The sequence below is a fragment of the Rana temporaria genome, chromosome 2 (genome assembly GCF_905171775.1).
Source record: "Rana temporaria chromosome 2, aRanTem1.1, whole genome shotgun sequence".
NCBI classification, from domain to species: Eukaryota; Metazoa; Chordata; class Amphibia; order Anura; family Ranidae; genus Rana; species Rana temporaria.
The window spans coordinates 153373578-153445666 of record NC_053490.1 but is presented as its reverse complement, the minus strand read 5'-3'; positions in this window follow the sequence as shown (position 1 = coordinate 153445666).

Sequence of the window (72089 nt, the reverse complement as noted above, 5' to 3'; positions counted from 1 at the left end):
ATGATCAAGGGGGACAGGGGGGTAAGGGGGAGGGGGGGGGATTGAGAAGGGGAGCAAGGAGGCCAGGTTCGTACCCTACCCATGTAAGATCATCCCCCAGAAGAATATCTCGGGGGGGAAAATGGGTGGGTGGGACGTTTGGAGGCCTACCTCATCCATGAGAACCGACGGGTAGGGGAGACCGAGGATCCCTACGGTTCAGAGGCGATGGATAGGCCTAGGTGGGGGGAGGGGATGCGGGTGTTTTGGGGGGGGGGAGACGTGGGACGTGGGAGGGGAGGGAGGGATGGAGGAGGGTGGCGGATGGGGAAGGGAAAAGGGAACTTGGCTCCCATGGAATCTCATGGACAGTTCATTAAGAAATGATCCAACCATAGAATAATGACTGAAGTAAAATTTTTATCATACAATGTTAAGGGTTTGAACTCAGCCGTTAAAAGACTCAAGGTCCTCGCAGAGATCGAACAACTTAAAGCAGATGTTGTGTTTATTCAGGAATCTCACTTAACCATAGAGGCGAATATTAAGCTTTTTTCACCCGCATATCCCACTTGGTTTTATGGGGATTCTATTTTGAAACGCGCTAGGGGCGTGGCAATTGGGTTCTCAAGGGGGTTTGGATTTACCCTAGAGGCAAGGAAGACAGACCCAGAAGGGAGATTTATATTCCTTAGGGTAAAGATTGAAAACATTGTCTATACCTTAGCAAATATCTACGCCCCAAATGTACATCAAACCCAATATTTAGGGAAAATTCTGGGAAAGTTAAAAGACTTCGCCGAGGGCTATACGATCCTGATGGGGGACTTTAATTTTGTCCTGGACCCGAAAGAGGATAGTACGTTCCGTGGGAGGGTGACAAAAAATGGGCTTCTACAAAGAATTAAACAAAAGATCCATGACCACCAATTAGTCGATGTCTGGCGGATTTTTCATCCCAAGGATCATGACTACACGTTTTACTCGCCCCCCCACGGAACGTACTCCAGAATCGACTACATTTTGGCGGACCACAGGCTTCTGGACTCTATAACGGGAACGGACATAGGAATAATGACGGTGTCAGATCACGCTCCAATCTCTATGAAAATTAAACTGTCCATGCAAAAGAGACAGAGGCCGGTGTGGCGCCTGGATGATAGCCTGATACGCGACGGAGGAGGGGCAAGCAGGGTGGAGGAGGAATTAAAACAATTCTTCCTCATCAACGATACAGGAGGGATAACCAGCGCAACCCTTTGGGAGACACACAAAGCCTACATCAGAGGAATTTTAATTGCGGAGGGCGTAAAAAAAAAAAAAGAGTTGAAAAGTAAAGCAAACACCCTGACTAAAGAGATAGAGACCTTAGAACGCGAACATAAAGCGCAGGGACCAAAAGAAACATACCTTAACCTAATAATAAAGAGAGACGCCCTCAAGGAGACCATGGAACAGGAAGCGAGAAATAAACTTAACTGCATCTCCAAAGAGAGATACGTATGGGGAAATAAACCAAGTAAGCAACTAGCTAAAATGGCTCAAAAAAAGAAAGCTAGAAACTATATCGATAAAATAAAAAGGAAAGACGGGAATATGGTTTACGCAAATAGAGAAATAGCGAATTCTTTTAAAAGTTACTACGAGGAACTGTATACTCTAAAAAATCCAGGGTGGCAGGCAGGGGAAAGGGAGGGGAAGATCCGAGAATTTCTAGATAGGGCAGGACTTCCTAGTTTAGAGGAGACGGAAAGCTTAAATATGGACCGCCCCATAACTGAAGAAGAAATAAAAGAAGCTCTAAATTCCACCGCGGGGGGTAAAAGCCCGGGGCCAGATGGGTTTACCCCCCAGTATTATAAGAGATTCAGCAACATTTTGATCCCAAAGATGTGCAAATACTTTAACGGGCTAGGGTCCGAATTTGAAATCAGCAGGGAAGCTACGGCGGCCACGATTGCAATAATTTTAAAGGAAGGGAAAGATAGCTCTCTCTGTTCGGCGTACCGACCTATCTCTCTGTTAAATACAGACACTAAGCTTTTTGCCAAGATTCTGGCGGGGCGATTAAAAGGGGCTATGCATGTTTTGATTCACCCCGACCAGGTAGGATTTGTGCCCAACAGAGAGGGCAAAGACAACAGTCTCAGGGCTATCCTCCTGCTTCAGACCATAAGGCAGAATGGGCCCCCAGGTCTATTCCTGTCAGTCGATGCTGAAAAAGCTTTTGACAGGGTAGACTGGGGGCTCATGATGGAGACTCTCAATGCTATGGGAATAGGTAAAAGGATGTCTCGCTGGATTAAAACACTTTACCATCACCCTTCAGCAAAAATAAAAATCAATGGGACACTATCAGACCCCTTCGAGATGAAAAATGGGACAAGGCAGGGATGCCCCCTGTCCCCCCTTCTTTTTATTCTTTCTTTAGAGCCTCTGTTGTCAACCATTCGTAACGATCCCGACATTAATGGAGTCAGAGTAGAAGGGGAGGAACATAAATTATCGGCGTTTGCCGATGATATTTTGTTCTATCTAACCAATCCGGCCAAATCTATCCCAAAGCTCTCCAAAGTGTTGCAACAATATGGTGCCATTTCTAATTTTAAAATTAACGAAACTAAATCTGAAATTCTGAACATTAATTTAAACAAAAAGGAGGTGGGTCGGGTCAAGGAGACCTGCGTGTTCCCCTGGACCAAAGAATTAAAGTATCTAGGAGTCAAACTGGCCAATACAACCCAGAAGATGTATAAAATAAATTATATTCCCCTACTAAATGAGATCAAGAGCGAATTAAAAAGAACGGTTAATAAACCCATCTCATGGATCGGACGCATTAATATGCTAAAGATGGTTGTAGTCCCAAAAATTCTTTATAAATTTTTATTACTCCCAATAGCACTCCCTCAGCAATTTTTGAGAATTCTTAATTCCTTGTTACTAAACTATGTTTGGAAAAACAAGAAGCATAGAATATCCCTCTCTATCCTAAAACAGGGTAAGCCATTCGGCGGTCTGGCAGTTCCGGATATTAAAAGTTACTATAAGGCGGCGGTTTTAGCACGTGCGGTAGAATGGGCACGGGATAGGAAGGACAAAAGGTGGGTGCAAATTGAGAAAGCACTAACTTGTAAACATTTGAACAATATTATTTGGATTCCTGCACAACACAGAGTACTAGACCACAAAACACATGTTTTAACACGGGACACTTTAAGAATGTGGGACAAGACCCTGACACAAATAGAGGGTAAATTTAATTCCCCATTAATGAACCTCAAAGAAAATCCTTATTTTGCACCAGGGGAAAATAAAATTGGAGGAAATTGGATTAAGGTAGACACGGTATATTTAGGGGATATTATTAAAGATGGAGAGATAATGACCTATGAAGATCTGAGATCCAAAACGGACTGTTGGAACTTGGATAGGTGGCATTACTCCCAATTGCATCACTTTGTTAGGCACCTCCCCCGTCCATTACGGACAGAGGCGGAGCTAACTCCACTCGAGAAGATTTGTAAATCTAAGAATACAAAGGGCACTATCACTAAATTATATGGATTATTGGTAAAGATAAGTTCACGGAGCGAAGCACCCTTCATAGGTAAATGGGAAAGAGAATTAGGAACCACAAGAGGGACAAACAGTCATAAGAGGATTATGCATCTTACCCATTCATCCGCAATTGACGTACGAACCGCCGAAACAAATTATAAGTGTATCTCAGGGTGGTATATTACACCAGATAAAGCAAATAAATACAAAGCAGATCAGACCGCAGAGTGTTGGCGGGGCTGCTCTGAAAAAGGCACGATGGCCCACCTTTGGTGGTTATGCCCAAAAATACAAACTTATTGGGACATAATTTTGAGTCAAATTAAAGTTATTACGGGCAAAGACTTAAAGAAAGACCCCTGGGTCGTGCTCTTTCACTGTAGCCAAGAGGGGAAAAAAAAATATAAGCAGTCTTTGATTCCTCATCTCCTAAACGCCGCAAAGAAACTTATACCCAAAAAGTGGCAGGAGACGGAAAGTCCACACGTTTGGAACTGGATAGACGAAGTGGAGGAAACGTATAGGCTGGAAGAGTTAAAGGATAGGCATCTGGAGACGAGCGGCGGACATGGGGAAAAATGGGAAAAATGGCGGGAGTATAAAAAAACATGGAGTTATGCAGAAAGAGTTAGGGTATGCTACTAACAAGCCATATGTTGGCTACATGGAAATAATAACATTCCCCAGGCTAGGGTTTTTTCCCTAGAGCGAGTCACATATTATTTACGATCAATGAATGTTGGAGATTGTTTTAGCTTGCGAAGGAAAAGTTAGGAGATTCCGGGGAGCCAAGAGGGAGGGTGGGGGGGCGTTAATTAATATAGAGCCATAATGGCAAGCCATTGCCAAAATCCATTACCATCACTATTATAGGGCTGGCCTATATTTATATATATTTAAAAAAAAAAAAAAAAAAAAAAACACCTAAGGAGCATAGTAAATATTCCACACATGATGCAAACCACAAAACGAGACGTAAGACGCATCAAACCATGAGCCGGTCTCAAGGATTTGGTAAAAGCTGAGGTGGAACAAAAAAAAAAAAAGAAGAAAAAAAAAAAAAAAAAAAAAAGGGTCCAGAGGTGAAGGGGGCTGTGAGATGTAAAGGGGTCCAGTGATGCAGGGTGCTGTGTAATTTTAAAGGGGTCCAGTGATGCAGGGTACTGTGTAATTTTAAAGGGGTCTAGTGATGCAGGGGGTTGTGTAATGTAAAGGGGTCCAGAGGTGCAGGGTGCTGTGTAATGTAAAGGGGTTCAGAGGTGCAGGGGGCTATGTGATGTAAAGGGGCCCAGTGGTGCAGGGGGCTGTGTAATGTAAAGAGGTGCAGGGTGCTGTGTAATGTAAAGGGGTCCAGAGGTGAAGGGTGCTGTGTAATGTAAAGGGGTCCAGAGGTGCAGGGGGCTATGTGATGTAAAGGGGCCCAGTGGTGCAGGGGGCTGTGTAATGTAAAGAGGTGCAGGGTGCTGTGTAATGTAAAGGGGCCCAGAGGTGCAGGGTGCTGTGTAATGTAAAATGGTCCAGAGGTGAAGGGGGCTGTGAGATGTAAAGGGGTCCAGTGATGCAGGGTGCTGTGTAATTTTAAAGGGGTCCAGTGATGCAGGGTACTGTGTAATTTTAAAGGGGTTCAGTGATGCAGGGGGCTGTGTAATGTAAACAGGTCCAGAGGTGCATGGTGCTGTGTAATGTAAAGGGGTCCAGTGATGCAGGGTGCTGTGTAATGTAAAAGGGTCCAGAGGTGAAGGGGGCTGTGAGATGTAAAGGGGTCCAGTGATACAGGGTGCTGTGTAATTTTAAAGGGGTCCAGTGATGCAGGGTACTGTGTAATTTTAAAGGGGTCCAGTGATGCAGGGGGCTGTGTAATGTAAATGGGTCCAGTGATGCAGGGGGCTGTGTAATGTAAAGGGGTCCAGTGATGCAGGGGGCTGTGTAATGTAAAGGGGTCTAGTGATGCAGGGTGCTGTGTAATGTAAAGGGGTCCAGAGGTGCAGGGTGTTGTGTAATGTAAAGGGGTGCAGAGGGCTGTGTAGTGTAAAAGGGTCCAGAGATGCAGGTGCGAAGTGATGTAAATGGGGTGCAGTGATGCAGGGTGCTGTGTAATGTAAAAGGGTCCAGATATGCAGGGTGCTATGAGATGTAAAGGGGTCCAGTTATGCAGTGTGCTGTGTAATGTAAAGGGGTCCAGTGATGCAGGGTGCTGTGTAATGTAAAGGGGTCCAGAGGTGAAGGGTGCTGTGTAATGTAAAGGGGTCCAGAGGTGCAGGGGGCTATGTTATGTAAAGGGGTCCAGTGGTGCAGGGGGCTGTGCAATGTAAAGAGGTGCAGGGTGCTGTGTAATGTAAAGGGGCCCAGAGGTGCAGGGTGCTGTGTAATGTAAAAGGGTCCAGAGGTGAAGGGGGCTGTGAGATGTAAAGGGGTCCAGTGATGCAGGGTGCTGTGTAATTTTAAAGGGGTCCAGTGATGCAGGGTACTGTGTAATTTTAAAGGGGTCCAGTGATGCAGGGGGCTGTGTAATGTAAAGGGGTCCAGAGGTGCAGGGTGCTGTGTAATGTAAAGGGGTCCAGAGGTGAAGGGTGCTGTGTAATGTAAAGGGGTCCAGAGGTGCAGGGGGCTATGTGATGTAAAGGGGCCCAGTGGTGCAGGGGGCTGTGTAAGGTAAAGAGGTGCAGGGTGCTGTGTAATGTAAAGGGGCCCAGAGGTGCAGGGTGCTGTGTAACGTAAAATGGTCCAGAGGTGAAGGGGGCTGTGAGATGTAAAGGGGTCCAGTGATGCAGGGTGCTGTGTAATTTTAAAGGGGTCCAGTGATGCAGGGTACTGTGTAATTTTAAAGGGGTCCAGTGATGCAGGGGGCTGTGTAATGTAAACAGGTCCAGAGGTGCATGGTGCTGTGTAATGTAAAGGGGTCCAGTGATGCAGGGTGCTGTGTAATGTAAAAGGGTCCAGAGGTGAAGGGGGCTGTGAGATGTAAAGGGGTCCAGTGATACAGGGTGCTGTGTAATTTTAAAGGGGTCCAGTGATGCAGGGTACTGTGTAATTTTAAAGGGGTCCAGTGATGCAGGGGGCTGTGTAATGTAAATGGGTCCAGTGATGCAGGGGGCTGTGTAATGTAAAGGGGTCCAGTGATGCAGGGTGCTGTGCAATGTAAAGTGGTCCAGAGGTGCAGTTGTGGAGAGGGGTACACAGTAGTAACAAAAATATATTGAAGGATGCAGAGGTATGCAGGGGGCACAGTGGGGTGTTTTTACATTTTAACGTGGGGGGGTGCCAGATATTGGATCCGCCCCGGGTGCCAAATGCTCTAGGTACGCCCCTGGCCTATAGGCTCCTGAGATGTGAATTCCGGTTCTGGAGAAAGAGAGGTGGGGGGAGGGGACAAAGAAAAATGGAGAGAAAGAAGAAGGGATAGAACGAACAAGAAAGATGGATAGGGAGAGAGAGAAAATGGGAAGGAAGGAGAACAGAGAGCAAACAGTAGGGTAAAAAATATTTGAAATTTTTTATTGGGGGGGGGGGGGGACACCATATTTTACCGCACCAGGTGACATCAACCCTAGTGACGCCACTGGTGAGAGGGCAGGGAAAAGGGTACCTGGAATGTGCGGATCCTTAGGGCTTTCATCCAGGAGGTCTGTGTATGAGTCCGGGATGGCGCCATCTTTGTTTTCACTGACCCGCTCTGCTGGCTTGTAGACAAACTCGTCAATTTATGGGGCTTATATTCGGTGAGTCTCTTCCTGTACATGCTGTACAGGTTACCCAGTATGGGAATGTCTGCTGTAAGACCCCCCTTCCCCCGCCACATTTGGCCTGTCATTTTTTTGGGGGGAGCAGGTACGGCACCTAGTTTTGACAGATACCAGCTCCCACTTCCCCTTGGATCACCTAGGTCATCTGAACTGGAAGTTCTCCTCTCCCTCCCCCTCCCTCCCAACAGTCTTTTATGTCTTTTATGTCTTCCATGCTGTGATATATTTTGCAGCACAAAAGACATTTAATAACATTTGTATAGCTTGACTTATTAACCACTTAAGGACCGCCTCCTGCAAATATACATTGGCAGAATGGCACGGCTGGGCACAAGCACGTACCTGTACGTCATCTTTAAATGCCCAGCCGTGAGTCACAGGCACGTGACCCCCGGAAGTGATCGCCGCCAGAGTTCCGCGATCACTCCCCGGAGCTGAAGAACGGGGAGAGCTGTGCGTAAACACAGTGGCAGCTTCATCGATCGTGTGTTCCCTGATATAGGGAAACATAATCAATGATGTCACACGTCCAGCCCCGCCCCCCTACAGTTAGAAAAACATATGAGGTCACACATAACCCCTACAGCGCCCCCTAGTGGTTAACTCCCAAACTGCAATTGTCATTTTCACAGTAAACAATGCATTTTTATAGCATTTTTTGCTGTGAAAATGACAATGGTCCCAAAAATGTGTCAAAATTGTCCCATGTGTCCGCCATAATGTCGCAGTCACGAAAAAATCGATGATCGCCACCATTAGTAGTAAAAAAAAAAAAAATGCAATAAAACTATTAAGGCTATACATTTTGCGCAAACGATAAACGCTTATTGCAATTTTTTTTACCAAAAATAGGTAGAAGAATACAAATCGGCCTAAACTGAGGAAAAAAATATTTTTTTTAATATATTTTTGGGGGATATTTATTATAGCAAAAAGTAAAAAATATTGCATTTTTTTCAAAATTGTCGCTCTATTTTTGTTTATAGCGCAACAAATAAAAAACGCAGAGGTGATCAAATACCACCAAAAGAAAGCTCTATTTGTGGAAAAAAAGGACGTCATTTTTGTTTGGGAGTCACAAAATATTCCAACTGCACACCTTCCAGGAAAATGGCCAATAAGTAAAAGGGTGCTGAAACGATCACCAGCTGGGAACCGGAAAGCAAATCATGTACACATATTCACCAGCACACCAAGGATCATTGAAAAAACGTCCAAAAATGTAATGCATAATAGCGATCCAAAAAGCCTTTGGATCACATTGCATGACTGCGCAATTATCAGTTAAAGCGACGCAGTGCCGAATCGCAAAAACTGGCCAGGTCCTTTACCTGCATAAAGGTCCGGGTCTTAAGTGGTTAAATGGCATCCATGAGACTACTTACCAAATATTCGCAGAAGGTTTTTTCCCTTTTTTTTTACTAATATACCCAGATAGATTTAGATAAACTGAATGAGAAAGTATTTTTTGATTAATAGTCATAGACTGAATATAAGTTTTTGAGGTCAAAAATATTTCACTTACAGCACAAACAGAAAATTACTGATCTGAGATACCATGCTGTACCAGATGATAGTTTAATATGGACGATCAATGAAAAATATTTCCCAGAAGTACTCAAAAGTTAATATACCTGAATGAAAATAGAAACTGAAAACATGATTTATTTAGTTACATTTTATGTAATCTACAAAACACTTTACATTTTTTACTCTGCTGCTCATCAAATGAAAATTGAATGGGATGCTGCAACAAAGTGAATTTATTGTTACTCAGCTCTTGAGTGCTCTACTGATTTTATCATCAGAGCTGACAATTTCAACTTGTTCATGAATGCATTATGACCTAAGGTATTTCATTATGCTTAAAATGAGACTGGAAATAGACTTAAATATTTTAATATTTACTTCTTCATTAAAAAAAAAAAAAAATCTGTGATGTTTTTAGTGACACAAAATATATTAAAAAAGTAACATCATAGTATATCATAGCAAGAGTGTCATGTAGAAAACTATCTAAAATAATGTATATCCACCTAAAAAATACATCACAGGCCCCCCCTGACCCCCCTGCAGTTCGCAAGCATGTCAGTGAAGAATGCTATCAATTTGGGGCTGCACTACATCTTGAAACATCTTAAGTCCCTAAGGATGTGAAAACAGATTCTGTGTGTGGATGTCAGCTTGGCATTCAAAACTTTCACCCCAGATATTCTCCATTCACCCAGTTTACTGTGCCTGTCTCTACCAGGCAGTGGATTACTAACCTCCTGAAAGACTGGAAGCGGCAGGTGAGTTTGGGAAATCATATCCAGCGACTGGACAGTCAGTACTGATATTCCTGAAGGATGTGTGACCTTCCCACTACTCTTTTTCCTCTGTATCAATGACTGCAGCTCAGGGAATGTATGTGTTAAGGTGATTAACCCTTTGATACCGATCTCACACAAATATGCAGCCCTACGAGACTTATAGATATTTGCGTATCTCTATTATTCTGATTCCAGGTCACCTAAACTCTGTGATAGTATCTAATTGGTTACCACAGTGTTCATTCACTGAACACACCCTCATGTTTTCTCTCTCTGCAAATGGAGGACCGAGAGACATCATGCCATTTTCTTTCCTTTAACCATGGGTTGAAAGAAAGAAAATAGCTTGATTCCCCCATCAACTGACTGTGCACTTCCATGGAGCTATTGTATCTGAGAGCTGGAGGTTTCCCAGCCATCAGAATACAATGATACAATGAGCACCTGCCAGCAGTGATTAAATGAAAAAGACAAACAGGCTGGTTGATAGGTTGACTTCAATACAATCAGCCTGCCTATACATGGATAGAACATGGTCAAATTTAAATCCATCAATAGCCAGGTTAAGACTGACTATCTTCAGATCTCACTGTTTAAAATAACAGCATTGTGTCATAAAATAGATCCACATGACTCATAGGACATAACATATATTGCACATACATAGTTATGTGCAAATCAGTCCTATTTAACTTAGTCACAATTTTACAAAAATTTCCACAGGTTTTACCAGATATTTATGTTTAGGCAAAATGCAATAGAGAAAATTTGGAATGCAAAATTAAAGGTGGTTGTGGAGGATAAGGCTATTTTAAGACTTTAAAAGAGTTGTAAATGGCCCCTGAGTGCATATTTTGAGTGTTTTTTTTTTAGATTATTTTAGTTGAGATATTTAAGACAATAGGTGTAAAAAGGATGTGAAAATAGCACTTAAAGGGGTTGTAAAGGAAACATTTTTTTTCCTAAATAGCTTCCTTTACCTTAGTGCAGTCCTCCTTCACTTACCTCATCCTTTGATTTTGCTTTTAAATGTCCTTCTTTCTTCTGAGAAATCCTCACTTCCTGTTCTTCTATCTGTAACTACACATCGTAATGCAAGGCTTTCTCCCTGGCGTGGAGAAAGCCTCTTGATGGTGGAGGGGGCGAGCAGGCAATTTAGGACACTCTCTACTTTGCAGATAGAGAAAGGAGCTGTGTGTTAGTGGGCCTCCTGACACTCCTGCTCGCCCCCTCAAGAGGCTTTCTCCACACCAGGAAGAAAGCCTTGCATTACGGTGTGTAGTTACAGACAGAAGAACATGAAGTGAGGATTTCTCAGAAGAAATAGGGACATTTAAAAGCAAAATCGAAGGATGAGGTGAAGGAGGCTATTTAGGGGAAAAAAATTCCCTTTACTACCCCTTTAATTATTATTATTATTATTATTATTATTATTATTATTATTATTATTATTATTATTATTATTATTAATAATATTCAATCAATTACTTTTGGGGCTTATAAACAAAATATATAAACAAAATATTGGCAAAAGATAGTCATAGAAAGTTGGACACTGCCATTAACCGCTTGCTGACTGCCTCACGCACATTTACGTTGGCAGAATGGCATTGGCAGGCAAAGCAACGCAGATTGCTGCCATAACAAGTAAAAGAATAATAATAATAAAAATGCCATAAAATTATCCCCTATTTTGCGCAAACCAATCAATGTACGCTTATTGCAATTTATTTACCAAAAATATGTAGAAGAATACGTATCAGCCTAAGCTGAGAAAACATTTTTTTTTTAAATTGGGATATTTATTTTAGCAAAAAGTACACAATATAGCTTTTTTTTTTCAAAATTGTCGCTCTATTTTTATTTATACCGCAAAAAATTTAATCCGCAGAGGTGATCAAATACCACCAAAAAAGGACGTCAATTTTGTTTGGGAGTCACGGCGCACGACCGCACTATTGTCAGTTAAAGTGACGCAGTGTCGGATCGCAAAAAGTGGCACAGTCAATTGGCAGCCAAATGATCCAGGCTGAAGTGCTTAAGGACCACTTCCAAAAAAAAAAAACAAGCAGAAGCAAGAGGGTCTATTCTAGTGACTTCAAATGCTACACTGAAGATACACAAATCCTTTAAATGTCAAGTTTGGGGGTATATTAAAGCTGAGTGTGGTGTAGCATGGTCCTTAGGGTGTTGAAAATATACTTTATATCTGGTACCAAGTGTGTGTAGGATTACAATTATACTGTATAAACTCTATCTAAAATACATTGAACTCCTCATTCCTCCCTGGCCATCCAATTGTGAACTGTATCGGTTCTGTATCGGACAGGTTGGGGAGTATTTGGATTTCTTCAACCAAGTGTACTTCAGACAAGGGCCTACTTAAAAGACACAACACATGTATTACTATTATTGAAAGAGGTAAACCTGATGTGAGTGAGTGAGTGAGAAACTTATATAGCGCAACACATGCAAACTGAATCGCTTCTGGGCGCTTGGTATCCATTCCCTGGGCCCTCAGAAGAGATGGGTCTTGATCTTTCTCCTGAAGGCCAGGTAGTTTACCTCCAATCAGATGGTGGTTAGTAGAGCGTTCTATAGTCTGGGTCCTTTGACCACAAATCTTCGTTCTCCTTTGGACTTGTATCTGGCTTTGGGTATCTGGAGTAGATTTTGGTTGGTGGATCGCAGAATGCGATTGGTGTTGTGAGCTTTTAGTTTCTCGCATAGATATTGGGGGGCATTTCCCAGAAAACATAGTTACATACATAGTTACATAGTTACATAGTTAGTCAGGTTGAAAAAAGACACAAGTCCATCCAGTTCAACCTCAAAAAAATAAACAAACAAAATAAAAAACACAATACAATCCCATACACCCAACTCCATACCCACAGTTGATCCAGAGGAAGGCAAAAAACCCCAGCAGAGCATGATCCAATTTGCTACAGCAGGGGAAAAAATTCCTTCCTGATCCCCCGAGAGGCAATCGGATTTACCCTGGATCAACTTTACCTACAAATCTTAGTACCCAGTTATTTTATGTACATTTAGGAAAGAATCCAGGCCTTTCTTAAAGCAATCTACTGAGCTGGCCAGAACCACCTCTGGAGGGAGTCTGTTCCACATTTTCACAGCTCTTACTGTGAAAAAACCTTTCCGTATTTGGAGGTGAAATCTCTTTTACTCTAGACGTAAAGAGTGCCCCCTTGTCCTCAGTGTTGACCGTAAAGTGAATAACTCAACACCAAGTAAACTGTATGGACCTCTTATATATTTGTACATGTTGATCATATCCCCCCTAATTCTCCTCTTCTCAAGAGTGAATAGATTTAGTTCTTCTAACCTTTCCTCATAGCTGAGCTCCTCCATGCCTCTTATCAGTTTGGTTGCTCTTCTCTGCACTTTCTCCAGTTCTCCGATATCCTTTTTGAGAACTGGTGCCCAAAACTGAACTGCATATTCCAGATGAGGTCTTACTAATGATTTGTACAGGGGCAAAATTATATCTCTGTCTCTGGAGTCCATACCTCTCTTAATACAAGAAAGGACTTTGCTCGCTTTGGAAACCGCAGCTTGGCATTGCATGCCATTATTGAGCTTATGATCAACTAAAACCCCCAGATCCTTCTCCACTACAGATCCCCCCAGTTGTACTCCCCCTAGTATGTATGATGCATGCATATTCTTAGCCCCCAAGTGCATAACTTTACATTTATCAACATTAAACCTCATCTGCCACTCAGTCGCCCAATTGGACAGAGCATTGAGGTCAGCTTGTAAATTGGAGACATCCTGCAAGGACGTTATTCCACTGCATAGCTTGGTGTCATCTGCAAAGACAGAAATGTTACTTTTGATCCCAGACCCAATATCATTTATAAATATATTGAAAAGTAAGGGTCCCAGCACTGAACCTTGGGGTACACCACTGATAACATTGGACCATTCAGAGTAAGAATCATTAACCACGACTCTCTGAATTCTGGCTTTCAGCCAATTTTCTATCCATTTACAAACTGATATATCCAATCCTGTAGACCTTACCTTACACATGAGCCGTGTGTGCGGAACTGTATCAAACGCTTTTGCAAAATCCAAATATATCACGTCCACAGCCACGCCTCTGTCCAGGGTTTTACTTACCTCTTCATAAAAGGAAATCAGGTTTGTCTGACAACTTCTGTCTTTCATGAATCCATGTTGTCTGCTGCTTAAATAGTTTTTTTCCTGCAAGAACTCATCCATGTGGTCTTTTATTAAACGTTCCAGTATCTTCCCAACTATAGAAGTTAGACTAACAGGTCTATAGTTACTTGGTAAAGACTTTGTTCCCTTTTTAAATATAGGCACCACATTGGCTCTACGCCAATCCAGTGGTACTATTCCTGTCATTAATGAGTCCCTAAATATTAGATACAGTGGCTTTGAAATGACAGAGCTCAACTCACCTAGGATCCGTGGGTGGATGCCATCTGGTCCAGGTGCTTTATCCACCTTTATTCTGTCTAAATATTTCTGGACCATATCACTTTTGAGCCATTGTGGATTTGGGGCTGTGTCACTCCCACCCCCATTTTGGACATGAGCTCCCCCATGCTCCATTGTATACACAGAGCTGAAGAAAGCATTTAATAAATTTGCCTTCTCTTTGTCCCCAGTCACCCACTCTAGATTATTTTGTAAGGGGCCTACATGCTCAGACTTCACCTTTTTACTATTAATATATTTAAAGAATTTTTTGGGGTTTGTCCTACTATCTTTTGCAATCTGTCGTTCATTTTGAATTTTTGCATCCTTGATTTCCTTTTTACATATCCTGTTATATTCTTTGTAACATTTAAACAACACTAGTGTTCCTTCATTTTTATATTTTTTAAAAGCTACTTTCTTATTGTTTATAGCTTTTTTAACTTTGCCCGTGAGCCACATAGGTTTTATTTTTAGCCTTTTAAACTTATTGCCCATGGGAACATACTTTGCAGTGAGGTTCCACACAGTCTTTTTGAAAAATTCCCATTTCTGTTCTGTGTTCATCTGTGTCAATAGTCCCTCCCAGTCCAAGTCCTGGAGAGCAGCCCTCATCCTTGGAAAATTTGCTCTCTTAAAATTTAGTGTTTTAATATTTCCTGTATGTATTTCCTGCTTATAGTTAACATTAAATGAAATCATGTTATGATCACTGCTACCCAGGTGTTCCTTTATCTGAACATTAGTAATAAGCTCTGCATGGTTTGAGATTATCAGGTCCAACAGAGCATCATTCCTAGTTGGGGCCTCAATAAACTGCACCATAAAATTGTCCTGCAATAGGTTTTTAAATTTTTGTCCTTTAACTGTCCCAGAAGTGCCATTAATCCAGTCAATTTCTGGGTAGTTAAAATCCCCCATTATTATCACCGTCCCAGCCCTTGCAGCCCTTTCCATCTGTGCAAGGAGCTGAGTCTCCACCTCCTCATTAACATTGGGTGGTTTATAACAAACTCCAATGATTAATTTTGAACTACGCACATCTGTATGCAGTTCCACCCATAATGCTTCAGCCTCACCACACTCTCCATCAACCAGGTTCTCTTTCATGCTTGCTTTGAGGTCACTTCTCACATAGAGACAGACCCCTCCACCTTTCCTTTTTACCCTGTCTTTCCGAAAGAGAGCATAGCCAGGAATATTAATAGCCCAGTCATGTGAGGATTGAAGCCAAGTTTCAGCAATACCGATTACATCATAGCTCTCCTCATGCACCAGAGCTTCCAACTCACCTGTTTTGCTTGGCAGACTTCTGGCATTGGTGAACAAACACTTAAATGTATTGTTACATTTTTCTCTAGTGTTTTTCATATAATTTATAGTAGTACAAATGGCACTATTATTTCCAATGGCTGTTTGCAACATGTGAACTTTCTTGTCACCTGCCATGACCCTCCCCCCATCTATCCCCATTCCACTCTCCATTAATGTCTGACCCCTAGCTGACCTGTGTACCCGATGTAATTCTAGTTCACCCTCTCCCCTCAATCCTAGTTTAAATACTCCTCCAGCATTCCCATAAACCTCTCCCCCAGCACAGCAGACCCCCTTCCATTCAAGTGCAAACCGTCCTTAGCATATAGGTTGCACCCCAATGAAAAGTCATCCCAGTGCTCTAGAAACCCAAATCCCTCCTTCCTACACCAGGTCTTTAGCCATGCATTCAGCTCTCTAATCTTCCCCTGCCTTTCCTGTGTTGCGCATGGCACAGGCAATATTTCAGAGAATATCACCTTGGAGGTCCTTCCCTTCATCTTGCAGCCTAGTTCTTTAAATTGATTCTTAAGGAGCCTCCACCTTCCATGTATACTGTCATTGGTTCCAACGTGGACCAAGACAGCTGGGTCATGCCCAGCCCCTCCCAGTAATTTATCCACCCGGTCCACCACATGCCGAACCCTGGCACCAGGGAGACAGCAAACCATTCGGTTGAAGCGATCCTGGCGACAAATTATTCTATCAGTCCTTCTGATTATAGAATCCCCTATTACCACCAACTGTCTAGGCCTACCTGCACTCCCCTCCCCACCTCTACTAGATGGGTTGCTCTCCCGGCTGTTAGGGGTAGCAGTAACATCTAGGGCTGCCACCTCTGTGTTTGCCACCTCCACATCATCACCCAAATTGGCAAATTTGTTTTGATGCACAAATACAGGACTGGCCTTCCCTTTCTGCACACCCCTTCCACTCCCTCTAGCTACATTAACCCATCTCCCTATCTGATAATCCTGACTTGCCCCTCCACCCTCCACATCAACCTTACTGACCACCTGCTCAGCGAGCAGAGAACCCCTTTCAAGGTTGTCATTTCTACCCAGTGTTGCAACTTGCTCCTCCAGATCTCTAATACGAGCTTCCAGAAGGGCAACCTGCTCACATCTGTCACAGCGGTATCACTTGGACAGAGTGCTTTGAAAGTGATTCTGTCTTTTACGGGCAACCAATGAACGGATCTCAACGAAGGTGAGATTGATTCCTATGTTTTTTTCCCAGTCACAAGTCGAGCGGCCGTATTTTGAATGACTTGCAGACGAGTGATTTGGTATTTTGGGAGTCCAAGATAGAGGGCATTTGCATAGTCAAGTCTGGAGTTGATAAGTGTCCCCACCACGACTGCTATGTCTTTTTTTGGGATAAAGGGAGTGAGTCTGCGTAGAAGGCGCAGCAGATGGTGCGATCCGCTGACTACTGACCCTATTTGTGCATCCATTGTCATGTGGGTATCGAAGATGACTCCTAGACTTTTGACTTTGGTGCTGGGGGTGATGGATTGACCCAGAATGGGCGGGGGCATCCATGTTGTTGCGGGATGAATCTTCCGATTGGCCTGAAACAGGAGAAGTTCTGTTTTTGAGCCATTGAGTTTAAGGTAACTCTTTGTCATCCACTTTTCTATCAAAGAAAGGCATTTCTCTAGTCCGAGATAATGATCCTTTTTGTTGCAGATGCGAAAATATAGTTGTGTGTCATCTGCATAAGAGTGGTAAAGTAACTTCTGGTTGCTGATGATTTCAAAAAGAGGGCGGAGATAAATATTGAAAAGAACAGGTGACAGAGGGGATCCCTGGGGGACTCCGCATGACATTGTGCGTTTTTCAGAAGTGAAAGGGCCCAATTTCACTATTTGTGATCGGTTTTCCAAGAAGGAGGAGAATTCGTGGTCTACCGTATCTTCGTCTGTGGCCTCTAGAGCGTCCTCCCATATTTTGAGCAGTGCTGTCCCGTGACCAGGACGGAATGGAATGGGTCAAGTAATTTGTGGGTTTCTAAATGATGTTGTAGCTGTTGTAAAACTTCTTTCTCCATTACCTTGGAGAAAACATTTAGGCCTGTTATGGGGCGACGGTGGTTAGGGTCTTTGGGGTCGACGGTGGTCGAGGGTGTTTTTTTTTTAATTGTTTTGATTATACCTTGTTTCAGCAAGGGTGGCACCACACCCTCCTTGAATGACTGGTTTATGAGCTGCATGATAGCTGGAGCCAAAATATCGGCACATTCTTTCAGCAGTTTGGTGGGGATGATATCATTGGGCGCTGTGTTATTTCACAGAGTCCTGATGATATTTTTAGTGGCATCGATGGAAATGGGTTTTAGAGTGAAGTTAGGTGATTGTGGCGGAATTATGTGGGTATTAGGTTTGTGATTTAGAGGGGGGTAGATGGAGGTTGTATTTTGCTGAATACTTTTTGCTGAATACTTTCACAGATTCTTTCATCATTGTATCATCATTGTATACCATTATACAGCATATAGATACTGCAATAACCATAGAAAGAGACCTGTGCCTAGAATGTTTTCAAAACCTATACAGATAAATAAAAACCTTAACAATGATATTGACATCCGAGCTGAAATTGCCATGCCAAACAAAGCTTCTGGAGACACAAAAAACTGATGAGGTACATTATCCCTCAAAGCAAGAAAACTAGTTAGTCAAAACCCATGATACCTACAAGAGAATGATAGCCTTCCATAAAGACAAATCCACTCTGACAATCTTTGGAAGTTGAATTCACACTGGGTGAAAGCTAAAATACAGCATTAGCCTACCTACTTATCATATGCTCCATATCTGTAGCATATTACTGTAAACAATATTGAACAGACTACTACTGTTTTCTCTTTTCTTTTAGCTCTTTTTTTTGTTTGTGTACTTGCTTACTTTGTTTGCATTTTGTATTGCATGGATTAGTTATACTATGCCTTCTGCTAGATTGTATGGCTGCTATATGCAATTAACCACCAAGCCTAACTATACACTACCAATGTATCCTGTGTATTGCAATCACAATTGTATGTACAGTATGTTGCCATTCAATCTGCAATATGCACTCTTTTCTTGTAATGTTTTACTTGATGAAAACTAAATAAAAACTTAATGAAATGAAAAAAAAGTACAAAGAAAGACTGCCATAAATGCAAGTCTGACCTGTTCTCAGTTTTGACACAGAAAAATGTTCTTATTCAGTAAACCTGATTTACTAAAATAATCCAGTGTGTCCACTTTGCATAGTGAATTTTCCCATTGCAAAAGAACTTTGACTTGTGTAAATATGGTGAAATGTCACTTTACAAGAAATACCCAAGCAACGAAATACAGGATTTTCCTAACACATGATGTCATGATTGAAGTTGGCGCAGCTTTTCCACATTCACTAAGTTGTGAAAATTTCCTTATGAAGATAACTTGCTCAATTCCTCAAGTAGTAAGTCAGAGTCCATGGGTTTAATTTATAAAATGACTGTTCACTTTTTAAGGTATTTTTTGCTAGAGAAGTTCCTCCCTAGCACAGTGAAGGTGAGTAAAATTCACTTCACAATCATGTGCAAGGATAAAAAAAAAAGCACAACAGAATTTTTGCTTGCACATGATTGGATAATGGAAGCCAGCAACCTGTTCCTCATTCACTAATGCCGCATACACACGATTGGTTCGTCTGATGAAAACGGTTCTGATGGACCGTTTTCCTCGGACGAACCGATCGTGTGTGGGCCCCATCGTTTTTTTCCCATCGGTGAAAAAACGTAGAACCTGTTTTAAAATTATCTGATGGTTAAAAAACCGATAGAAAAAAATTATCGTCTGTGGGCAAGTCCATCGGTTAAAAATCCACGCATGCTCAGAATCAAGTCGACGCATGCTCGGAAGCATTGAACTTCATTTTTCTCAGCACGTCGTAGTGTTTTACTTCACCGTGTTCTGACACGACTGATGAAAGTCAGCTTCTTCGGATATCTGATGAAAAAATCCATTGGTCCGTTTTCATCGGATGAACCGATCGTGTGTACAGGGCATAAGAGAACACCCCCTTGCAAAGTGAAGTTCCTTTGCAAAGTGAATAGCCTATTTACAAGTTTTGAACTGTGATTCTAGGGGGTAATCTTTAAAATATGCTTAACGAGTCATTAATGAACAAATGCTGCAAAGAGTCAATAAAGTAAAACCACAATGTTCACAGGTGGCAAAAGAAACTCAGCAGAGAGGAGTTATATAAGATTGTGGTAAAAAAGCAAGTGAAAAAAAAGGAAGAGAATGATGGAAACCCCAAAGTTGCCACAAGAAATATAAAGCAAATCTGTCAATTGCTTTATGGGGTTTTTTGCCTTCCTCTGGATCAACTGTGGGTATGGAGTTGGGTGTATGGGATTGTACTGTGTTTTTTATTTTGTTTGTTTATTTTTTTTGTGGTTGAACTGGATGGACTTGTGTCTTTTTTCAACCTGACTAACTATGTAACTTGTTCCAGTGGGTACTGTCTAAAAGACTGGCCTTACTTTGGAGAAATGTTGTTAATTCCTGTTGTATATTTGTTGTAAATGAGACAAGGAGTGAACATATAATAACTATAATTACCACAATGCAATGGTAAAACAAACTTGACTCACCACCCAAAGTGGAAGAAGAAAAACCTTTTTGCTTAATATACTATGATTACTCAACTTCATTGAGCTCTAAGGCCCCGTACACACGGCCGAGGAACTCGACGTGCCAAACACATCGAGTTCCTCGGCGTGTTCAGTCCTGGAGCCGCCGAGGAGCTCGGCGGGCCGAGTTCTCCCATAGAACAACGAGGAAATAGAGAACATGTTCTCTATTTCCTCGCCGAGGTCCTCGTCGGCTTCCTCGGCCGAAAGTGTACACACGGCCGGGTTTCTCGGCAGAATTCAGCTCTGAACCGAGTTTCTGGCTGAATTCTGCCGAGAAACTCGGTCGTGTGTACGGGGCCTAAGTCACAGCATCCCTAAAAATAATTGGTCATCCCTGTATTAGTCCAGTTCACTCATCTCTACAGTTTTTAAAGCCACTTTATATACCATTGATATAGTGGCATGCTTTCTTTCAGATATGTTTATTGGAGTTTACAGTCAAATACAGTAGAGACAAAGTAGAGATTATATGTTCTACATGCAAAACTATAGAAATTTGTTGACAATATATTTATGAACCATTGCTTATACATATGTCAAATTAAGGTTTAACATGACATGAATCAGTTATGACTCTGTATCCTTACTAGTGGTGGTAGATTACAATTTCCCCATGACCCCTAATGGGATCATACTGTGATTGAGAGATGCTAACATCAGGATACAGATAACATATTGCTTGGGGTTACGATAATGTAATGTAATGTAATATGACAAGCAAAGTTATGCTGATTATTATTTAATAAAATAAAATTAGGATGAACATAAAGCAATAGCAACTTTACAAATGGGGAGGGTAAATAAATATACCAACGTTTCAGTCAGATAACACAGTATTCAGTTTATAAGTTGAGATACCAATATATAGCTGTAAATATAATAATGTTATGGTTTTAGGTCTTTAGCTGCTTCTGGGTGGAGGAACCAAGCTTGCCATTTTCTTATAAATTGGGGTGCTTTAAGCTTTTAGAACGCCCGTATTTTTTTATATTGACATTGTAGCTTAACCCTTGAGGTTATTTCTTTCACTGTTGGAAGGTCAGAAGTTTTCCATTTACTTGCTAGAGCTGTCCTAGCTGCGAAAAGGATGTGTGTGATTACTGTTTTTACTGTAAGAGGATATGAATCTATGTTCAAGAGGGCTAATTCCGGGGTTAGTGGTGTATATTGACCTGTGGTTTTGCTAAGGACTATGGTTACATGTTGCCAAAAGGACGTTATGTGAGGGCAATTCCATAGAACATGGAACAGGTTCTCTATGTGGTACACTTTCTCCAACAACTGTTTGAGGAATCTTTAAATATTTTTGACAGCCTGTGAGGTTTCATGTACCACCTATGATAGATTTTTTGAAAATGTTCCCAGTGCTCAACACAGGAAGATATGCTGAAGCTCAATTGTATGGCTTTCAACCATTGCTGTATGAAGAATTCTTTCTTCAGATCTTTTTCCCATTTGCACATGTCGGTTGTGTTTTGGTCAATAATATGGGGCCTGAGTTGTAAAGGAAATAAATTCCATTGGTCGATTTGTTTGATTTTACTTGAAGGAATTTCCAAATAGAGTTTGGAATTTCTATGCTTTCCTTGCATTTGGAAGTTGAATGGAAGTGTCTAATTTGTAATGACCTATAAGCATCATTAGGTAGGCCACTGTGATGTAAGTTGAATGTGAAGTTTATACCTTCTTTATGGGAATCTCTCGCATTAAAGTCCCAAATTAGCCATTCATATGTTTTGACCGAGATATCTAGTTTGTATGTGTTTTCTGTGTAGTTTTTACAGGAAATTAATGTGTGCCATGCTTTAAGGGTGGCTCCAATTGTGGGGTGGTGCACAATGAAGGTTACTTGGGGGGACATAAGAGAAGCTGATAGGATTACTAGGGAGTCCTGGTGTTTCATAAAGCTTTGTTCCATGTCAACCCATCATTTTTCCTCAGTCGGTTTGATCCTGTTTTTAGCTTGGTCTAGTAAGGACGTGTTATAGTAGCCCTGCAGATCTAGTAAACCAATACCACCATTTTTTCTCATCATTTGTAGTGAGGAAAGGGCAATTCTCTGATTTTTGCTTTGCCAAATGTAGTTCCTCAAGAGGGAGTTACATTTTGTAAAAAAGGGGATGGGGATAGGGAGTGTTCTAAATAGTACTTGCATTTTAAAGGCGGTTGCTCTGCCTACCCAAGAAAGTTGAGTTCTCCCCATCCGTTTCAGATCTTCAGAGATATTGGACAGTAGCGAGGTGAAATTAACCTCATAAAGTGAGCTAGTGGGATAAGAGAGCTGGATTCCTAAATATGTGATTGATTTAGCTCCCCGTGTATATGGGAACTCACTTTTCAGCTGGTGTATTTGACTTTCGGGCAATCCCATGGCCAGTATTTGACATTTATTAGAATTTATCTTGTAGTAGGACACTTCTCCAAACTCTTCAATTGGTTGTTGGGTTCTATGTAGGCATTTGAGGGGGTTAGATAATGACAGAATAATATCGTCCGTGAACAAACCTATTTTGTGTTCCCAGCGGCCCACTTGCAGGCCCTGGATAAGAGGGTAGTTTCTAATGGCTTCAACAAAGGGTTCGATAGCTAGGAAGAATATAATTGGTGACAGGGGGCACCCTTGCCTCGTATCAGTCGAAAAGGTCGAATGATCCGGACATTGTGCCGTTGACATATACCCTCGCTGAGGGATTATGATATAAGGCCATAATAGCTGAATATATTGTCCCGGACAACCCAAATTTAGTTAGTACTTGTGACAGATTTTTCCAATGAACTCTGTTGAATGCCTTCTCCGCATCCAAAGCAAGGAGATGAGAAGGCACCCGACAAGTCTCTGTGTGATGTATTAGTTTGATCATTCTTCTTGTACCGTCTGGAGCCTGCCTCCCTTTCACAAAACCAACTTGTTCTGGCCCAGAAGGAGTGGTGTTAGATCTAAGAGTCTGTTAGCAAGCAGTTTTAAGTATATTTTTAAATCTGAATTTAGAAGCGATATGGGTCTGAAGTTTTGTGGATGATTTGACTCCTTTCCAGATTTAGGAAGAGTCACAATAACTGCCTCTAACATTTTCTTTCGGGAAGTGTCCCGTTAGGACAGCTTGGTTATAAAGTTCAACCAAGTAAGGGTTTAGAATTGGGTTAGGTTTTTATAGTATTCTGAGGAGAGTCCATCTATTCCCGATGATTTGCCTAAAGGGAGGGAAGTAATTATATTTATAATTTCTTGCTGTTCTATAGGGCAATTAAGATGGTTTAGTGAGGCTTCATCTAGTACTGGTATTTTTTTTTTTTTTTTTAGGAAATTGGAGATTACCTCAGCATTGGGTTAAGTGATGGTGTGATCTTCCTTCAGATTGTACAGTGCTGCATAGTAATCCCTAAATGTGTGAGCTATATCTGATGGGTCAATGACATTTTTACCCATTTTGTGGTGATAGAGTCGGATGATTTTTTTCTCTGGCTCTCTTTTGTCTAAATTGCATAGCCATTCTTTTCCCTGCTTTATTATTTTGTGAGTAAGCTGCTAATCTAAGGCCCTTGATCTATTTATCATGTTCAGATATTAATACTGTTGTAAGTTCCTCTCTAAGAATTGCGAGTCAGGACCGTAATGTGTTTTGGGGAGACTTTTTGTGCTAAGCTTCCAATATGGCTATTTCAGCAAGAAGAGTGGATAATTTACTCTTTTTCCTCTCTCTGGAGGCCATCTGGATCAGCACTCCCTAACAAAAGCCTTATGGGTTCACCAGAGATTGAATACACTGCTGGAGGATCCTGAATTAAATGAGAAAACTCCTCCTGTTCTGTCCCCAACTCCGCTACATAATCTGGGTGAGACAATATATATTTCTCTACAGTGGCCTATGTTTACCTGTGCACCCCTCAGAGATGTATAACGAAATAGGGGCATGGTCGGACCATGTAATATTGTAAATATTTGTCCTTGTTATGTTTTGGAGAAGAGTTCTATCTGTGATAAAGCAGTCAATTCTTGAATATATGTTATGGGGATTAGAGTCCGGTTTCCCTGCTGAGTTCCTAGTGGTAGTGTCTATTTCGGGGTCCATGGGGAGGTTGAAATCACGCAAACTAAAAGTTGGCCTTTTTGGATTGAGCAAGCTTTGGCCAAAGTCCTTCTGATGAACATTATTTGGTGCCTGTTGGGAGCATTAATATTTATGAGGGTATAAAGGTCTCCATTTAGTTCTGCGACCAGGATTACATATCTGCCTTCTTTGTCCACCGGTGATGCATGATATTGAATTTCTTATTGCTACCATAACTCCTCTTTTCTTTTTCTTATAATTGGATTGGTAAATGTGAGGGAAGTGCTTGTGAGCACAATTGGGAGGTTTTGCAGTCAGGAAGTAGGATTCCTGCACATATAAAACATCACAGCGATAGTTTTCTGCTTTCTTCCAAAGTGTCCTTCTCTTGTAAGGGCTATTGAGACCTTTAGTATTCAATGATAATAAATTAAGTACCAATGGAGTTAGGTGAGGTGCGGATGAATGATTTGTCTTCTAAGTAGATATGTTGCTGGGTGAAGAGATGGTAAACGTGGTAACAGGAACTAAAAACAAATACAATGAGAAAAAAGAAGTGGAAACTAGCATTGTTGTAGTCCCATTCTCTGTGATAAGAGAGATTGACTCCTGCACACATATCCAATGAGGAATATAATGTCCAACCAGGCAGGATCTTAGTATACAATATGGTGGACTTCTTCGTAACAGCAGAATCATGAACCGGTAAGGTTTAATGGCTGAAGTTTGATTCTAAGCCCGAGAACTCATGAGTGCGTTGTCGGGTCTGTGATGTCCTCTCCATCTTGTGGGAGGAGATCCCAAGACTTCACTAGCTCCAGACCTTTTTCTAGAGTGGTTACAATCATGGTTTTGTTGTTCCTTTCAATTTACAGTTCAGTCAGAAATTTTTATTTATAGAGAATATTGTTATTTCTCAGGATCTTGGTAATGGTGATGAGATTTTTGTGGGCTTGTATAGTTGCTTGTGAGAGGTCTATATATAGTGAGATTCCAGAATATGGTTCTGGTAAGGAATTGTGTTTGCGGGAGAAGTACATGAGCTGGTCCTTAATGTGGAAGTAATGGATCCTAGCAATCACATCTCTCGGTACACGTTCAGGTAGATAGGATGGCTTTGGAAGGCGGTAAGCCCTGTTTATCACCAATTTGTGGGTTTTTGTCGCTGGAAGTAATTTGGCTATCATTTTCTGCAGATATGGATGGAGTTCCCCTGGGGGGACCGATTCCGGAATGCATGTAAATTTCATGTTGTTCCGGTGGGAATGGTCTTCAATGTCCGCCATTTTGATTTTCATGTTGCAGGTTTTTTTCTATGCTAACGTATAGTTACTCATTTTATTCTCTAAGTGATCCACTCTATCACCTATGGCTTCTATCTCCCTGCTAGTTTGTCTCATAAAGTTAGACATGTCATGCTGCAGTGCTCCACTTAAGGTAATTAGCATTACTTTGAGAGCAGAGTCTAATATGGGCTGGCCCACCGTAGGAAAAGCATCCAGCTTCTCATTAAAGCCATTAATGTCAGCCTGAGTATCAGTGTCAAGAAAGGCATCACTCACAGTGTCACCATCGGCTGTCAGCTTTCTCCTTTGCTTCACTGGACTATTGAATGTGGATGGGGAGAGTGTCCTCCATTGTCTGGAGCTGCGGAGTCATGCTGCTGGGTTATATTCCTTGCTGATGCAGCCGCCCCTGTTCTCCTCTGTGAGAGAGCCTCCGTGCCGGTGCTATCTTGTGAGTATCGTGTGCCCAATAGACTGTAGAAGTCGGTGAGTTTGCAGGCCCTTCTAGCTTCTTCCTCTTCCCCCTCATGCCTCCCCTACCTCTCTGGCTCTGCATCTTGTGTTGGGTGATATTTTTAAATGATCGCCTTCGTCGTCCCTTGTCAAATCCTGTGGAGCCGGAGCTTGGTCACAGTGGGGCCGTCTCCTCAGGCTGCTGGCCACATCCCCATAGTGGCACTCTTTCATGAATAGTAACTTTAAAATTGCATTTCCTGTTTCACCACATTAGCTTCAATTAACAAAGCTTTAACATAAGGAAAAATCTTTATTTAGGCCATTTGACTGCAATTTTTATAAACAACTGTCACCTTTTTTAAAATATGGATTCTCATCCTGGTGTGTTTAGTTTAGTGATTTGAGCCTATTGAGCTTACCTTTTCCATAACCCTTGGAGTTTGCCCATTTCCTTTAATGTTATCCTCCTCAGCTCCATAAAATTACCTTTCTTTGCTTCCCCATCATTTCATTTACCACTTAATTCAGCCACGGGAGTAAAGAAATACACCCCACAGTAGATTTCAAAATACATTAGGTCAAATGAAAACAGCCTGAATAGGCTTAAGTACCAGTGCTATCACATGAAATGAATCACAAGCATTTTCATACTTGGAAGTACCAGGTGTTTGCTATGCTATAAGCAGTTGAATATACCAGCAGAGAAGTGAAGGAAATGTGCTGCTCTGGGGAGGTGGGGGCTAAAGAAGCCTTGTTGTTTTGCCCTGCAGGAGCAAGGTATAGCAACACTAATAACACATTTACTAAAACTGGAGAGTGCAAAATCTGGTGCAGCTGTGCATGGTAGCCAATCAGCTTCTGAATTTAGCTTGTTCAATTGAACTTTGACAAATAAACCTGGAAGCTGAGTGGTTTCCATGCAGAGCTGCACTAGATTTTGCACTCTCTAGTTTTAGCAAAAAGTAATTCAAAGACTTTTATTATTTTTTTAGGTCATCTAAGGTGCAAGATTTATGTTTGTAACTTAATTTTTATACCCAGCCTCATTTAGTACTACTAGTATTTAAGAAATCAGTAAAACAATGATATACTGGTTGTCATGGATATGCAATAAAGTCTGGCAGCTTACCTGATCTCCATGTGTTCATTAGAGGCCTGACCCTCCTTCTGAGTGTCTTTTATCACCTTCCTTCCTGTATTGCTCCACCCTAGGCCATCCCAGGAAGCCTATATTAACCACTGCACTGCTAGTCTGCTTTGCTGTTCAACCGTGTTGTTAGCTTTAGTTCCTGTCTGCAGTGTGCTACTATTATCTTCCTGTGTTCCGTTTTTGGCTCTTCCCTGACTTCTCCTGTTTGCCTGTGATCCCAACCTTTTGCCTGTCCCTCGGTTACCCTTGTCTGCCTGTTGCCCTGACCTCGGCTTACCCATCACTACCGCTTGTCCTGCTTGATGTTTCCTCTCTCTCCCTGCGGAGTGTGACTAGGGGATCCCAGGGGTCGCGACCTGGATCCAGCAGCGGCGAAGGCCATCCTCACCACTAGAGGCTCTGGTGAACACAAAGCTGGGTCTTAGACTCCACGCCCTGGGCGATCTTGGGTTTACGCTTCCTCTCTAATCGCAGCAGTCGGCCATAGGGTTCACTACCCTGTGGTGTATCCCTGACCCCAACGGGGTGCACTTGTCAGCTGGCCACAGGTGACCTGACACTGGTTAGCAAAAATGTTACAATACAAAACACACTCCTGTGGCTCTACTACTAATAAACTGAAAATTAAACATTTTTTTCCATTAGATACAGTTTTATTTCTATGGAATTGATGTGTGTGTGTGTGTGTGTGTGTTTTAAATAAAAATATATATACAATAGAAGCTGTGAAAACTATTAATTATTTCTAAAATAATATGCTTCTCTATTTAACAATTTAAAGTGCAAAAATCTGACTTTCTTAAAAATCATCCTTTATCTACCTTTTTTAAACGTGCTAATTATTACTTCAAGCACATTTTTTTTTGCTATCACTAAAACCTTATCCACCTTAGTTTCCTTTAACATTTTCTTTTTTTTATACATTAATTTCATTTTTATCACTTGCTCTTTGTCACTCGTCACTCTTCTGTTACACATCATTCATCCCACATTACCAAACATTAATTGTTCATTGTTTCAGCATTTAAAGAAATTTACAGCTTTTTGCTTCTGAGAATATTGATGATAAAGGAAACCTCATCACTTTAGCTGGAATAGTTTGCAGCTTGGTGTTATATATAAGCACTATTAATTTATGCATGAATACAATATTCCTAAACTTTTCTTTAAACAGAATGAAAAAAAAGATCAAATTACTTGCAAGCAATATATTGTTTGAGAAGATGCAAATGAAGAAAACATAGGTCAGTAAAATGTTTGAACGTTGAAAAGTGTAAAAGGTGATTACACATTTTATAGTAAAAATCCCTTGAGTGCTATTTTACACCTCTATTTGTCTTACTCTATTCACTAGTGAGCATTTGAGATAAAATAAGCATTTATGGCTTATTTTATTAAGGCATGCTTGCAGTGTTATGCTTATTTTATCTCTTTGTAGAAACACTAATAACTCTCCAGATACTGCAGTTTCCTCTGTAGTTTTACCTAAAAGAAACACACACATTTACTGTGACACATTTGCCACTCACAAACAATTCAAAGCTATTAAAAATGTAAAAACTAAATTAGTAAAAACGATTGCTTTGGGAATTATGCCCCTGTCTCGTGTTGTGTTAAGAAATCTCTTGGACTCAAAAAATGAATCTGGCTAACAAAGCATAAAAAGACTTTTACTTTAACACAGAAAAGGGGAAAAGTGTGTCATATGTCATGTACAATTGCATCGCAATAGGGATGTTATTGGTTTCTTTGGGATTTATTATTTTGATGTATTCTTGTTATAAGAGGTCTTAAAATACTTAGCATACTTACAATATGCCATTACTCTCAAAGTTTCTTTTATCATGTTGTGCAAGTAAAAATGTACCCAGTTATTTTGATGCAAATTAGGAGAGATAGAGAATAAAAATACTACCTTTGGAATATTTTTTCATTGAAACACAATACGTGTTTAATTTCAAATTCATCAGTGCTGAATGTAATAGTAATACTATTGACAGTGACAGTACAAGTGATGACAATGTAAATATTATGGCTTATCCAATAAAAATATATTTTTCCTAATTTTTTATTATGAATTGCAGTCTCTAAATAGCAACCAACCAGAATAAATGTGTTACTGGAATTACATCAACAGAGTCAATTCTAAAAGATTCTGTTAGATTTTTAATTATTTAAATATAAGGACTTTTTTGTCTAATAAATATAAGGGAAAACATCAAGGGCGCAGGGATCAGCAAAAGAGTAGAAAATATATTAAACAAGCAATATATCAATGACATGTGTAGCAGGGTGACCTTGGGGGTTATTTATTAAAGTAAATTCCACTTTGCACTACTAGTGCACTTGAAATTGCACTGAAAGTGCACATGGAAGTGCAGTCGCTGTAGATCCGAGGGGGACATGCAAGGAGATTAAAAAAACAACATTTTAGCTTGCACATGATTGGATGATAAAATCAGCAGAGCTTCCCGTCATTTCAGATCTACCCCTCAGGTTTACAGCGACTGCACTGGATTTGCCTTTCGTAAATAACTCCCCTTGTGTTACTCGGTAGATTGGTGGTTTATGCCAGATTTTGAGAGAAGCAAGCACACTGATTATTCAGGTGTGTGCAGGCTTCATAATATAGGCAGAGTTAGAGCTCAGGGCCCCACCCTCCTGAGGGAGGTCAGTGTGTCTGGGGGGAGCTGTGTGAGGTGCTGCCATGCATTAAGGTCAGGTAGGGACAGAGGAAGGCCCAAGCCTGAGAAGAAGTTTATGTGGGACTGGAGCAGCTAGGAGGCTGTGGAGTGGGTCCAGGAGGGACAAGCACAGCTAAGGAGCTGCAAGGAAGGATGCAGAGCTAAAGTTAAGCATCTGCAAATACGACTGGGATGTGTTTGATGGTCAGGAAGACCAAAAGGAAGGAAAGGTATTTTATGGTCAGGAAGACCCTGCAGAGGTACTCAGAGCAGTAAAGCTGCCAAAAGAGAGCCCGGAGGCTGAATGTTATGTCTTTGCAGTGATGGCAAGAATGCCCTGCTTGGGAAGACCTTTTTGTATGACCTATGACTTGCTTTTAAATAAAAGTTGGCTTCCAAGCCCTTAAAATACAGTGTTGGACTGGTGCAACTAATTGTACCTACTATTTGAGTTTAAATACCCCAATCTTACACATGGAAAACACTAGGGGGTAGATCCACAAAGAAATTACGCTGGCGTATCTATTGATACACCGGCGTAATTTCTAAATTCCCGCGTCGTATCTTTGTTTTGAATCCTCAAAACAAGATACAACGGCATCTCGGCTACATCTGACAGGCGTACGTCTTCGTACGCCGTCGGATCTAAGATGCAATTTTTCGGTGGCCGCTAGGTGGCATTCCTGTCGTAATCCGCGTCGAGTATGCAAATGAGCTATTTACGGCGATCCACGAACGTACGTCGGCCCGTCGCTTTTTTTTCCGTCGTTTGCGTTCGGCTTTTTCCGGCGTATAGTTAAAGCTGCTATACTGAGGCGTACTCAATGTTAAGTATGGCCGTCCTTCCCACGTACAATTCTGCATTTTTTACGTTGTTTGCTTAAGTCGTTCGCGAATAGGAATTTGCATAGAATGACGTCACCGCCGTAAGCATTGGCGGGTTCCGGTTTAATTTTGAGCATGCGCACTGGGATACCCCCAGGGACGGTGCATTCGCAGTTCCAAAAAAACATTGTTTACCTCGGGTCACGACGTATTAACATAAAACACGCCCCCATTAGATCCATTTGAATTCCGCGCCCTTACGCCGCGAGAGATACACTACGCTGCCGTAACTTACGGCGCAAATTCGTTGAGGATTCAAACCAAAGCAAAGTAAGTTACAGTGGCGTAGCGTATCTTACATACGCTGCGCCCGGCGCAGCGTATGTAAGTAGATAGATACGCCAGCCTAAGTCTGAATGTGCGCCCGCGCTAATTTAGGCGTATTTTGGTAACCAGATACGCTTAAATTAGGCTCAGATACGAGCGGCGTAAGTGTCTTACACCCTCGTATCCTAAAGTGTAATTTTTAGGCTGACCGCTAGGTGGCGCTTCCATTGCGGTCGGCGTAGAATATGTAAATCAGTAGATACGCCTATTCACGAACGTACGCCCGGCCGACGCAGTACAGATACGCCTACTGATGTGGAAAACACTTTGAATGATATTATTTGCAATGACTTTCTCAAAACAGGGTTTCTAGGATGTTTTATTGACTTTCTGTCTAAAATAAAAATTTTGCCCGCAGTCTACATCTATATTTTAGGCTTTATCTGTTCACCCTTTCCACGCCTAAAAATGTACTCATCAGAGGAGTCCACTTTTCCTGTTGTTATTTAACTACTTGCCGACTAGATGCCATTATTACACTGCGCCAGGTTGGCTTGTTCCCGAGAATCGCTGTAGCTGTTCGTCAGCTCTTTTAAGAGCTATAGCAGCTGAGCCTATGTGTGTGGCCGGCAGCCGCGATGTCTGCCAGCCATCTGCAATCGCTCCAGAGAGCCCAGAATGGGATCTATCAATGTAAACAAACAGATCCCCGTTCTGACAGGGTAGTAGAGAGTGGCCGTCAGGAACAGCAATCTCTCTTCTCCTCCAATCAGTCCCCTCCCCCACAGTTAGAAACACCTTCCAGGGAACACATTTAACCCCTTGATCACCACTAGTGTTAACCCCTTCCTGACAGTGTCATTTATACAGTAATCAGTTCATTTTTATAGCACTGTATAAATGTCAGTAGTCCCAAAAAAGTGTCAAAAGTGTTCGATCCGTCCGCCGCAAAGACTTGTAGTGCTGTCCTTCTTTTAATAAAAGGCTACAATTTGTTTAGAGTGTGGCTGTCCAGAGACAATCTTTGTTCCTGCTCTGTCCGCCACAATGTCGCAGTCACGCTAGAAATTTTTGTTCACCGCCATTACTAGTAAAGAAAAAATTTATAATAAAAAATGCCATAAATCTATCCCCTATTTTGTAGATGCTATGGGCCAGATTCACAGAACAAATACGCCGGAGTATCTACTGATACTCCGGCGTGTTTTAAAATTTGCTGCGTTGTATCTTAATTTGTGGTTCACAAACAAGATACGACGGCTTTTGGCTAAGATCCGACAGGCTTGCGGCTTCGTACGCCTTCGGATCTTAGGCTGCAATACTTCGGCCGCCGCTGGGTGGAGTTCGCGTCGTTTTCCTGCGTCGGGTATGCAAATTTTTTACGGCGATCCACGAAGCTACTCGCATGCGTAACGTCGTTTTTTCCCGTCGCAAAGTTAAGCAATCTTTTTCATTGCTTAACTTTACACCAGCCATGTTAAAGTGTGGCCGTCGTTCCCGCTTCAAATTTTATTTTTATTTTTTCGGCATAAGTACGGTGTAAGTACATTATGCACGTCGCCATTCACAAACAGGTCAGGAAAATTGCGAACGAAGCAAGCGCAGAACGTTCGGCGCGGGAGCGTACCTAATTTAAATGGTACACGCCCCATTTGAATTAGGCGGGCTTGCGCCGGACGTTTTTACGATACACCGCCGTAAGTTTACACGCAAGTGCTTGGTGAATCAGGCACTTGCGCTGAAAACTTGCGGCGGTGTAACGTAAACACGATACGTTACGCCGCCGGAGTTTTCTCTGAATCTGGCCCTATGACTTTCGCGCAAACCAATCAATATAGCTTATTGTGATTTTTATTTATCAAAAATGTGTAGAAGATTTTTATTTAATGTTTTTAACAAAATGTTAGTAATATATATTTTTTTAATTATGGGTCTTTTTTTGTTTATAGCGCAAAAAATAAAAACCGCATAGGTGACCAAATACCACCAAAATAAAGCTCCATTTGTGTAAAAAAAGATGTCAATTTTGTTTGGGTACAGCATTGCATGACCATGCAATTGTCAGTTAAAGCGACGCCATTCCGTATTGCAAAAAATGGCCTGGTCATTAAGGGGAGAAATCTTCCAGTCCTTAAGTGGTTAATCAGGCTTTTGAATATTTATATAGATAACCGAGCACCTCCACCACACTCTCCAAAATTCAGATACACAACATCCATAGCTATATAGCCAGTGTTGTGGGGAAGAGGCTTATGTCCCCATCAACAGAAGGACATGGTGCCTGGGTGGGGGCATGTTGACGGTATGTGGCCTAGAATGGTTCAGGAGGGGGCCACAACAGAATCACCCAGCCATAAGCAGGTGGGTTTCAAATGTCATTAAAGGGGTTGAAAAGGTTTGTCTTTTATTTTCTAAATAGGTTACTTTAAGCTAGTGCATTGTTGGTTCACTAACCTTTTCTTTCGATTTCCCTTCTAAATGTTTTTTTTTTCTTTTTTTGAATTTCTCACTTCCTGTTTGTCCTCGGTAAGCTTTCCACCATCATCAGAGCGGTGGAAAGTCATTTAGAACAGCTTACTGAACACCTTACTGAGGAGAAACAGGAAGTGAGAAATACAGACAAAGAAAACAAAGAAAACAAAGAAAAAAACATTTAGAAAGGGAAATCGAAGGAAAAGGTAAGTGAACCAACAATGCACTAGCTTTAAGGAACCTATTTAGAAAATAAAAAACGAACCTTTACAACCCCTTTAAGCAGCAAATGCTATTCTAAATGCTTTCTTTAGTACATGCTTTAGTACATCCTTAGGCATCCCTCACACAACCTTTGTCCCACTGACAAACTCTGCCTAATTGCCATCCACCAACCCAGGGATATAACTGAAAAAACTTTTGTAGTTAAAATATTTGTAACTTTTTCACCTCTACATTATTGCCGTCCAGGGCTCTGATGCAGTTGGGAAACTCTGTAACTGTATTTTTTCCCAACTCAATTGCCACCTCTTCTCACCGCTCCTTCATATTCTCTGGCATCAGTGGCGTAACTAGAATCTTCAGTGCCCGGTGCAAAAAACATGAATGCCCCCCTGGGGTCCTTCCCTCTGAGCCCGGTGGCAGAGTGCCAGGGCCCCATTGATAACGATTGATTTCCTGACACAATGTCAGGGCTAACCCATTTCTGCCGGTTGACCCAAATCAATGGGAGCATGCAGCGAGCTGAGAAACACACTGCAACCTCACCTTTCAGTGTCTCAGCCAGCAAAGAGACCGAAGCCACTTTATTGGTCATTTTTAAAAACAACATGACATCACAAAACATATGCATTCAGATTGTTAGCTTGTATAATTCACTCCCATTTTACACGCCCCCCTGTGACGTCTGTACTTGGCATCATGACACACATTTCATAGCACATGTAATCCATGTGTAAGTCCTTTGTGCACTGTTCATTGTACAGGGGCCTCAAACCCAAGGTTTCAGGGGCAAAGCCATATTTGGTATAGGGCTTTTCATAGTACAAACAGTCCACGTGTAAAAGTTCCTTGCACACTCGCCATATTTGTTTCCTGAGTGAATACAAGAAGAAGCAGAAGAAGGAGGAGGGGTTGGAGTAAAAGGAGCTTTTGGAGTGAGGGGATGACACATCTGTTCTTGATAATAAAGTAATGTAAAAAAGGCCTATAATACACTGCTTAGCGCCACTTGGATAAATACCTATACAAAACCTAGAGTAAAAGAAGGTTAACTGCTAAATGAATAGCAGACAACCTAAACAAAAGCAGCTGTTTAAAAAGAAAAGCATATATAAACAAGTACTCTAACACTTATTGAAAAGGTAAGTCCATTCAACAAAAATAAAGCACAACAGCGCTACTCTATAGGTGGTGTTATCACTCCCACCAAGCAGTCCAAAAATCAATGCTGAGAAGCAGATGAGAAATGTCCCAGAAGGAGTGTTAAAAAAGAAAGAAAAATAGCAGCGTGCACCATCCACCAAAAATCTTCTTAATTCACCAGTTGTGATCACTCGCCCCGTCAGGGTTAAAACTCACCGCAATGAAATATATAATACGCCTTTCAGTGAATAACGCTTCATTAACCATGGATCTCAGCAGACAGCTTCTATCATGGAACCAGATGCTTTAAGGACCCTCAGGTAAAACAAGCAAGAACAGAAAAAGCCACCATAGCGTAATTCAGCTTTTAATATGTAAAACCCTCAAGTCCCAGTACATTAGGCTCCCCTTATATATTCAAAGTACATTCATTCAAACAGTAATAGGCATTTGAAAATATCACCAGATCCTCATGCGATCGGCGTCAGTGTCTCCTCCTCGCACCGCTGACAGGATACCAGGCAGAGTTACAGCTGCCTCGTCCTGCTTCGGTAGAGCGCGGGGATCCTTCAAATGTATGGTGTAGCAAGCGCCCTGACTAGTTTCGCCAGTGAATGGCTTCTACGGAGGGCGTGGCTACCCAGCTGACTCAGTCCAATATATATCACATCCCTCAGCTCAGCCACAGCCAATCACAGGTCACCAGGCGTGTCAACAGGTGCACGTCACACCACAGTGATCAGTATCCAGAATGGCTCAAGCTAAGAGTGGGGAAAAGGACCAAATGTATATCTGTCCGCACAAGTTAGTGTTTAAACAGCTGGATGTTCAAATAGTTAGTATTAATAGTGCATAAAGCACATACTACCATACATTTCATTTACACTCAGCCAGCTTGTTCTAAGGACATAAGAGAAAAGAACTAATTTATAAAAAACAGAAAAGGGGGGAAGATTAATACCAGTGAGCTGGAAATGACACTAGCAACATCTCCCGCACCTAATACCAGTGAGCTGGAAATGACAAAGGAGCATCTCCTGCACCTAATACCAGTGAGCTGGAAATGACACCGGCAGCATCTCCCGCACCTAATACCAGTGAGCTGGAAATGACAAAGGAGCATCTCCCGCACCTAATACCAGTGAGCTGGAAATGACACCAGCAGCATCTCCTGCACCCAATACCAGTGAGCTGGAAATGACAAAAGAGCATCTCCCGCACCTAATACCAGTGAGCTGGAAATGACACCAGCAGCATCTCCGGCACCCAATACCAGTGAGCTGGAAATGACAAAGGAGCATCTCCCGCACCTAATACCAGTGAGCTGGAAATGACACCGGCAGCATCTCCCGCACCTAATACCAGTGAGCTGGAAATGACAAAAGAGCATCTCCCGCACCTAATACCAGTGAGCTGGAAATGACAAAGGAGCATCTCCCGCACCTAATACCAGTGAGGTGGAAATGACACCGGCAGCATCTCCCGCACCCAATACCAGTGAGCTGGAAATGACATCAGCAGCAACTCCCGCACTATAAATTCAAATGTCAAAATTACGATAGTAAAGTTAGGGCCCTTCGATATATAAATCCCAGTTTAGATGGTAGAACTGCAGACAAAGTTCTATCCATCAAAAGGATATGCCAATGGTTGGAAAAAAATGCTTCAACCTCCCTATATTGTGAATGGAACCCTGAAAAGAAGTTCCACTCGCGACCGGTGTAGTTTCCCGTGCGGTTATTTTCACCCAATAAATTTTCCCTAGGTATGGAGGCTAGATCAGAGATTATAGAGGTAAGTGAATCATCTCTATACCCTTTTTCAGTAAACTTATTCTTCACAACTTCAGCTTGCAACAGAAAATCACTGACTTCAGAACAATTTCTTCTGACCCTAGTTAACTGGCCTTTAGGAATGTTGCGGAGCCACATTGGATGGTGTCCACTGCTCATAGGCAGGTAACTATTGGAGTCTGTCGGTTTGAAGAATACTTTTGTTCCCAACCTATTACCAGTTCTAAAGATATCGACATCCAGGAAATGTATGTTATTCAAACTGAATTCGCTGGTCAACTTAATGTTATTTTCGTTGTCATTTAATTCTTGAAGAAACAATAGTAGTGTATCTAAACTTCCCTCCCAGATGAAAAACAGGTCATCTATATATCTTTTATAGAGTAGTAGCTGCGGTCTAACTTTAGAAAAAATGGCTTTATCCTCCCACTCCCCCATAAAGAGGTTCGCTAAACTTGGCCCCCATAGCAACGCCTCTGCACTGGGAGTAAAAGTTGCCATCAAACCAAAAGAAATTATGTCCCAGACAAAAATCCAGAGCATTTCTAATAAAGACTTTCTGGTCATAGGGGATGTCATCACGCTGACATAGAGCCCAGTCGAGAGCAAGTAATGCATCCTCGTGTTGTATGACGGTGTACAGGGAGGATACGTCAGCTGTCACCAAGTATACTTCTCCCTTCCCTGTAAAGTCCACCGTCTCCAGTAACTGTAAAAGACTCTTGGTGTCTTTGAGATAAGCTAGAGTCTCGACCACACTCTTTTGTAGAAAGAGGTCCAAATATTGACCTAATCTGGATGTGATTGAACCGATCCCATTGACGATCGGTCTCCCCGGGGGACATAAAATGTCCTTGTGTATCTTGGGGAGTGTGTAGATCGTCGGGATCCTACCACTACTGGGAACAAGATAATTTCCTGTAAGTATTTGTATCGTTTAACATTGTTGTTAGAATGAAAAAATGAAGGAACACCAACCATAGGATGGACTATGGGTGTCCTAAAGTACTACAGTGCCACGTCCTAGCATGAGTAGAGGATTTTAATGTTTGGTGGAATAATGGACTTTATAGGCACCACTGGTTGACACAGAATATAACATGTTTTTATTGATACAAGCCCAGAAAACTGGGTAATTGAATCAACAATTACAGTACAGAAAACAATATATAAAAAAAAATTACTACATTAAAAACATTGGTAAGCATAGAATATCTCTAAAATGCTAATAACCCAGAGGGGTTATACTGAAACCACAAACAGTCCACAAGGGACAGCAACAACAGTTGATGAACAAACGTAGACTTCGATTGGCGTTTTTTGATAAATAGGCTCTACATGTTTCGCAGGTTACTGCTTCTTCAGGAGCTTAAAAAAACTTTCATCCACGATAATGGATAAGAAAAAGTAGAATTTCCAATGAAAACTCTGGATCAATGAAGTAACAAGTTCCAGGTTTCAAAAGAGGATATAGATGTATGTTTTCGAGACAGATATAGGCTGGTGTATAAACCCAGATGTATGAGACACAGCAAATGCAGGGCTAGTCCAGAATTAGGAAGAAATGCAGGATCATATGTATATGCTGCATATGTGTAAATGAGGGGGAAATGTTCCCATAAGAGTTAGGATAATATCCCAAGCTTGTGAGGACCAGACCATTTAAAGCACAGCTGTGGTGGTATGAAAGGGTATCACGTCCGGGTTCACCTACTATCTCGCACGCCACTACGTATGGGAGCAATACGTAGTGGCGTGCGAGATAGTAGGTGAACCCGGACGTGATACCCTTTCATACCACCACAGCTGTGCTTTAAATGGTCTGGTCCTCACAAGCTTGGGATATTATCCTAACTCTTATGGGAACATTTCCCCCTCATTTACACATATGCAGCATATACATATGATCCTGCATTTCTTCCTAATTCTGGACTAGCCCTGCATTTGCTGTGTCTCATATATCTGGGTTTATACACCAGCCTATATCTGTCTCGAAAACATACATCTATATCCTCTTTTGAAACCTGGAACTTGTTTCTTCATTGATCCAGAGTTTTCATTGGAAATTCTACTTTTTCTTATCCATTATCGTGGATGAAAGTTTTTTTAAGCTCCTGAAGAAGCAGTAACCTGCGAAACATGTAGAGCCTATTTATCAAAAAACGCCAATCGAAGTCTACGTTTGTTCATCAACTGTTGTTGCTGTCCCTTGTGGACTGTTTGTGGTTTCAGTAAAACCCCTCTGGGTTATTAGCATTTTAGAGATATTCTATGCTTACCAATGTTTTTAATGTAGTACATTTTTTTATATATTGTTTTTTGTACTGTAATTGTTGATTCAATTACCCAGTTTTCTGGGCTTGTATCAATAAAAAATTTAACATTGTTGTTAGTTGACTCATATAGAACTGTTTATTAAGAATCACCACCCCCCCTCCCTTATCAGCGGGTCTTATCACTATTTATTTTCTTTGTTCGAGCATGGTGATTCCGTCTATGATATGTTGAGGGTTAACATCTTTTTTTGGAATAATTGTCTCAAGATCACGTATTACCAAACTTTTAAAAGTTTCAACCTGGTGATTGGCTCTATTTAAAGGATTAAACAGTGATTTGTTACGTAATCCACTATCTAATGCCACAGAGGCACTACTTGTTGTAGGTTGGGAATTCTTATTCAAGAAATATTTCTTCATGTTCACCTTGCGTATGAATTTGTGTATGTCAATAAACACATCGAATTTATTGATTGGCCTCTTAAGGCCACATTTCAAACCAAGGTGCAAGATGTTGGTCTCTTTATGTGAAAGGGTAGTATCACTTAAATTAAATATGCCGCCTCTTCCAGGACCCTTCTTCTTTTTCTGGACTTTTCGTCCTGCTCTACAGCCTCTGATTCGTTTCTCCTTTGATCCGCTTGATAGGCATAATCTCTCTCCCAATAGGTTGGTTCTCTCCAATTGGGATCTCTGGGGTTGTGAGATTGAAAGGGTGGTCTGCCCCTCTGGTTGAGTTGTCCCCGTCCTCGTTTGCGCCATCCTCTCCCCCTCCCTAAAAAAGGGCCCGGTGATTGATAATCGCCTCCTGTTCCATGCTCCCTTAAAGGTTCGAACCAACGAAAATAACATTAAGTTGACCAGCGAATTCAGTTTGAATAACATACATTTCCTGGATGTCGATATCTTTAGAACTGGCAATAGGTTGGGAACAAAAGTATTCTTCAAACCGACAGACTCCAATAGTTACCTGCCTATGAGCAGTGGACACCATCCAATGTGGCTCCGCAACATTCCTAAAGGCCAGTTAACTAGGGTCAGAAGAAATTGTTCTGAAGTCAGTGATTTATCTATTTATTTATTGGGAGAAAATAACCGCACGGGAAACTACACCGGTCGCGAGTGGAACTTCTTTTCAGGGTTCCATTCACAATATAGGGAGGTTGAAGCAATTTTTTCCAACCATTGGCATATCCTTTTGATGGATAGAACTTTGTCCGCAGTTCTACTATCTAAACCGGGATTTATATATCGAAGGGCCTCTAGCGTTGCAGATAAGGTAGTATGCAAGGTGCTTGACCCTCCCTCTAGACCTTCATCCTTTTGGGATAGAGACGGATTTTTCTCCTGTAGAAAATGCAGAGCGTGTAAAGAAGCGGATCGACCACTGAGGGTGGTAGAAAAATTCCGGTCTACGTCAAATAATAAGGAATTCTCAGTCAAAGAATTCATTACTTGCAATACATCCCATGTTGTTTACGCTCTTCAGTGCCCGTGTGGCTTGATATATATAGGTCGCACTAAACAAAAGTTGAAGGTCAGGGTTGGGGAACACATCCCAAATATTCTCCTTGGTTTTAACCACTTACCCCCCGAACCATATTGCTGCCCAAAGACCAGAGTACTTTTTGCGATTCGGGACTGCGTCGCTTTAACAGACAATTGCGCGGTCGTGCGACGTGGCTCCCAAACAAAATTGGCGTCCTTTTTTTCCCACAAATAGAGCTTTCTTTTGGTGGTATTTGATCACCTCTGCGTTTTTTATTTTTTGCGCTATAAACAAAAATAGAACGACAATTTTGAAAAAAATGAATATTTTTTACTTTTTGCTGTAATAAATATCCCCCAAAAATATATAAAAAAACTTTTTTTTTCCTCAGTTTAGGCCGATACGTATTCTTCTACATATTTTTCGTAAAAAAAAATCGCAATAAGCGTTTATTGATTGGTTTGCGCAAAAGTTATAGCGTTTACAAAATAGGGGGTATTTTTATGGCATTTTTATTAATATTTTTTTTTACTAGTAATGGCGGCGATCAGCGATTTTTTTTTCGGTATTGCGACATTATGGCGGACACTTCGGACATTTTTGACACATTTTTGGGACCATTGGCATTTTTATAGCGATCAGTGCTATAAAAATGCATTAGATTACTATAAAAATGCCACTGGCAGTGAAGGGGTTAACACTAGGGGGCGGGGAAGGGGTTAAGTATGCCTGGGTGTGTTCTTACTGTGGGGGGGGGGTGGCCTCACTAGGGGAAACACTGATCTTCTGTTCATACAGTGTATGAACAGAAAATCAGCATTTCCCCTGCTGACAGGAACGAGAGCTGTGTGTTTACACACACAGCTCCCGTTCCCCGCTCTGTACCGAGCGATCGCGTGTGCCCGGCGGCGATCGCGCCCGCCGGGCACACGCACGGGAGTCGGGGGCGAGCGGGGGGCGCGCGCGCGCCTCCGGCGGCGCGCGTGCGCCCCTAGTGGCGGCTTTTAGGCAGGACGTCATATTACGTGCTCTCGCCTAGGAGAGCCACCTTGTGGACGTATTTTGACGGTGCGGCGACGGCAAGTGGTTAAAGACCACAATGTCTCTCTTCATTTTAAGCGGTTCCATAACAAAGACCCCAGTGGTTTAAAATTCTGGGGCGTTGACCATCTGAAACCTCCTTGGAGGGGTTCTAACTTGGTCAGGGACCTCTCTAAGAGGGAAACCCAGTGGATTTTTTCTGTGGATACTTTATGCCCTAAGGGGTTAAATGTAGAGTTAGACCTGAATTGTTTTATCAGCGATTTTTTGAAGGATTGGGTCTATTGCTTTTTAATTAATTAATTTTATTGATTTTTATATATATTCAATTTTTATATGTTTATCCTTTATATATATATATATATATATATGTACAATTTTATATATAGACTGGATATAAGTAATTATTTATGCTTTTATTAGACGTATTTGTGATAATGTTATTTTAGCACTATATAATGTTAGCTTTACTATCGTAATTTTGACATTTGAATTTATAGTGCAGGAGTTGCTGCTGATGTCATTTCCAGCTCACTGGTATTGGGTGCGGGAGATGCTGCCGGTGTCATTTCCAGCTCACTGGTATTAGGTGCGGGAGATGTTCCTTTGTCATTTCCAGCTCACTGGTATTGGGTGCGGGAGATGCTGCTGATGTCATTTCCAGCTCACTGGTATTAGGTGCGGGAGATGCTCTTTTGTCATTTCCAGCTCAGCTCATTGGTATTGGGTGCGGGAGATGCTGCTGGTGTCATTTCCAGCTCACTGGTATTAGGTGCGGGAGATGCTGCCGGTGTCATTTCCAGCTCACTGGTATTAGGTGCGGGAGATGCTCCTTTGTCATTTCCAGCTCACTGGTATTAATCTTCCCCCCTTTTCTGTTTTTTATAAATTAGTTATTTTCTCTTATGTCCTTAGAACAAGCTGGCTGAGTTTAAATGAAATGTATGGTAGTATGTGCTTTATGCACTATTAATACTAACTATTTGAACATCCAGCTGTTTAAACACTAACTTGTGCGGACAGATATACATTTGGTCCTTTTCTCCACTCTTAGCTTGAGCCATTCTGGATACTGATCACTGTGGTGTGACGTGCACCTGTTGACACGCCTGGTGACCTGTGATTGGCTATGGCTGAGATGAGGGATGTGATATATATTGGACTGAGTCAGCTGTGTAGCCACGCCCTCCGTAGAAGCCATTCACTGGCGAAACTAGTCAGGGCGCTTGCTACACCATACATTTGAAGGATCCCCGCGCTCTACCAAAGCAGGACGAGGCAGCTGTAACTCTGCCTGGTATCCTGTCAGCGGTGCGAGGAGGAGACACTGACGCCGATCGCATGAGGATCTGGTGATATTTTCAAATGCCTATTACTGTTTGAATGAATGTACGTTGAATATATAAGGGGAGCCTAATGTACTGGGACTTGAGGGTTTTACATATTAAAAGCTGAATTACGCTATGGTGGCTTTTTCTGTTCTTGCTTGTTTTACCTGAGGGTCCTTAAAGCATCTGGTTCCATGATAGAAGCTGTCCGCTGAGATCCATGGTTAATGAAGTGTTATTCACTGAAAGGCGTATTATATATTTCATTGCGGTGAGTTTGAACCCCGACGGGGCGAGTGATCACAACTGGTGAATTAAGAAGATTTTTGGTGGATGGTGCACGCTGCTATTTCTTTTTCTTTTTCAACACTCCTTCTGGGACATTTCTCATCTGCTTCTCAACATTGATTTTTGGACTGCTTGGTGGGAGTGATAACACCACCTATAGAGTAGCGCTGTTGTGCTTTATTTTTGTTGAATGGACTTACCTTTTCAATAAGTGTTAGAGTACTTGTTTATATGTTCTTGATAATAGTCCTTTGTCCTCACTCAAAGTTTAAGATGTACGTGCAACTTTAAGACATGGGGGTAGATTCAGAGAGCAATTACGCCGGCATATCCATAGATACGCCACGTAATTGCTAAGTTGCGCCGATGTTTCTACTTTCTGTATTCAGAAAGCTAGATACGCCGACTTTAGCCTAAGATACGACTGGCATAAGTCTCTTACGCCGTCGTATCTTAGGGTGCATTCTGACGCTGGCCGCTAGGTAGCGCTCCGGTAGTTGTCAGCGTAGAGTATGCAAATTACATACTTACGCCGATTCACGAATGTACGTGCGCCCGGCGGTAGTTTTTTACGTCATTTGCGTAAGTTGTTTTAGTCATAACGTTGCTCCTGTTATTAGGAGGCGCAGCCAATGTTAAGTATGGACGTCGTTCCCTCGTCGCGATTTGAAAATTTTACGTCGTTTGCGTAAGTCGTCCGTGAATGGCGCTGGACGCCATTTATGTTCACGTCGAAACCAATGACGTCCTTGCGACGTCATTTACCGCAATGCACGTCGGGAAATTTTAGGGACGGCGCATGCGCAGTACGTTCGGCGCGGGAATGCGCCTAATTTAAATGATCCACGCCCCCTACGGGATCATTTGAATTACGCGCAGTTACGCCGGCCACTTTTACGCTACGCCGCCGCGACTTACGGAGCAAGTGCTTTGTGAATACAGCACTTGCTCCTGTAAGTTGCGGAGGTGTATCGTAAATACACTACGCTGTGCAGCCGTAACTTTAGGCGGAGATACCTGAATCTACCCCATTATATTTGTCATAACTTCATGTAAGGATAATAACACTTGTTGCAATACATACCCATACATACTTATGCATATATATCTTATATAGATAAAGAAATAAAGAAATAAAACCAAATAAAAGAGACAATGAAAGGAAAGCAACATTTGGCAACATTTAAGCACAAAGTAACATAGAATAAAATATTCATTTTATTTCACTTCCACCGGTGTGGTGGAAGTGAAATAAAATGAATATTTTATTCTATGTTACTTTGTGCTTAAATGTTGCCAAATGTTGCTTTCCTTTCATTGTCTCTTTTATTTGGTTTTATTTCTTTATTTCTTTATCTATATAAGATATATATGCATAAGTATGTATGGGTATGTATTGCAACAAGTGTTATTATCCTTACATGAAGTTATGACAAATATAATGGTAAGTGCAATGTTTGTGACACTGTTAGTTAAGCCACTGGTGTCAGTCGTTGTTTTGTTTTGTTTTTTACAGTTTTTTTTTAATAGTATTATTTTTTTTAATTACATTTTTTACAATTATTTAGGAACCCCCACAGCAGCCTGCGGGAGAGGGGGGAATGCTGCAGAGCTGTGGAGACAAGGGGGGCCCAGGAGAGAACACGGGAGCAAGGAAAAATCACAGTGGGTCTGGAGAGCACACGGCAGAAAGAAGATGCATAATACAGTGACTGCTTATAGAGAAAACGGTCCATTTCCCCCCACTTCCTCTCCCAGCAGCTGCAGGAGGAAAATGGAGAGATCAGTACCTCTATATAATTTTTTCTCAACCTTTTTCCAGCCAGGGTGCACTTGAAAAGTATTTCAGTCTGGAGGCAACCCAGTCTAATGCCGCGTACACACGGTCGTTTTTTGTGATGAAGAAAAACAACATTTTAAAAAACGTCATTTAAAATGACCGTGTGTGGGGAAAACATAGTTTTATGTCTTCTGAAAAACGACAAAAAAAAAAATCGAACATGCTTCAATTTTTTATGTCGTTTTTCAAAACTTTGTTTTTTTGTGTCATAAAAAAAGACCGTGTGTGGGCTAAAACAACGTTTTTAAACCCGCGCATGCTCAGAAGCAAGTTATGACACAAGCTTGAATGGAACAGAGTGCCGCCGTACGTGCTGAACGTAACTGTGCTTTGCTAGAGCATTTTGAAAAAACGATGGTGTGTAGGCAACGTTGTTTTTTAAAAAGTTTGAAAAACTTTGTTTTTTTTCTATGAGAAAAAACAAAGTTTTTTTACAAGACAAAAACGACCGTGTGTACGTGGCATCAGACTTGGTTCATATAACTGCATGTCACGGAATGCGTACAAAAAATGTCAAGCATTCTTGAAACACAAACACACTGCTCACACGCAGGGGTGTCATTATTTCTTAAAGTGATTCATTTTCAGTGCAGCACATAAAAAAAAAAAAAAGATAAGATGAGACAAAGGGAGAAAAAAGATAAGGGAATATTTTCCCTGTGTTTCTGTGGGGCAGACCACTGAAATTAATTTTCTGCCCTATATGCAGAACACAGCTGTGCAGATGTGAACCAAGGGATTGTCCACATGTGAGGTTGTTTTTACCAACCCCAATTGCCCCACTTTAGCTACAAAGTAAGCACCTGGGGGTGTACACATGCTGTAGCTGCAGCTGCAGCTGGAAGTATATGCTCAGGTGAATGGAACTGTGCTGAAACCACCCTATAACTGTGTGCATTTCACACAGTTGCATCATAGTGATGATGCATTTAGCGAGTTAAAGCAGGAGGTGAGGAGGCAACATATTGAATATGCCGCTAAATATGTCGCATGGGGGTACCATATTGATAAAAGTGATCTGATCGTGGATCAAGGAGAACTTGCGGTTCACGGACATTTGCGAAAGTTCGCGGTTAGCGTTCGCGAACCGTCCTGACGGATGTTCGTCCATCACTAATCTTATATAGTCCAGCTGTTATGGAGCTAGAGTTTGCAAGAGGCATTTCAAAACATCCAAAGAATGAGTCCCAGAGCCAGACACTTGCTGTAGTTTGTAGTTTTACCATGGCTGGGTTTTCCAACATTGAACATGTCTGATATACTACATGATAAACTATACAGCCTTTGTAAAATGCTATACATTGTACAGAACTGTACATTATAGTGCATAAAACTCTATTAACAGATTACAGAAACATATATTTAGGTTACATTTTTAACTTTCAAAATATTTTTATTTGTTAATTTCTTAATAACAAAAGCATGTAAACAAATCAGTAAATCATACCTTAAATTGATGACTGATTAAAATGAGTAAGTACTTTCAACTGACAGTTCATAACTACAGTATATTGGTAACAAAGCAATAATATTATCATATATTAAACTTAAAACATTCACCCTCGCCTACCCCAAAAGGGTTCACACTGTAAGCGAGGATCTGTTATCAAACTGTTGTATATATTATACAAGAGGTAATATACTCTTGAACTTTGAGTTGTGTTTGAAGTAGCCCTTTTTAAGTATTCACTTAAATCATCCTAGAAACAATTAAAGGTCACAAGTTTTTAAATAGTTAGAGGCTTTCAGGTGATCTATCCAACCTTGCCACTTTTTTATAGCTAGCCACTGTATAATTTGTATAAGCTAAAATCAGCTTATATTGAGCTTGAACATTCAATCTGATGATAACAATTGAAAGATTTGGGTGTCAGGAGATTTCCACATACTAGATATTGAAATTCTAGCTGCTATTATTATATGGGTCACTATTGTTCCAAACATTGGTGGATAGAAGTCTAGATTTAATCCTAGGAGGGCCATAGCAGCAGTGAGGTCAATTAAGTAACCGGTGATATCCGCCATACATTTGGAGATAGTTTTCCAAAAGCTTTGTACATTTTTACAACTCCAAAGAGTATGATATAGGTTTCCTTTTTGTTCATTACATCTCCAACATAAGGGTGAAGAGGAGGGATACATTTTTGACAGTCTATTTGGGCTAAGATACCATCTATTTAATTTTTGGGGGGAATTGTCCCAATGTTCTGTATAGGCGCAAGCCTTCCTAAGTGTTAAGATTGTTTTTTTTTGTTGCAATAAATCATTTTCCCACCTAAGCATATTAGGATTTGTGAACTCTAAAGGGTGCTCAGATAGAATTTCATAGAAACTGAAATTCCTTTTTTCTTCAGATTTCTACGGTTAGTTAGGTATTCCCAGAAAACTGATGAAATCCTTGTACTATTATCTAGGCTAAAGTTTTTTAATTGGGAGCAACTTTCAATTTTACTTGACACTAATGTTTTGCACTTTGAGGTAAAGTCGTTATACATATTATATCCTTGTATACTCCAGGCATTTGTCTTAATGCAAATTCTACAGTAATCTAATATTCTTACCGGAAGTGATAAAAAATTTCCCAACTTTATTTTTGGAAAATATATGTTTCCACGCAATCAAGGTGGCTTTAATGCTGAGTAAGTTGGGAATAGTAATTTTCTTAAGCAAATGACTAGCCAGAGATAACGTGTACATTTATGTTTGCTCATAATTTGTCCTCTGAAGAGGTGAAACAGTTCTTCATTTGATCTATTAAGGAAGCATAGTAGTAATTTCTGACTTCTGGTAATCCCATTCCACCTACCATCTTGTCAGAGGTCGGTATAGAAAATGCCATACTAGGTTTTTTCCCATTCCATATAATTTTTTTGAGCTTTGTGTTAACCTGCGTAAAAAAACCTGTTGGGTATAAAGATATGGAGAGTGCAAAAATAATACAGAATTTTGGGTAAAGTTACCATTTTAAATGCTGCTATTTTTTACACCTATGTAAGTTGGGTCTTACCAAAATTGTGTAGATATTTTTGAATTGTATCCATAAGTACTGGGAAATTAGCGTCATATAATTTGGAGATAGGGTAGGCAAGTTTAATTCCTAAATAATGATGTTTCTTTCCAATTAAAATCATATCTCTCATGCAAGTCAACAGCAAGGTCAGTAGATAGGTTCATTGGTAATACATGACACTTATTTCTGTTAATCTTATAGTAGGATACATTTCAATAACTCTCTAATAATGTTTGTACAGCAGGTAATGAAGTAGCAGAATTGGTTATTGATATAATAACATCGTCCGCAAACAGACCTATTTTGTACTATTTTTTTCCTATTTTTATTCCTGTTATATTTGTGTGAGTTCTTATGGCTTCCGGCCTTCCGCTAATGGTTCAATATATTTAAGTTACATTTAATTCACAACATACATGATAGCCACTCCTTAGCTGATACACTCCTCCACAAAATAAAAGTATCCATCCTGGGGAATCATTGCTGCATCATCTCCAGCAGTATGTTGAAGGAGGAAAATGACATGTGTGTAAAGTTAAAAAACAATGTGCTCAAAAGCAATCTCATCTCTTCCAACTCCCTTCATCTTCTTCAACATGACCAGCAAGATAGTTTTATCAATTAGATCGACAATGGGGTCCATATCTGCCAAAGCAGGAAATGCAGAATAAGCCAGACTAAATGTTCTATGTTTGTAAGAAATATTTATGATAATAGTCATTAACCGCTTCAATAGCGGCCACATTTATCCCTTTCCTGCCCAGTAAATTATCAGCTTTCAGCACTGTCACACTTTAAATAAAAATTGTGTGGTCATGCGAGACTGTACCATATGAAATTGTTATTTTTTCCACATGCATAGAGCTTTATTTCGGTGGTATTTAATTACCACCGTTTTTTTTATGAAAAAAATGAAAATGTAGAAAAAAAAAAGCATTTTCTTTGTTTCTGTTATAACATTTTGCAAATAAATAATCTTTGGGCCAGATTCAGATACATCTGCGGCGGCGTAACGTATCACATTTACGTTACGCCGCCGCAAGTTTTACGGGCAAGTGCTTGATTCACAAAGCACTTGCCTGTAAAGTTGCGGCGGCGTAGCGTAAATCCCTCCGGCGCAAGCCCGCCTAATTCAAATGATCCGGGTAGGGGGCGTGGATCATTTAAATTAGGCGCGTTCCCGCGCCGAACGTACTGCGCATGCTCCATTTTTTCAAATTTCCCGCCGTGCTTTGCCCGAAATTACGTTGCACCGACGTCATTTTTTTAACTTCGACGTGAGTTACGTCCTTTCCTATTCACGGGCGACTTACGCAAAAAAAAAAATTAAAATTCGATGCGGGAATGACGCCCATACTTTAACATGGCAAGTCTAACTATAGGCCACAAAATAGCAGCTTTAACTATACGCCGGGAAAAGCCGACTAGCGACGACGTAAGAGAATGCGACGGCCGCACGTACCTTCGTGGATCAACGGAAAATGCTAATTAGCATACCCGATGCGGAAAACGACGCAAACTCAACCCAGCGAGCGCCGAAGTATTGCACCTACGATCCGAAGGCGTACGAAGCCGTACGTCTGTCGGATCGAAGCCAGAAGCCGTCGTATCTTGGTTTGAGGATTCAAACTAAAGATACGACGCGGCAAATTTGAAAGTACGCCGGTGTATCAGTAGATACGCCGGCGTACTTCTTCTGTGAATCTGGCCCTTTGTTCATAAATTTACACTGATGGTGTGTAGGCACATCAGACCATCAGTTAGCTTCATGGGTTAACCAATGAGAACCGTCCCTCGGACCGTTCTCATTGGATGGACTGATCGTGTGTACACGGCCTTATTGTTAGTTGAGTAAAAAGTAATTTTCATTCTTTTTTTGTTCTGTTCAAAAATATGAAGAAGGGTAACTCTCAGTTCATGGCACAAGTTAGAACTTGGAAGGGGAGGGGTTTGCTTTGTTTTTAATTTCTAGAGTACTAAGTTAGGATGAAAATATTCATACAGGTAGCCTTCCAAAATGTCTTTAGTTGAGGGATTCTGTATAATCTGAGAATTTGAGTGCCACACATAGGCTGTACTTTTAGGGTAAGCATCTCCAATCACAAGGATGATGGAGGCATGGTCTGACCAAGTTATGTTATTAATTTTGGATTGAATGACTTTTTGAAGAAGCCATCTGTCCGTCAAAAACAGGTCTATTCTAGTATAAGTACAATGCTATGAGAGTGAAAGGAAAGGTCCTTTTCATTAGTATGAGTGCAACGCTACACATCATATGGATCATACAATTATTGAAAAGATGATAGAGACAGAGACTTCCTAGCCCCCTTGGCGGTATTCCTGAGTCTGGCTCGGAGTAAGATTTCAATAGCAAAAGCGGTATCCCTGAGCCAGACTCGGGGCCGCCTTGCAGCATCCACAGGCACAAGTTACTTACCTTGTCCCTGGATCCTGCGATGCCTCCCTGCTGTGTGAGCGAGCGGCGTCAAAAGTGATTTTAGAGCAGCTAGAAAACAGCGATAATAAATTATAATCACTTGCAGAATTGAGCGATAGCGATTTGTGGGGAAATTCGTCATAAAAAAATAAAAGTAATGACAGCAACAATTCTGCAACTGAGCAAATTTCAGTGTTTTTGATTTGATTACATTACTGAATAATTTTTATTATAATTACATTATTATTTGTTATATTTATTTATAGTTATTTATTATATTATAATTTATGATTTTGTGTTTCAAACTTTATCATACCCAGGACTATACTAGACTCTTGTCTGGACAGATTTAAGTGAGTTATTTCTTAAGAATTGCAGGCCTACAGTATAAAACGCCAAATTTCCATGCAAAATAATTGTACTGCTTTTTGTACAAAATTCCAGACATAATCATACCGCCAGGGAGGTTAAAAGATGTGGAGTCCATTTGTGGGTCAGGAGTGATATTAAAATCCATGCATATTAACAAACATCCTTGCTGGATCTTTTTTTATTTTGCACATTAAACCATTCAGGAAACAAACTTTGTGCATGTTTTGGACATAAATATTCACTAGTGGTATATCTTGTTGCATTATTGTTGCATACTATTATGAGGATGTGTCCAGATGGATCAATCATTTCTGAATGTAATTTGAAGGATACTGAGTTTTTGACAGAGATTGTTGCCTTATGAGACGTTTTATGTCTAATCGCCATTAGCAACTGGGAATAATTGTACATATATATATGTATATTATCTTCAAATCAAATTATCACTAAAACTCATGTAGGAGAATATTTCACATATTTGGGAGAGACCCGCCCAAGGGAGGGGAAGAGCCAACCTTAGCCAATCATAAGTAACCTGTTTAAGTCCATAGGAAAGGGGCCCATAAAAGAAGGAGCCTCAATCAATAGTGTGGAGAGAGATGAGGACCCTGGGCCCAGGCAGTCATTATTTGAGGTAAATTTAAGAGAACATCTCCCATCACTTACCATATACTTGCTTTGTCATAAGCTTTTCTGTTTAATATTTGTAGTGTGATGTACATACTTTGTATTTGAAACTAATATTTACTCCCTTGCTTAAGACTGTAAATGTATGCGGTATATTAGATAGACTAATAACATAATTCTCTAATAAATGCTTATTATGTTGAAGCTTTCACTTCTGGTCAAAAGAACTCTTATTTAAACCATATATCATATATGTGAGATATTAAATCTTAAATATACAATTTTATAACGCAACAATTGGCGACCACAAAGCTATGAACAGGATTGAAAGTATTTAATATAATCACAAAATATTTGTGTATTAGAGATTAAGGTTATTAGGGGAATTTAAGCTGAGTCAGCTTATCCAATCTATCTAGGGAAAAATATAGGTAAATATTTTTGTTTTTATTAGTGGGTATAACCTCTAAGGAGAGAATATACACCACAGGTTATTTTTATTATTATTGATTTTTTTTTTTCAAATTAGTTTTTTTGTTGTTTGTTACATTAATATCCCAAAATCATAATTGATAAAAGTACTTTGGATGTACCATTATAACCGGTCAATTTAATGGGAAGGAGGTACAGAATGGGAACATTTTTGTTTTAATTGTTGTTTCATTGATACACTGAAAGAGTGGTCATTGGTTTTGTGGGGAAAAAAAATGTTTATTTTTTTGCAATTTTTTTTTAGAATTCGTATTTTTTTTTTTATATTATTATTATTATTATTATTATTATTATTATTATTATTATTATTAATAATTATTTTTATTATTAGGTTTTTGTCCCAGCCTTAGTTTTAGGCCTTATTTATTTTTTTGTTGTTGTTGTTTAAGACACAGAAACGTGCTTGTTTTCTGTTGTGTGTAGGTTGAAACAGGCTCAATAGGGTTGGTTTTTATTTAAACTGTAAGTTCACTAACATGGAAAATAGTTAGGACATTGAAAATAACCTTCAAAGATTTTGTTTTTGTTTTGTTTGTTTAATTCGGTTTTTTTTTACCTTTTAACTGTGGGAAGTTACACGCAGTAATGTTCTCATTAATGTCAGTTAAAGTACAGGACTGTGGAAGGCTTGCTACTGAAAATAATATCTAAGGACCGAGCCAGGAGGCGGGGTCTAGCTGCACAGTCATGCTGCACTAGAGCTCCGCTCTGTGGGGAAAGAAAACCGCAAATAATTGATTTTAATAGAGCTGCAAACGAACAGAAAACGACGGGTCGAGTTCCCAGGAGGTGAGGAGAACCATTTTATTGAAATATGGTGCTAGGGGGTGCCAGAAATAAGGGTAAATCCAACCCTAATAGCACGGCCCAGCAGATGAAGGGCTCTGTAAAAAAGGCGGCATTCTCCTCAGCCACCTCAGCTACCTCAGAGTCTAATACTGAGGGGAAAGGCAAGCAACGCTTGTTAAAGGGAATGAAATCCGCAGCTTCTCTGAGGAACATGGACACGGACAGTGAGGAGGAGGACTTGTCTAATACCCCACAAATAGCTACATTAAGTAAGACAGTCCCCTCAGAGCTCTTAAGTCAATTCGAGAAAATGCTGAATAAAGCGCTAAAGCGCACCTCAGAGCAAATCACCACTAGTCTAACTAAGGAAATAAGAGACTTGGGCTGCCGCACAGAGACTTTAGAGGCAAAAATGGACGAAATTGAAATTTATACTCAAGATTGCCAATCAGAACTAGATGCGCTTAAAGAGGAGAACTTGGTACTTCATAGCAAACTAGAAGATTTTGAGAACCACGCCAGGAGATCGAATTTGAGATTCAGGGGAATTCCTGAGACGGTCCTGGACCTTTCAGGTACCATTCTAGCACTGTGTCAGGAGCTAGTGCCGGGACTGCCTGTAGAACGCCTGGAATTTGATAGAATACATAGGGCATTAGCCCCCAAAAAATCTGAGGGACCCCCCAGGGATATCATTGCAAAATTCCACTACTACAGAACAAAAGAGCAGGTTCTGGAAGCAGCCAGAGAGAAGAGCAGTTTAACATTCCAGGGAAACAATTTCCAGATATTCGCCGATCTATCGCAACTGACAATTACCAAACGGCGTGCAATGAAACCCCTTTTAGTGGAATTACAACAGCGAAACATAAAGTACCAGTGGGGATTTCCCTTCTCCCTCAGATTTACATTCCAGGGCTCAAAGATAGTGTGCAGATCACCTGATCAATTACACCAAGCTTTAATTGATCTGAAGCTCATTGATCACAGTATGACACACAACTCCTCCCGCAGAAGATCAGCATCAACATCTTCCCGCAATGGCATCATTCAACCTGAAAAGAACAATGGAACTCATCACACAAACAAACGAGGAAGATTTGTGTCTCAACCCCAAGACCAAGAGGATACCATGGACTGACCACCTTCCAGAGGACCTCATGAATTTCTTCTTCCCCTGGTCACAAGAACACTTCACAAGAAAAGATGTACAGATTGCATGGATTGAGAACTTGTTGTTTTTTATTTTTATTTTTATTTATTTTATTTTTTTTACTCTTATTTTGAATTTCTACTTTTAAATTTTTCTCTTTTGACCCAATTTTATTCTCATTTTCACCGCTTATTGCGATTTTTATTTTTCATTTTTTACCTTGCACTCCTACCTTTATCACATTCTTACTTCTTTCCATTTTTTTTCCACTTTCCCCCCCACTTTTTATTTCCTCACCTCCTCCTCACCTCAGGGTGGGGAGGAGGGGGGGGGAAACGACAAGGCCTGCCTCTTCATTCGCAGGGTCCCTCAGACTTATGACATCCCACACCATTTAATTACACCCCGGGTACCTAAGAGACACCTCTAAAACCCATTCTCTTATCCTCCTCTAGTTATAATATCCAAAGTTGCTTCACCACATTACACCACCTCGTGCACTAGTAGCCCAGTCAGCGTCCAGGCGCAAGGCGAGTTTTGGTGTGTAGAATCTGCATCGTTTTAATGGTCAATAGGTAGATACCCAATCTGACATATATCTGATCAATAGAAGCCTAATCTTACCCAAACTATTGGACCTACTTGAGGAATTTGTTCCTAAAATTCCAATGGAACACATGATCCAATTAAAACATCTTTGGTATAGGCTAATGAATTCTACAATCTCTTTATTTAATTAATTAAGGATAGTTAACCCCCTCTCATATCTCTCGCCTAAACAACAGAAGGCGAGCAGTTAGTGTTATCCTGTTCGAAATGTTATTAACAGCTTAGTTGAGAAAAAACACCTCAGACGGTGTTTACTTGAACATATTTACAGCGGTTTTCCAACGCACGGAACCAACCTGTGCTCCACCATGATCTCCTCAGTTCCCCGCAAGATTAAGCGGGGGATTGATGGGATCCCCTTTTCCCCTGGCGGGGGTAGTCCATCCCCGCCACGGGTAAACCTAACAAACTTTATTGGTTTATTGTTGACTGTTTATTTACTCATTTTTTTTCTGTGTTTCCCTTCCTTTTCAAGGTTGAATACCCCAGAGACCCCTTTTCCTTTTCTTTCCCCAAGTCTGCAGGGATTGGGCTGGCCAGATGTCCTCCGGTTTATCACGGTAAGATGGACAGAGAAGTAAAGCTACCATGGCACCATTGAATATATTGTCGTTAAATGTACAGGGATTGAATGTGCCACAGAAAAGAACCAAGGCCTTCAGAACATTTCAGGCCAAAAAAGCCCATATTGTTTGCCTACAGGAAACTCACTTTACTACGAACACGACTCCTAGATTTTTTAACCCCTCCTATCCACAAGTCTATTCAGCCTCTGCTTCAGTCAAAAAAAGGGCAACCCTTATCGCTTTTCATCGCACCACCCCATTCACTCTAAAAACGGAAATCAAAGATCCAGAGGGCAGATACATACTATTAACAGGCCAAGTGTTAGATACGGAGATCACGATAGTATCTTATTATGCTCCTAATCTAAACCCGTTACCCTTCTTATCGCATCTTTTCCAAATAATTAATTCACATAAAATAGGGACTCTCCTCATCTGCGGAGACTCCAACCAAGTCCTTCTTCCATTCTTAGATAAAACCCCCTATGTCACACCTAAACACCAAGCTAAATGGACCCTTCCCAACTTATTAGCCAAATACAATTTAGTAGACACGTGGAGAGAACACAATCCCACAAAACGGAACTACACATACTTTTCAAACCCACACCAATCCTTCAGCCGAATTGATCATATTTTTGTGACAATCGGTATGGTCCCTGAAATACTATATTCAAATATAATACCCATCCCTTGGTCAGATCACAATGCGGTGTACACCACAATGGCATCAACCATTCTGAAAAACCATGATCCCACTTGGTATCTTCCTGAAATTATACTCAAACACCCTGCCCATTGCCAATTGATTGAACAAGCTCTAAAAGACTATCTAGAACTCAATGCAAGCCCTGAAATATCCCCACTTACATTATGGGAAGCACATAAGCCAGTCCTCAGAGGAGCATTCCAGCGGCAAATAGGGATCTTAAAAAAGGAGCGAGCACTGATGGCAAGAAAATTGGAAACAGAATTCAACTTAGCATTTCTGGCCCTACAAAACTGCCAAACTCAAACTAATAGAACTCGGCTGGAAAAAGCACGTCTGGAATACGACTTGTTCTTAACCGATTCGGCGAATAGAACACTTAATAGATCTAGACATGCTTTCTACAAGCAAGCTAATAAACCAGGGACATATTTAGCTAGAGCGCTAAACACACTCAATAAGACTTTTAAACCCATAAAGTTAAAAATTGCCAACAGGGTTCTCTCCAGCAACCCACTTAAAATAGTTCAAAAGTTTAGCTCACATCTAAAACAACTCTACTCAGAAACTACTGTATTTGACGAATCTAAAGCTGACTCCTTTTTTGCACAAATTAATCTTCCACAAATAAGTCAATCACAGAAAGAACAGTTGGAAGAACCAATTACGCAAGAGGATGTAGCTTTAGCCATTCGGGAACTCAAAATCAACAAAAGACCGGGACCTGACGGGTTCTCGGCAAACTACCTCAAAACTTTTACTGAGTTAATTTCACCCAGACTGGCAGAGGCATTTAACAACTTACTAGAGCAAAAAACCTTCAGACCTGAAACGTTGCTAGCAACGGTTTGTATGATTCCCAAACCACATTCGGATGACACACTTTGTAGCAATTATCGTCCCATATCTATGCTTAACATAGATATAAAACTATTAGGTAAAATACTAGCTACCCGCCTTAACAATTTTATCGGTACTCTAATCAATCGAGATCAAGTAGGTTTCATGCCATCCAGACAAGCGGGCGATAATATACGCAGGGCATGCCTCTTGGCCAACATAGTAAAGAAAAGGGGTATACCGGCGTGTTTTCTCTCTCTGGACATCAAACAAGCTTTTGATTCTGTTTCCTGGGCGTATTTAAAATATACTCTACAGAAATGGGGCTTTGGCCCTAATTTCACTAATTGGATTATGGAACTTTATAATAACCCTAAAGCTTATGTTAAATACGCAGGATATAAGTCTGACACATTTGATATCAGAAGAGGAACGCGTCAGGGCTGCCCGTTATCCCCGTTATTATTTGCCCTCCTTATCGAACCGCTTGCTCAGAAAATCAGATCTGACCCCACTATCCTAGGTATAGAATTAGGAGGTCATAAACATAAATTATGCCTATTTGCGGATGACATTCTTTTATTTATTTCTTCCCTGCAAGTAACTGGCCCTAATCTCATCCCAATACTTGATAGATTTGCGACGTTCTCAGGTCTAGCCATTAATCCCAAGAAATGTGTAGCACTAAACATATCCCTCTCAAGACTAGAATTAAGTGCAGCCACAGTAGGTCTTCCATTTACATGGTCGGATAAGAGCATCCCGTACTTAGGAACACATGTAACGGCTGATACATCTGATTTATTCTCTTATAATTATCCCCCTCTTCTTAAACAGATAACAAACTTACTCAAATCCTGGTCCCAGCTCCCATTATCCTGGTTAGGTAGAATCAACGCAGTCAAGATGACAATATTACCAAAATTGTTGTATCTTTTTAGAGTGCTCCCGAGTCCAATACCGGCTTACTTTCTGAGGATAATACAAAACAGAATGACGACCTTTATATGGGGCACATCTAGGCCCAGAATAAAGGCGAAAATCTTGCATCTCCCCAAAACTCAAGGAGGGTTAGGATATCCGAATTTTACAAACTACTATAGGGCAGCGCAAATTTCAACCTTGGCCAAATATCATGCAAAAAAGGAAACACCTCTATGGGTAGCGATTGAGGCAACCGAGTGTGATCCCATCCCTCCAGCTAACTTACTATGGATTCTTCCCAAGCTACGCGGGAAAATCTGCAATCCAATTATTAAACATTCTCTCTCACTATGGGATAGCTATAAATCCAAGTATTCACTGGTGTCCCCTCTCAACCCACTGCTTTCATTTTATAAAAACCCAACATTTTATCCGGCATGGATCTTCCCTAACACATTCAAGGAATGGGTAAGGAAAGACTGTATATATGTCTATAAATTTTTGGATTCATCGGGTATCATGCCCTTCCCGACAGTATGTAAAAAATACGGTATACCTCAATCAGAATTGTTTCGATACCTCCAAATAAAATTTTTTGTGGAAACACATCTGACCTCTTCGGCTCTGAAAAACCAGATGTCACCTTTTGAAAGTATATGTAAAGATAATCCACATGTAAGAGGTACAATTTCGGTTCTGTACTTGCAGTCACTATCCCACAATAACACAACAAAGCTTCCTTATGTTCAGAAATGGGAGAGTGACCTGGGTATAGAACTTAATACCTCGGATTGGAATCAAATATGGCGAAACACTAAATCGGCTTCCTCGAATATAATAGCATTGGAAGCGGGCTATAAGGTATTAATGAGATGGTACCTGGTGCCAAGCAGAATAGCTAAATATGCACCAAACTGCACCGGACATTGCTATAGGGGTTGCATCACCGAAGGTACATATTTTCATACTTGGTGGACGTGTCCAATAGTACAGAAATTCTGGGATAAGATTTTCAAGATGGTAAATGCGGTGACTAAATTGAGAATACTTCCAGACCCTAAATTGGCACTACTGAATTTAAAGCCCATCAATCTAACACACGCACTTCAAGCTACTAACACAACTCTTTACAGCAGCCAAACAAACCATAGCAAAAGCTTGGAAAACTCCAATTTTATCAACAACGGAAACAAAAAATAGAATGAATATTGCTATGACGCACGCCAAAATGGAAGCGTTAGAAACGGACACGATCGCCAACTTTGAAAAAATATGGAACCCTTGGATACAATATGCTATACCAGAAAATTTTAATAGAGGTGTAATGATGCCATGGTAGCTTTCCTATACGAAAATAACCGTTGTACATTTCATGCTTTGACGACGGATCCTAGCCCATCCCTGCAGACTTCCTTACCTGACCCCCCCCCCCATTTTCCTTCCTTTTCTTCGCTTCTTCCTTTTCCTAAACTGATACTGCATAAGGTAGTACCCTCGTGTATCTACCGTTAACTTTGAAAAGGTAGCACATTTTAGAAATTTAAAGTTGATAGGTAGTAAGGTTACATTAAATAAGGACGTATTATCTTTGATATACATATTTGGCTATGTTAACTACTTAAACTCTTCCTGCGATAGTACACAGAACATGGCTAAAATATTCCCGTTTATTGTTGTTTAAGAAAGATGATACTGTTAGTCAATCTTATGTTATAATAACCACCTGATAACTGTAACGAATGTATGCTTCATGTACAATTTATTCTTGCATTTAATAAAGATATCCTTGACAAGGAAAATAATATCTAAGAAAGATTATTAGTGTAAAATAAGGTGCATTGGGAAAAAAATACATTATACTTTGAATTTTTTTTTGTTAGTAATTTTTTTTACTGAATTGAGTGTTACAAATAGTGGTGTAAACACTGCTGTATTTACCTTTGCTATTGTAAGCTTAGAGGTGTTCATCCTAATTGATCCTTGTGGGCTTCCCTTGGTCTATTGTGTAAATTCAGACAAGGTAGGTGCAATGCTTTGTTAAGGATAATTTGTTTTCCCCACTAATCTAAAAAGATTGCTTTAGGGACAGCTGAAAATATTGCTTTTTTTACTGTATTTTGGGGGATTTTATTTTATTTGAGTTCTTGTTTGGTTGTTTTTTCTGCTTCTCTTTCTCCTTTACTGTAAGTTCAAGTGACTTTATAGTAGAGGGGAACAATTCATTTAATTCATCTCACAAATTGTGCATACTAGCTGTTCGTAATGGATGCCATGTCCTGTCTAGAAAGTTTTGTAGCAACTTTTAGGCCTTGTACACACGATCAGTCTAAACCGATGAAAACAGACTGAAGTTCAGTTTCATCGGTCCAAACCGACCGTGTGTGGGCCCCATCAGTCTGTTATCCTTCGGTCCAGAATTGTAGAACTTGCTTTAAAATTGAACTGATGGACTGGTAACCGATTGGTCAAAACCGACGGTTAGTATGCAAAAGCATTGGTTCCAAACCCCGCATGCTCTTCTTCAAGTCGATGCATGCTTGGAAGCATTGAACTTCGTTGTTGTGTTTTACGTCACCGCGTTGGACTCGATCGGTTTTTGAACTGATGGTGTGTAGGCACATCAGACCATCAGTCAGCTTCATCAGTGAACCGATGAAACTGAACTTCAGTCCGTTTTCATCAGTTTGGACTGATCGTGTGTACAGGGCCTTACTCTTAAACATAAGAACAATGACTTTGCCTGTGATGCTAAAGTATTGGAGGAACAAGCAAAAGCAACCAAAAATAACAAAAAAATTAAAAATGTAGCCGTAACAGGCACGTTTGCTGCTTGCATGGCTATGAATGCTAAAATACAGAAATTGGAAGTTATAGTCTATAATAAAAATATTACAATTTCTGAGAGGGAAAAGGAGAATACAGCTTTACAAAGCCAAGTACAAACCTTAACTACCCTTAACCACTTAAGGACCGCCTAACGCCGATATACATCGGCAGAATGACACAGCTGGGCACAATCACGTACTTGTACGTGATTGTATAATGCCCAGCCATGGGTCGCGGGTGCGCGCCCGCGGCGTGTGCCCGCGACCCGGTCCTAAGCTTCGTGACCGTGGCCACGGGACTCGCGGACCCGATCAAAGCTGGAGTCACGTGATCAGTCCCCGGAGCTGAAGAACAGGGAGAGCTGTGTGTAAACACAGCTTCCCCGTTCTTCACTGTGGCGCCGTCATCGATCGTGTGTTCCCCTATATAGGGAATCACAATCGATGACGTCACACCTACAGCCACACCCCCTACAGTTAGAAACACAGATGAGGTCACACTTAACCCTTCAGCGCACCTTGTGGTTAACTTCCAATTGCAATTGTCATTTTCACAGTAAACAATGCATTTTTAATGCATTTTTTGCTGTGAAAATGACAATGGTCCCAAAAATATGTCAAAATTGTTCGATGTGTCCGCCATAATGTCACAGTCACGAAAAAAATCGCTGATCGCCGCCATTAGTAGTAAAACAATTTTTTTATAAAAATGCAATAAAACTATCCCCTATTTTGTAAACGCTATAAATTTTGCGCAAACCAATCGATAAACGCTTATTGCGATTTTTTTACCAAAATTAGGTAGAAGAATACGTATCGGCCTAAACTGAGGAAAAAAAAAATTTTAGATATATTTTTGGGGGGTATTTATTATAGCAACAAGTAAAAAATATTGTTTTTTTTTTAAATTGTCGCTCTATTTTTGTTTATAGCGCAAAAAAATAAAAACTGCAGAGGTGATCAAATACCACCAAAAGAAAGCTCTATTTGTGGGAAAAAAAGGACGCCAATTTTGTTAGGGGAGTCACGTCGCACGACCGCGCAATTGTCAGTTAAAGCAATGCAGTGCCGAATCGCAAAAAGGGGCCTGGTCCTTTAGCTGCATTTTGGTCCGGGTCTTAAGTGGTTGATCAAATAGTTAATGCCTCACAGGAGGAAAATTAAAAAAAATTACAAATTGGCCCAAAAAGACGTGGTACAATATAAAAGCATGCTAACTAAAGTTGAGACTGAACTGGACCATGTAAATATTGCATACAAAGTGCTCCAAGATCAGTTACATGAATCTAAGAAAGGAAAATTTAAAGGACAGGCTGTGGCTAGCATATGCGAACATACTAATGCTACGGCACCTACCTGTGCCTTTGAAATTGGGGACACTGAGGAATATGAAGAGTATTAGGGAGAGGAAGATATGGATCCTAATTCTACTTTTCCTGTGGCGATGGGAGAAATCGCAGAGCCACAGGAAAATCGAGAAGGCCCCATTGTCATAGACCCACCAGACAATGGGGACCAGCTATCCAGAAATGAGGCGCATGACAAGCTCCCCATCATGTGTAGGTCCCAGATCTCCCCTTCTAATGAAGGAAATCAAACATTTTTAGGGTCTTGGCCATGGTAGAGAGAATGGAATCTGATTTATTGATTTTGTCTGTGGACAGTTGTCTTTTATACAGATAAAAAGCTGTGATTGAAGCCACTGAGGTTTGTTTTCAGGATATTTTTAGTACTGCTGATCAATTTATTCAGTTTAAAGTTATATATCACCTACACTACACTGCAGCAAAATTGGGTCGCATGGCTCTGGGTACTGCTGCATTTTGCTCTAAATGTAATTTAGCTAATGCTGATTTGCTCCACATGTTCTGGTACTGCCCTGGACTGACATCATACTAGGGGGACTTGTTTTTTTTTAAACTCATACATGGCACGAAAAGCAGCAGATTTTCGTGCAGCGATTGAATTTTAATAATTGGATATGTTGGAAACTTTTTGAAAAACAAATGTTTTTCTAATCAATGATGGGAAAATAATGTGAGAAATGCAATCGAAAAAGAAATGCGCATGTGTAAGAAAAGAAAATTCCCGGAAAGAAAAGAAGATTCCCAGACACGAAAATTATTTTCTGTAGCAACATGAGGCGAAATTGAAGGTTTGGTCGGTCGAATTTTGAAATCAATGGTGGCACCATCGGATCACAAAACGCACAAAATTTCGGATTTTCAAAAGAAAATTTGTTTGAAATTCGACCATGTATGGCCAATCTATCTCTTCCAATACCTCAAACTCTGGAAGTTGGACTTCTAGGTATTCTAAATGACTTAATGCACAGAACTCATGCTCAGATTTTACTACGTACAATTTTGTACCATGCACGGAAAGTTAACTTATTACACTGGAAAGATGCTACTCCTCCAATGATTCAAACCCTATACTGGATTATTAATGGGGAACTCCCCAAATTTAAACTCATATATAAAAGTAGAGCATGCTCCAAAAAAATTACTAAAGTATGGCAACCGTGGCTGGATGTTTCTAATGCCTCGTACACACGGTCGGACTTTTGACCATGCAAAAGTCCGCCGTGAGTCTGTCGGAAGTCTGACAGAAAGCTAGAGAACATGTTCTCTATCTAAGGTCCGTCGGACTTCTGACCAAAAAAGTCAGATGGAGGCTACACACGGACGGACTTTCCGAGAAAAAAAGCCTGTCTGACTGAAAGTCCGACCGTGTGTAAGAGGCATAACTCATTTTGGGGAACTGTAATATGGTATGACCTTGTTGCCCAGTCAAACTGAGGATCGTCTTGTATAGAACTATATCCCTGTCTTCTATAATCTATGAGTTTGGGATAAGGGGACTGGTGCTTTTTCATGGTGTTTATGTATGTGTATGAGCTTGTGTGTGAGTGTGTACGTGTGTTTGGCTGGCAGTTTTTGTTTTATTTTCTAGGTACCTGAATTCTTACATTCTAGTCTCAAGTCGCTTAGGCCTAAATGGATGTATTGGGTCTTCTGCTATGTCTCACTGTACCTAATTTTGTTTTACTGCATTGTTTTATTTTGTGTTCTTATCATAATTCATAAATAAACACCTTTCAAAAAACAAACTGAGATTAGGAGCACTCCCTTTAAGAGAGTGCTCCTAATCTCAGCTCCTTACCTGTATATAAGACACCTGGGAGCCATAAATCTTGCTGATTGAGAGGGGATCAAATACTTGATTCACTCATTAAAATGCAAATCAATTTATAACTTTTTTGAAATGTGTTTTTCTGGATATTTTTGTTGTTATTCTGTCTTTCACTGTTAAAATAAACCTACCATTAAAATTATAGACCGATCATTTCATTGTCAGTGGGCAAACATACAAAATCAGCAGGGGATCAAATCCTTTTTTCCCTCACTGCAATGACTGTGACCAATCAAAGAGCTCATCGCAGTAGTACACAATGAAAGGCATGTAACAATGTTTTTCATTGTGTACAACTGTCGTGTGATCTGCTGTGATTGGCTACAGTGGTCACATGGTACCAGCAGTGTATCTGGTGGACACAGAGAGTGACATATCATGCTGGAGCGCAGCCTGTAGGGCATGCACCAGCTGCGATCCTGGGAGGTTGTCATATGACGTCCTCTAAAACAAAAGTGCTCCTGCCCAGCCATCATTTTGCAATAGGATGGGCAGGATTGAATTTCATTTTATTCAAAATGCTTATGAACACTTTTGGTTTAAAGTGTTTTCATTTATCTTAGAATAATTTAAAATGTTTAATGTGAATATTACATAACACCATAAACAAATGGGTAATTCAACATGTATTTCAAAATAGCTAACTTTCTTTAAAGTCTATTTATGACCTTACTGAACTACATAATTCCTTGTAAAATTACACTCTATTCATTGAAACTGAATTTCAAGCCCTGTCGTTTTATGCTTGAGTTGTTTTGAATATACCTCTAGGTAATTGTATGTATGCTAGAAATATAAATCCAATTAATTCGGAGGTCTGAGCTTCTATTGTGCATTCTTAAGCATATTATGTTACAACAGTATAACTTTGAGATTTAATACTCTTAAATTCACTGTTAGGAAAACAATCTAAAGTGACAGATTGCCTTAGGCAATTATTATCAATGGGATACCAGATTTGTGATTCAGGGTTTAGTCAACAAAGGTATAAAAATTAAAAAAAAAATCAAGCTCCTCTCCACTGTCTTTCCATGTTGCCATGGGAATAGAACATATTCAATCATTATGTGCTATGCATTTAAAAATATTTAATGCTCTAATGAAAAGTAAGAGTTATGCTTTTACCAAATTTCGCACAACATTCCGAAAAATATATATATTTTAAACAATTTTTTTCAACAATGGTGCCAAAAATAGGTTGTATATATTGAATGACTAATTTCTATGTTTGTAGAAAGACTGACTTTGCATAATCAGTCACTAGTGGCCAATGTAGTTAAATATACATACTAATAGTAATTAGGCACAAATTGCTGCTGTGGTATGTGCCTTATATATTTGAGTGTATTTTATAAAATGTTTTGCTTAGTTACCGCAGGTCATTCACAAAATCTTTAATGACAAGACAGTTAGTGTCAAAGAAGATTCAGCAATAGTAAAAGAAAATAGAATCGCTCAATACAATATTAGTATTTACAGATTAGCATCTCCCTTGTGTGAATAAATATCATTGTGGTTGATATGGGCTCTGTCACCAGTTTTAAAAATTTCAGATAAGAGCACAGAGCAATCAAGTTATTACAAATGCCTACTTGAAGCAATTAGTACATAAAAGTAAAACTTAAAGTGAATTTGAAAAAAGATTAAAGCAACCAACAAATAATGATTACTGTATTTATCGGCGTATAACACTCACTTTTTTACCCTGAAAATAGAGGGTAAACTGTGCCTGCGTGTTATACGCAGGGGGCTATGGAAAGTTTTTTTTTCCTGAAACTTCCCTCTTAAAGTTAGGGTGCGTTTTATATGCCTGTGCGTGTTATACACCGATAAATACGGTAAATACACAAAAAAGAAAAAAACACAATTACAAAAACACTAAACTATAATTAAAGTAACTAAATTATTACAAATGCCCTACTCTAAAAAGATAAATAAATAACATGTATTTTTTGCCTAAGTGGTTCAATAAGTTAAATAAAAAAATCCCAAATTTCATGTGCACAGAAATCAGTAATTTAATTTCAAAACTGTTTCCCCCCAAAATCACTCTACTCATCTTATAACTACAAGAATCACCCTTTTCTGCTGTTTTTTTATTATTATTTTTCCTCCTTTTACCTTTGAAGCTTGGAAAGTTTGTCATTTTCAGTAGATGCATTAACTAGGCCATTTATTTTCTTGGATTTGTATATTTTAATAATCCATTTATTTTTAACATGTCCACTTAAAGTATCAGCTGTGCTTATAAGAAATACTGTTTTCATAACAACAAAAATGGTTGACTCTAAAGATTACTACCCAATGGCACTCACTTTCATTGCAATAAACCACCATGGGCCTGATCCATAATACTGAGGAATTGACAGCCATGAATGAATTTTAGATAATTTTGTTCCAATTTTTTTTTATAAAAAGTGTCACATGTGGCCCTGATTAGTTCTACAGTTTTGCTGCAGAACTGTCTATTTATGCGTTGTATACTTTTTGTCAAACTGTGAGAATTCACAAAATCATTTAATTGTTATGGTTATTGTACTATGACAATAGTTCTGATTTAATTACTTCAATACTTTCCAAAACACAAAATTAGCCCAAGGTTTGTGCTTCTACTCTACATGGGAAGTAAAAATAAATGAAGTACTGATTGCATGTTGTAGCAATCCTTTAATTTAGTTCCTTATTAATGGCATATCCCTTTTAAACCTATAAATATAGAGTATTTCACTCAACCATTTCACCCATATGGCCCATCCTCCAATATCTTTGCAAATATTTACATTTATTTTACCTGGACTGGCTGTTAAACATTGGCATTTGGGTCATTCCCACAATCTCATAGCTATATTGGACAATTGCAAACTACTCCCCTTTGAGTGACTGGCTTTTCAATTACAGCTTAAAGTTATTTTATGTATGCCCAGTTCACATCTTACCCACATTGCAACCCTAAACCAGAACTCTCCCTGCCTGAAAAGGCTTGGACCTTCTAGTTATCAAATGAAGTATCAGCCAAAGGCATCACACTAATGTATATTCTCCTACAATCTAAGGATATGTTCACAAAAAAAAAAAACTTTATCCCTAATTAAATGGGAACATAAGCTTGATGTAGCTTTCATGGACACCCAGTGGCCACAAGTCAAAAAACACAACTTTATTTATGCTAAATGCACTAATCATTTGGAACTATCCCAAAAAACACATCTCAGAAGGTATTTGACCTGCTCTAGGATAGCTAAATTTTCCACATCAGGTGATAACCTATGTTGGCATGCATGCTCTTAGGTGAGGACATTGCTGCACATACTGTGGGGTTGTCCCCACATAAGAAGTCATTGGAATATGGTATTTTGACTAATTTCTGACATAACAAGATGCAATAGTAGATCTAATCCTGCCATGTTAATCCTTAGTATAGACATAAATAGATTACCCCAGGAATTTAGAACCATGGTTTAGCATGTGATGTTCATGGTTAGATTACTATTGTTAAGGAAATGGATGGGCAGCTTAATCTCATCACCAAGGTAAAACAGCACGTAGGTTTAATATTTGCATATTAAAAACACATGGCTTGGGGGCGTGTCCAAGATGGCCACCGGAGCAGACGTGTTGTGAGAGAGCTCCCGCTTGATCTCTGCTGTTTAGCCCTGTTTCCCTGCAGTCAGACGATCCTGACCTACCTAACCCGGTGTGGACATCGGCGGAGGATGGTATGACCAAGGGGAAAGGTGCCCTATCCTCCCGAAAGTCCCTCAAAGCTGTCCCCGTTCCCGCTGTGCAGGGCGCCCACGTGGCGACAAATATGGCGTCTCAGACTGAGGAGGCAGACTTGGAGCCAGCTGTTAAACAACAGTCCAACTTTGAAGCTCTGATGCAGGCGATCGTTGCCTGTCAGACCACCCTGACTAGCAAGATTGAGCATGTTCAGCTGGATATCAGCCTCATACGTCGGAACATGGACTCTTTCCGCTCCTGCCTTATGGAGATGAAGCGCCGGGTGGGGGACACCGAGGATGTGGTGCAGGATCATACGGCATCGCTCCGCACGCTGCAAACCAGGGTTAAACACCTAGAAAATCGCGCGGAAGATGCAGAAAATAGAAACAGGAGAAATAACCTCCGTATCGTAGGACTGCCTGAAGGGGTTGAAGGAACTAACCCCACAGGATTTACGGAGCACCTGCTGCGCACCCTTCTTCCCACTGCGGCCTTCTCCCAGTTTTTTGTAGTGGAGAGGGCTCATAGGATGCCTGCTGCCCGGGGGCCCCCGGTAGCTCCTCCACGCACTTACATATTAAAGTTTCTGAACTTCAGAAACACGGATTTGGTCCTACGCGAGTCCAGGAAGATGGACCAACTGAGATATGAAGGGGCCAAGTTAATGATTTTCCCGGACTACTCTGTGGACACCCAGAAGCAGCGCCGCTCATTCGACCAGGTGAAGTTCAGCCTCAGAAACCGCAAGATTAAGTACAGCATGCTGTTTCCATCTAGACTGCGGGTTCAAGATGGCGAGACCGTGCGTTTCTTCACCTCTCCTGATGATGCTTCGCGCTGGCTGGAGACCCTGCCCAGACATTGACCGGCTTGTGCACCGAGGGTATGTCTGAATAGCCCTGCTTCTTGCCCTTGTCTATTCGACCTGTTTCCCTCTCCCCCCCTTAAGTTTTTTTTTCCCTTCATTTTTGTTCCTGGCTGCTGCGCTGTCCTGCGCCGGGGGTGCTGCCATTTCCTGACTGTCTACTCTGATGGCCGAGTACCCCTCTTCTCCCCATCCTGTCCGCATGCAGCTGGGGGGGGATTGGATGACTTTTTTCTGTTGTTTTTTGTTTTTTTGCTGGGGTAAGTCTTTCCCCTGGGTCTGCTGACCCGACGGTGTTATTTTGCAATCGTTTTAAGATACGAGCCCCCGGAGTCTTTTTGCTGCTCCGGGTGAATAAATCACTACTCTGCAGGGAACGATGATCCTTAAAATTACTATGGAGACCTTGCTGCACGTACTGTGACACTCAGGTGTTCTTCTGTTCATACAACCCACTGGCTGTTGCCATGTTTGATTTTGGGAGGAAAGCACACCGAGGTTTGGGGGGTGGTGCGGGGAGGGGGGGTGGTGCGGGGAGGGGGGGTGGGAAATTTGGTTGGAGCTTATGTTTTAGTTCCCTTCTGATTTTGTGTTGCAGCTGTGCTACTAATGAACCTTTTTCATATGACTATATACTGCTGGTGATCCCTAGATATGATTTTTTGCTGATGCATGACATGTGGGGCCTCCCGAGTAGGGGCCTCGTGTGCATGAAAGATGTGTTGCACCTATCTGTTAAATCTGTCTCATGTGTGGTATAAGATGGAATGTTGCCCTGTGAATGTTCAATGCCGCTCTCATGGCTCCATTAACTGTACTGTCATGGAATGTTAGGGGTTTAAACTCCAAGATTAAGAGGTCCCTGGTGTTTAACTACCTGAAGAAAATTTCCCTCCGTATTTGTATACTCCAGGAGACGCATTTGTTGGGGAGCAGGACGCTGGCACTCCGGAAGCCCTGGGTGGGATCGTACTACCACTCAACCTATTCCACCTATTCTAGGGGGGTCAGCGTCCTGGTCCACAAGTCACTTGAGTTCACCCTATTGGACCTGCACCTGGACCCAGGGGGGAGATATGTGGTTATGCATGCAATGTGTGATAGATTGGAGATTCTGATTGTGGGCATCTACATCCCACCCCTGGCCACGGTGGCTGTGCTTGGGAAGCTCACCACGCTCCTGGCGCGGTATCCGTCAGCTGGGGTGATTATTGCCGGGGATTTTAATATGACCCCCAATCCGGCCCTGGACAGGCACAATGCGGGGCCCCTGGGAGATTCCCCTTTGTCTCACTGGGCGGGAAACTATGGGCTCACAGACATCTGGAGGATGAGGCATCCGGATAAAAAACAGTATACTTGCCACTCGGCCACGCATGCCTCATTCTCTAGGATTGATTTAATATACACTACTGACACACTGCTCTCCCGAGTCCTAGAGGTGGAAATCCTCCCGCGAGGCATTTCAGATCATGCACCCCTTCTACTCACTCTGCAGACTGACTCGCTGCCTGACTCTGTGTTGTGGAGGCTGTCTGGGTTTTGGATCACGGATGACCGAGTGGTCCCTCTGATCGAGGGGGAGCTGGGAGTTTACTGGTCACATAATGAGGGCACGGTCCCTCCCCCAGTCCTCTGGGATGCCTTTAAGGCTTATACTAGGGGACAATACAAAACAGTGATTGGGAAGGTTAGGAGGGATACGACGCTGGCATTGGAGGAGTCGGAAGAGAGGGTCCTCCGACTAGAGGAAGCCTATGTAACTACTAAAGATGCTTCGACATATGCTGAGATGCAATCCCTCCACAGGGAGATTTCCCTGCTGCGGGTTGCGGCCACTAAGAAACAACTGCTCTCCCAGTCACAAAGGATCTTTGAACAGGGGGAGAAGACAGGTAGGTTGCTGGCGTGGCTGGCGAGGGAGCGTTCTTCCACGTCTCACATTGCCTGTATCCGGGATGACCAAGGGGTGTGCTACTCTGACCCCCCGGGTATTAATGCTCAATTTGCAAAGTATTATGGACGTCTCTACACCTCCAGGGTGGAGTACACTACAGATAGCCTAAATGACTTCCTAGATCAGGTAGATTTCCCGCAGCTCTCAACTGTGGCCCGGGCCACCCTTGACGCTCCAATTACACTTAAGGAGGTACAGGTGGCAATGGCCACACTTCAGTCGGCCAAGACACCTGGCCCTGACGGGCTCCCCGCCGAATTTTACAAGGCAAATAGCGAGCTTCTTGCTCCTAAGTTCCATAAATTGCTTCTGGCTATGTTGGAGGAGGGCGGTCTTCCTCCCTCTATGGCCGAGGCGGTCATTGTGGTCATACCAAAGCCCAATAAAGATCCCACGTCTTGTGCTTCATATCGTCCCATCTCGCTACTCAATGTAGACACCAAAATTATCACTAAGATCCTCTCAAAAAGGCTCAACTCAATCATTTTATCCCTGATACACGGTGACCAGACTGGCTTCATGCCGGGCAAGGGCACGGACATAAACTTGCGCCGGTTATATACAAATCTGTCCTGTGCGGAGATGACTGACTCTCCCGGGGTGGTGGCCTCCCTCGATGCCGAGAAGGCTTTCGACTCGGTAGAGTGGGAGTTTCTGTGGCAGGTCCTGGTCCGGTTTAACTTTGGCCCTAAATTCATCTCATGGGTTAAACTAATGTATAGGAACCCCTCGGCGAGAGTCCGTACGAATGGCATGCTCTCCCCCCCCTTCTCTCTGGGTAGGGGCACCAGGCAGGGGTGTCCACTATCGCCGGGACTGTTTGCCCTGGCGATGGAGCCCCTGGCTATTCTCCTTAGAAATGCCCCGACGGTTGGCGGGATTCAGGTGGGTCCGTTGACTGAGAAGCTCTCCCTTTATGCAGACGATGCGTTGCTGTATCTACCAGACGCATCTAACTCGCTGACAGCGGCTCTGCAGATCATTGATCGATACGGTTCCTTCTCAGGTGTTCAGATCAACTGGTCCAAATCAACTCTGTTTTCAATGTCCCCTGTCCTGCCTCCTATAGACCCGCAGATCCCGTTGGCCCTGGTCCCCAGGTTTAGGTACATGGGGATTGAGGTCCAGAGGGACCTCTCTCAATACTTACCTGACAATGTGTATCCGATCCTCCAACAACTGATCGCTAAGTTTCAGGCTTGGAAATCTCTTCCCCTCACGACTGTAGGAAGAATTAATCTCCTCAAAATGACTTTCCTCCCAAAATTTCTTTATGTATTCCGCAATACCCCAGTCCCCATCCCCAACTCCTTTTTTCAAAAGATAGACCAGGCAGTGAACGCATTTGTGTGGGGTGGAATGGCCCCTAGGGTTGCCCGATCCACCTTACAACTCCCTCTATCCCTAGGGGGCTTGGCGCTCCCCTGCTTTAAACTATATTACTGGGCGGCAGTGGTCGTGACTGTCCGCTGGTGGTTCTCCCAGCCTAAGTCCAACCCTGCGGTAAACCTAGAGGTGGCGGTGCTGGGCTCATACTCGGCGTTGAGCAACTTGGTGTTTCGTGGACCTAGGGCACAGCCTTAGATGGTGACCCCTATGCGAACAACTGTCCGGGTATGGGAACAAATCACAGCGAAACTCAGTGGCCCCAATTCCATCTCCCCACACACCGCTATGGGGGAACCCTAAGCTGACCCATCTACAGACGATCCCGGATCCGGAACTTTGGGCTGGGTACGAGATTAAAGTTCTACGACAAATCATGTCCTGGGGTAGAATCCTTCCCTACGACACGCGGACCGTATTCTCTCCTCTCTATACCTCAGGTCGTCATGTGGGGAGTCGGGGGGAGTCTCTAAATTGTTTGATAAGTGGAAGGCAGATCTGCCTGCCCTCGCCGCTGATGATTGGGAAGAGGGAATCCAGCAATACATCCCCCTCATGGTGTCGGCAAGGGATAGATACATCCAACTTAAGTTTATCCACAGAGCATACTACACCCCTGTGCGGCTCTCAAAGATTTACCCTTCACAAACGGATAGATGTCCCAAATGCAATACGGGCCTAGGTACTTTTATGCATGTGGTTTGGGAGTGACCTATCATCCAGCAGTTTTGGTCAGGGGTGGTAGATAGATGTTATCAACTCGGTGGGCAATGTGCATATTGATCTGAATCCAATTATACTGCTTCTGGGTGTATGTGACAGTCATACCTAACACGCACAAATGGCTGTTTGTATTTTATGCCTCCTTCTATGCCAGAAAGTCTATCC